Consider the following 72,089-nt stretch of genomic DNA (forward strand, 5'->3'; position numbering starts at 1 on the left):
TGGTGGAAGTGTGCTTGCAGACTTCCAAGCCAAAGCAGCCAGAATGCTGCACACATTTCCATGCAACGTGTGTACATGTGTGTGTGATTCCACTCTGAAGTGTCAGAGGCAGTCAGCCAATAACAGCCTCCAAACATATTGTCTCTGCTGTGCTATCACCTAATGAATGTGCCTGTAAACTTCTGCCTAGTGATTTTGCTTATCCAGAGTTTTTGGCATTTCAGTAAATTGATTTATTTTCTATTTGAAGCATTTTGAGCCATCTCATCTTTTAGCCCAGCTTCAATGATGCAGAAGGTAAACTAAAATCCCACTATTCAGCCCATGACATTGCAGTGGCAGGTCCCTTTGAAACTCTTTGCAATAGGAATGTTTGCTGTAGAGCTCTACATCATATTGAAGTCTATGGAGAGACATTCTTTGCCAGAGAGATTTATAAAAGGCATCACTTAGCTGCAGGTTCCAGTCAATATGTTTCCTTCTCACTGACAGAAACAAACCAGTAGTTTTAAAATATTTAAATACCACACTCTCTTTAAAAACAAAATGAATATTCTATCACTTGTAGCAAAAAATATCAACTGAAAATTTATTGGAATGGAACAGCAGGACCTGACTGAAATTATTTATCAATTTTCTCCATTAAATCAGAAATAACAGAATAGAATGAAAAAGAGGAAGATGCAAATATCTTTATCTATCTATCTATCTATCTATCTATCTATCTATCTTTGGTAAGAATAATATCAGCCTATCAACCTTCAACCTTTTTTGAAGTCAAGCCTATAAATCCCAGCAAAGTATTGATCCCAGAAATGGCTGGGATGAATAGTGGTTTAGCCTCGGTGGTATCAACCTGAGCCCGAGGGAAGTGGGATACTGAAAGGGAGATACCTGGTAAGGTCATGGCGAGAAGAGTGCAGCCATGGGAGTTGGTGTGTTAATGGTATGTTACTGGGATTACTCTATAATAGGTCATGTTTCTGGTTCTTGTTCTCAGTGGGTTTGTGACCTGTCACATATGAGGTCATATTCCTGGTTTGCACCTGTGATTGCAGCCTTGCCCTCAGAATACCCCTGTATATTGTTGTGCTTGCCACACCCCTTCGTCTTTGGATCTTGCCCCCCTATTGTGCGGTTTCTATGTTTGTTATTTTGCTATTAAATATGGGAATCCACAGAATCAGAGGGTTTTGGGAAAGCTGCAAAAGGCAGGCCCCAGAGACAGCAGAACTGTGATTAGAGCTAAGCAGCGGCCATGAGATTGGTCAGCAGAAAAATTATTTAAAAAGTAGAAAAGCGAGGACAAATGGTCTGTGTATTCATGCTTGGAGAGAATAACTCCCTAAGCTACAGAAAAGTTTATCTAGAAAGATATTAGGAAGTTTGAAGTTTAATAATGGAGCTCTGTGCATTAGGTTTTAAGGCTTACAAGCAGGTATTGTATTTGAAATAAGCAAGCGTTGTTTTAACCACAGGTACGTATGCTTATAGTGGTTGGATAGAACTACTGTCAATGTGCTTTTGTTTTGTGTGATTGGTCAAAAAACTTATAAAGTAAGTTGTAACATAAAGTTCTTGGTCTGCTGCCTGGGATGTGAGCTGGTGGCATCTTGCCATTGTCATAACCATGTAATGAGAATGATGCTGGAAAATAAAACAGCTCAAGGCACGCTCCACAGCAGCTCTGTCCTGTTTGTGATTTGTACACAGACCCCGGCTGGAGATATTAAAGTTCTTTATTCTTTGGGCAACTCCATTCTTCCTGTCCCTCTACTTTTACTATGTTCCCCCTGGCTGGACTGGGCTTGGGGTCACAGCAAGCCGGAGTGTGACAAGTAGAGTCACTGTTTTGTTTCTTAAAAGACTCCACAAGCTTTTAGGTTTTCTACAGGGTGTTTACAAGAACATGTGATACCTAAAGCATTTTTAAGCCTCTGAGAATATTTTTGTGTAGGGTATGAAAGATGAGACCTGTGTGAATGGTTTCATTGGGTTGATTCTGGAACTAAGCTTGTTAACAAAAAACCCTGTGTTCTTTTTTTTCTCCAACTGATTATTTGAAGCTATTTGAAGACTGTGTTTTAATTAGCTGTATGTTAAACTCTATATCTCACAGGGCACTGGGAACTAACCAGAAGGATCAGAGTGATCAGCGTTTAAAATCTCATTACAAAAATTACTGATGACTTTCTTGCTCTCCTACTGCAAAGATTTAGACTTACCTGTGTCAAAAATCACCAAAGTGATTTTTGAACAATTTAAACCAGATCATAGAATAGTTTGGGTTGGGGGTTATAAAGGTTATCCAGTCCAACCCCCTGCAATAAGTAGGGGTGTCTTTAACTAGACAAAGCTGCTCAGAGCCCTGTCCAGCCTGATCTTGAGTTATGGTGAGTGTCAGAGAAATGACTTCGCTGAAGTCTCTCCGGTCTAATTTGAAAGAAGATAAACTTTGTCCTGTGACCCCATAATTTTTCTTTTTCTTGCTCTTGCCATCCTTCTCAAAGAATCATTCCTGATTTAATATCACTGACACTGAGAACATGTATGCTGTTTACATTGTCTAGCTGTGTTTTTGTTGAGAAACAGAAAACAATGTCCACACTGGTATGTGAATGTGATGTGTTTTATATAAATTTTTTAGGTATTATTTTTAAAGGAATATTTACAGCCTGGATAGTCCACAGGCAGCTTCAAACTGGTCTCAGTGCGATGGAAGTGTTGGGGGACACCTAAAAAGAGTGCGGAAATGGTAGAAAACAGAAGGGAGAGGGCCGGATGATGCAAACTAATTTGTCACCAGACTTGTCTGGTTCTGTTTCTTGGGGTGAGGGGAAATGGGTGATGTTTGATTATTATTTAAATGGTAATAGAATACATTGCTGCATAAAATACATGGACAGAAGGGAAAGAGCAAATTATCTTGTTTACATGAAATGGAGCCCTGTTTCTAATTTTTTCTGCACTTGGGAATAAAAAAAGTTAGATTTTTCTCTGTATTATTGAACCAACATATGAACCATTGAAGTTGCCCTACACTGTGCAAATGACAGAGCTAGTATAAAACTTAGGCAGTCACAAATGATTTCTCTTTCTCTTCTTGCCCAACTTTTCTTACGTTTGTGAGTGCCCAGTGTTTTCCAACTCCACCCCCACGTCAACAGCAGTAATGAACATCACCTCTTTGAAAAGCAGAACAGAGATGCTGTCGTTAGCATCATTTAGGGACCTCCTGTTGTTTACACCTTCATTAACTGAGGTGCTGGCAGTATTGTGACAAGATGACAATTTATACCTTTTTACTGATTCTGCTGTAAATGGCCACTGGGACTGAGCCCAGTGTGGTTGTTCTGAGGATGACAAGAAGGCAGCGCTTCTCTTCATGCTTCTGCAGCAGGCCTGAATTGTCCTTTGCAGGTTTCACCATTAACGTTTGCCTTGGAGTGCATAAAAATTCATTATTACGCGATCAAAACCAACTTCTTCCCTTTCCCTTCCTACAGAAGAGCATTGCATTCTGTTTGCTTTGCTTCCTTTATTAATTTACTGCTGTTCTTCCCACCTGACCTACCTCTGGCTCTTCTCCTTCCTGATTATCCCACTGCAGCATCATCCCACAGCTGCTCAGGCAGGCATCCAACACAATATACAACTTGAACCACATTTTCTGAGGAAAACTGAACAAAAGCAAAGCTGATTTGCCTTTTTTCTAGTGTGGAATATGAGATTTAAGAACTTCCTTCTTCTGTAAAGAAAATGCCCTAAGGTTAAGCTGGTGGAAAATCAGAATTTGGAATGTGAATTCTTGTGAAATTGAGAAGATTCTTCATGTGATTCTTAGGAAAATCTTCACCTCTGAATTGATTTAAACGGTTCTGTGTAAGAGCAGACAGAGGGGGCTGATGTGATACAGGTTGTAAGTAATAATTACATCAAAAAAAGAAAAAGCAAAATTTCCAATCCTGTTTTAGAAAAAATAGCCTGATTATCTTAACATATACTCAGTGCAAGTGTATGCCCTTAGTGTCTAAATGATATCTGCATTTTTTGAGACTGAGAAAAATTTATTGTTTGCCACTATTTCTCTGAATTGTTCCCATGACTACTTTTTTCAAAACTAACAACTGTTTTATTTCTGTGCACATGAAAATCTCTATTGATTAATCAGTTATTGTTTGATTTGGAGTTGTCTGATTAGTTTTACTTAGAAAGAACTGGGAAAAGGACCCGGAAGAGTTTAGGATTTAATTAAGCAAGTGCAAGGCAAGTTAATCAGTGTCAAGAAAAATTTTCTTTAGTATGTTTTCCTGTTGTGGCATACATGAAAATCGACAGGAGCTCTGAAATTCTACTTCTGTCTCTTCCCTTACTTTGAATAAAAGTTTCCTGTCTAGATCAAGAGTGTACAGTTATATTTATTATTTAATTTCATTAAAATACAGTTATCATCAGCCCAGTGGTTTTTGTAGTAAATGTGAGAAATTAATTTGTGCATATAAATCCTTTCCAAACTAACATCTACTAGATGGTACAACTGGTTTAAGTAAGTCCAACCTATAAGATTCATCCTTCCTGTATAATTAACAACAGGGAGCCTTAAGTTTAGACTTTGAATGTTGATTGAGTCTTGTAGGAAATGACTTAATAATCAAAATGCAATAATCTCAATAAATAAATTCACAGCTTGTTTGGAAACCAGTACACCAGCCAAGTCCATGCTGTTACAATTGTGTTGCATTGTTTGTAAACTGGGAGGTTTTGGACAAGCAATTCCAGCTTCAGTTAAAGTAAGCCTGCCTGTGTTTTTCATTTTAAAAAGCTGTTTGTTTGTGTTCTAGTAATTGCTGTAAAGCTGTGTCTTCTTATGCAACGTGCCTTGTGCTGTGCACTACGCAAACTCCCTCTCATGGGCAGCACATATTTGTTTAAGAGAAAATTAAACACTCTTCCTTTTGTTGTCTTTGAAATGCTTATACAATTTACAAAATCTGCAGTCAGATATTAGAAAGAAGGCGTTTATACAAGCTGCCACTAACCAGTTGTACTCGTGATGCATGCAGGAAACTCCAGGGGTTTGAGGAAATCTGTGTACACAGCACCAGAACTTTACACCTTGGAAAGACTGAATTTCACCATTGCTCAAAGCAATGTAAGGATCTTATATATTTATATTCACTGTTGATATTACACATTTATTTTGAGTATACATCAATCCTCATGTTATCTTCATCCTAGTATCCCAGTGTTTGAATGCACAAAATAGATCAGTATCTCTTGTTTTCAGACCTTTTTTTCCTTTTGTGTTAAGTGAGACTGGTCCAAATATGACATAAAAGTTTTATTCAGATTCAAGGCTGTTTTTGGAAAAAGAATGGAAGTCATCATCTAAAAGAATGCAACTATCAGCAGACTTTTTAAAAATAATCTGATTTCTTTTATGCAATTCTCTCACTGCTTTCCCTTGTTCAGTTCCCTTTGGTCCCCTACCTTTGTGAAAACGTTTCCATTAAAATAATTTTTATACTAAAACATTAAAACATGAAAAAGATTCATCCTCTGTGGAGAGCCTGGTTCAAACATGGCTTAAAGAAAGAGGCCGTGAAGGTATGCAGCTGATGGAAAAGTAAAAGGCAGCTGTAAAGCAGCATTTCCCAGGCTTGACTCTGTAAATAATTAGGTTCTCAAGCACCATTTTATAAACAATAAGATTCTCAGACAGTCTTCCCATAACAGGCAAACATTCTGTCCTTGGGCTCTCTGGGAACAGATAGCTGCTCTGGGAACAGATATGAAGGTTTTGAGAACTTTTCATATCACGGTAAGAACACTGATCCTGTTTTCAATAAACAAACCACAGGTATTGTAAACAAAAGGAGGGGTTAGAGTTTTCTCTGTAACCTATCGTGAGCTCGAATTTTGCAATATGCATGAAGTTAATTAACACTGTTATAAAAGGTGGCTGATTTGATCAATAAATCGGAGTCGATGCTGATCAACAAAGATGGGTTGGCTCCCTTTGCTTTCAACAATCCTCATCTTCTTTTATAATTACCAGTTTTGCAATTCTTGGGGAAATTTGGCTTCACAATCTTGCTGCTTCTGCCTGAACTCTGGTGAAAATTTAATGTTTGAGGCCTCTTTTGCCATCCGTGCCTTCAGCTGAGGGAATAAAAACTTGCTTAGATCACAGCTATAGGCTTGAAAGCCTGATGCTGGCAGGAATGGGGATTCTGTGAGGCAGTAACAAGTTGGGAGGGAGAGACAACATGTAGGAATTTATTCCTTTGAAGGACAGAGTGTCAGCAGGACACACCTCCACTGTTCCTGTGCTTGGTGTGAATGAAGTACCTGTTTTGTGGGTTGTGCAACAAGTCATCACAGTATCTTTTGCAAGTATGTCAGTGGTTAGCCAGTGACCCTTACCTTCTGCTTGCAGGAACATCATCAAAACCAAGCTCCCTCCGTTCCAGCTGGCTTTGGAGCTGATAAATCAGCACACACTTTTCACCCAGATGAGGTGTATTTTGGAAGCCGGCCTGGAGCCTGCGGTCACACCTAATGGCCACATGCAGCGATCCATGCCACAAGTACAATACAAAATTCCTCTTTTGGAAGGAAACCGAAATAACCCCCAGGCATTAAATAATTCTTGCTTTGTTTGTAATTTTACTTGGAGGCATGTTTTTTTATCTGTTCTCCCTTAAATGTTGCAATGTCTTGTTTCAAAGGTAAGCATGTAAAGCTGTTTCTCTTTCTCTTAATTACAGATCCTTGTAAAGAAGATATATGGGAGAGCTGAGTGCAAGTTTCTCATACGTCCAAGGTTTTTACCGAGGCTGAAGAATTGGCCTGAACATGAAGAAAGATTCTGAAGCATGCTTATTTTTAGATCTGCTTGTACAGCCTACAAGCTAACTAAATTCAAACTTTAAAAGAGCTCTATAAAACTAGTAAAGCTGAGTATAGAGATTTTAGTTCTGCTGTTCTGTTCCAGTAATTTTTAATGAAACTCGAGAGCAGGTAATTTACAGTAAAAGAACAATAGATCTGAGAATAATGAAAAAATAATTCACTATAATTGCAGCAAACTTAGCTGACAGTCTTATTATTCATTGTCCAATTGATTAAATCAAAGATAAAGAATAATTGTATCATTTAGGTTGTTTCTGAGGAAAGGTCTAGACTATTTTGGTCTAAATATTTTCAGAATTATATGTAGTGTAGTTGTGGGGAAAAGGCTCCAAGTCCCTCCAGGCTGTTCAGAACATCCTTGATTGTTCTTTAGTTACTCTAGCACAAAATGAATCAGCTGCTTTCCAGACCTGATTTGATCTTGGAAAAGTTAAGTAACCAGTTGAAAATAGCACAGTGTCTTTGGCATGGCAGGCTGGCTTCAGCTGGATTTGGATATAGCCCAAACTCCCATCCAGAAGACCCAAAGTGTGTAAATAACTTATGGAGTCCCAGTCACAAGAACTCTGCAGAGAAATCTCTTTTTCATGTGCATTTATTTTTTCATCCTGAGCAGTGACATCTGTTGTCTTAAAGCTTGTTGTAGTAGTCATTTCCATGGAAAAACATCTCAGTTTATCAGTGAGGAAGGCAGAGTAGTTGTATTAATCAGAGACAATAAGCTCACCAGTTTAGGAATCTGTGTGAGATGTGGACTGTCTGGCAAGACAGCAAAGAGAAGTTGACACACAGTTTACAGTTTCACCACCATTGACTTCTACACCCTGAGTCCCTTTACAGAGAAAAACACTAAACCAAAGTTGGTGGAACTGACCTGAATAGAACCTTCTTCTTCAGACTTGAAACAATAACTTGAAAGGATTGCTCTGTGAGAATGGATCTGAGAAGAAAAGAGTGCTGGAACCCAGACATCCAGTGCTGTTGGAGCCAGTTTGCTCTGACAGTCGTGCTGGAGGCTGAGGCAAAAGCTGTTCAGGAGAGAAACTGGAAGACCTCAAAAAATAGTAGAGTGTCAAGCAGGAGAGAGTCATCAGTGGGTAATAGAAAAAGAGAAGAACTGCTGGGAAAAGCCTGAGCAAAACACAAGGGCAAGGGCATTATAAAATTTGAGACTGAGGCTATGGAATCTGATATACCAAGGATGTCTTACTTTTTTGATAGAAAGAAGGATGAAGACTTTTCTTCTGTTGGAACTGAAGACATCCCATGATACCAAGATGCAAATACAGGAAAACAAGGCTTTTAGCAACCTTGTCTAGTGGAAATTGGCCTTACCCATGGAAGGGCCTTGGAACTAGATGTTTAAGGTGCTTTCCAACCCAAACCATTCTTTTATGCTATGAGAACATCTTTCCAGGGATGGTAAAGACATGGCTATGTCCATCAATGACCATGGCTATGTCCACAGTGTGACCTGAGCTGGAGAGGGCTGGGAGTTAGGAGAGGGCAAGGGGCTGAGACCCATATGTTATGCAGAAAGTGTTTGTATTTTCCTTTGAGAAGTTGTGGGCAAAACCTTGGGTTCATGTGCAAAGAAGTCACTGTGTCAGTGGGCCAAATGCACCACACATTGCCCTTGTGGAGGAAGATGAAAAGTTCAGCCTATAGGAAGTGGAAGTTTTTGGTGCAGCCTGACCCTGCAGTGAATGCAGGATGTGTCACACTCATGGCACAAATGACAGTGGCCATTTGTCTGGGATCTTATCTGAGCTCTTGGACATCCAGTCTTGGGAAATGCGCCAGGAGCTGCCAAAGCCCCTGTGTGCAAACAGTGAATTAGCACATGTAGAGTATCTAGGACAGATCTCTGCAGATTTATTACCAGTATTCCACACTTTCCCAGGTTTTTAGAGGGCCATTTAAATGTGGGACGAATTTACACTGAGAGACTGAAACTAATATATGCACAAAATCTTCTTTTTCTAACCACTTTCTTTTAATATGGACAATTGTGGAAGAGCAGGAAATGGCTCTAATTAGCTGAGCATCAGTGACCTAAAAAGTGTGTTTGCTTTGAGAAGTGAAAGGTCTTTCCAGTCATCTGGTGAAACAAATTTTTCACTAATTGCTCCACTTCTCTGTTCAGGTCAGACCTGTAACAGTGTTCATTGTATACTGGCACATTTTGACATGGTGAGGGTATGGTATAACTGTGTTACTGTCCTCCTGTTTCACACCCTTCTCCGAAGTGAATGAACTTTGATGAGGTCCGTCCTGTAGCTTGTATCTGGCAGCTTTCTTGACACTGGCCTTCTCACTGAAGTATATATACATATATATATATATATATATATATATATATATATATATAAAAGCATATGTGAATATATATATCCCTGACTAACAGGGCTACACCAGCAAAAGTGGGAAGAGAAGGCTTGGCCTGGAGAAAAATGTGCTTGAAAGCACTGTGTGCAGCAGTGTGGCTCATTTGGTCATTTGGCTGAGTTTTAAGGAGAAATTTCTGGTTTCAGCCCAAGAGTTCACTTGCTCCCCTGTGCCCTTGTATTTTAGTACTTATGTTAGAACCGTGGGAAGGTTGCTAAGGAAGCCCAAGGCTGCAGGATCTGCACCACACTGGGCAGTCTGCACTCAGGGTAATTATGCTACTTTGTTTCTGGTAGGAAAGCTAACAGGATTGAATTTCTTTATGAAGCAATCCCTTTGGATTTTAATCAAATGCATGTGCAAAATTGGTTTAAAATATCTACTAGATAAGTATATATATACACACACATATATATATATATATATACACACACATATATCTAGTATATGTATGTGTATATATATATAATGTATATATATATAAAATGTGTATATATATATAAAATGTGTGTATATATATATACATATATCTCATATATCTAGTATATGTATATATATGCACACACACATATATCTAGCATATGTATGTGTATATATATATAATGTATATATATATAATGTGTGTATGTGTGTGTATATATATATATAGTGTATATATATATATAATGTGTATATATATATATATAATGTGTATATATATATGTATATAATGTGTGTGTGTGTGTGTATATATATATAGATATATAGATATATATATAGATATATATGGGCTTAGGCTGTCTGTATCAGTGGGGCACTGAAGACCCACTGTTGTTTAGCCAGGGAGTACCCTTACATTCTGATGGATATTGTAGGGTTAGAATGGCCTGAACTAATTTTAACACAGTCAGTTTGTGTGCTCATTGCATTCTACTCCTAGCACCGCAGACTTGGCAAAGATGAGATTTTTGCCAACTGCATTGCTGGTTTACAGGACCAAAGCCCACACTCCTCCTTTCCCCTGCTCCTTGGAACACTCAGGCACTGGGTACTCAGCTTCTTTCTGTCCCTGGCAGCCTCTTTCCTCCTTGTGATATGACCATGCTGAGGCAGAAAAATCTGTGCTGGAGTAGTATTGTTTGTACCAGTTCTTGTTCTCCTGGCAAGGTTTGCAGCAGATTTTTAAGTACTTCTTTATGTCTGACATTGAAATAGGCCAAATGTTTTCTCTTAGATAAGTTTGCTTTGCATGTGATAGTGAGGTTTTCTCTGGATCAGTGCATGAAGAGAAGGTCAAAGAAGGAACATGGTAATTTGTGTTTCTCTATTTACCCCACACAGGGGTCATTGAAGTGTATGGTGCTGAATGCCATGAACTTCAACAGGCTACATGTTACCAGATCAATGATATTTATGCTGGGCTGAGCTAAAATGCTCACTTGCTGAGTTCTTCCCTCACCTTTGCTGCTCTGGTGGGAGCAAAACCAGCAGAGACCTCTTCTTCCTCCTTCACACAACAATGGTGAAAATGAGTCTTGAAAACTTGCAAACTCTCTGTATTATGGAAACTGCACTTGCTTCGTGGAGAAACATTAAATGCATTTTTGATACCATTTCAATAATGGTTCTGACTCTGCTCCCAGAAGTTATAGAAAAAATGATGTCCACAGCAGTAAGTGTTGTCACTGTAAATGATCTCTCCTCCTCCTTCCTCAAATTTCACCACCTCTCACCAAGATGATAGCAGCTGCCATGCAAAATATTTGCAATAAACAGTTTGATTTTGTTTTTGTATAGTTTTTTGTGTATTTTTCCTCTTTCATAACAACTTGTTAGTAGATGCTGCAGCGTCATGGTTATCAGCACACAATTCAATGGAGTTTGGCTTCAAGTGTAAAATTGAGCCATAGGTGTATTTGTGAAACCTTATCTGGCTTTTCTTTAATCATTTTAGTAGACTCTTAACTGGATTAGTAGTGCTGACAATAGTAGTAATTTTTAAAAAAAAGGCTGGTAGTGAATTCTTTTTCATGGCTTCTCTTGTCAGTATTGCTGAAAATAATTAATCCACAGTGCTGAGGTACAAATGACTGACTTAGCACTTACATAGTGATTCTATCCTCCACTCTCCCCAACTTTAGGTATCTGTAAGTTTGAAATGGTGTTATTCTCTCTTTGGTCAGCAAATAATTCATTTTAATGTACTTTGAGCCTCCTGGAGAGCGATTGTCATTGGAAAACAGTACTCTGTCATCCACAGCACGGTGTCTATGTTAGCTGTCCTGCGGCTGCTGGCAGTGATGCTTCTGCAGAAAGCTTGGGGAGCTCTTAAAAATAAGTACTGAGAGCTCCATTCTTTGCTACGTGTAAACTGAGACCAGAGAAAGATTATCAAATGTCTATTAGGGACATAATATTAGGATGGAAATACTTGTTCTGGTGCTCCTGATACAGACTATCCCCAGGGGTTGCCTCCTTCCAAAACACTTTTCTGAGATGGATTTGGCCTTGAACTGACTAGATGACAGCTTTTAGGTGTTTGCATCTACTCTTTTTGATCATGAATAAACCTAATACAAGGTGATTCCCACTGCACTACAAACAGGAGCCAGGAGAATCATCTCCGAGCTGATTTTTGGATTCTTTGCCAAATACATTTGGGCTGAGAACTGAGAAACTTCCAGGCATGAGAATAGCCCCCCTGAGATTTGGGCACAAAAGATTAACCTGCTGGTGTTACTGATTACTGTGAAAAACCTGATTGCTCTGTTGAGGTATTTTTTAGGCCTGTATAATTCCAGCCCAGCTTACCAGATAGAATATGCTGCAGATTTTTAAATTCATCCTGGTGTAGGGTTGCTTTTTTCCCCTCTTTGTTTACTGAAACTGCCCAATAAGTACAACAACATTCCCATGTCCCCTTAGGGTTTAGATAAAACTGAAAAGAATGGAGTCAGAACCATTCTGACACCAGTCACTGATGTGATCAAGCTTAAATAATTTGCTGCCTTGCTGTGGAGTTGTCCCCATGTGAGATTATTCTGAGCCTGGTCCCTAGCTGTGCACTGGCTGTTTCTTTGTGGTTTGTTGCTAGTGAGGCTCTATCTTTTGAGAAACTATCTAGATGGCAGAGTCTCTGCCTGGTGGGAAAAGGTTTTCAGTGCTTGTCTATTGATCTTATGGTTTTGTTGCAGTGGGAGAATGAAACAGTGTGCATGTTTATATGCTTAGAAGCAAAGAGAGGTCTCCTTTTCCCTGCTTTCTTAAAGGTAAGTAAAACAGGAAAAGAAAAAATTTATTCTCAGAGTTGGAAACTATGAATTATTTATCCTTTGAAAGCTTCAACTATCTCTGCATAAAGGGAGGTCCTATTATTATAAGCAAGTGTTTCTTTCTCTGCATGTCAATAAGAGAGAGATCAGAACTGACTGATTTTTGTGATGCCTTTTCTTTTAGAGAGCTGAACAGCTTTACCTGGTTGACATTAGAAGCTGTTTTTAAAACAACATTTAAAACAACCTCTAGCAAGTAGATTTAATATTAATGTGAGATTAGACCTCTGCTAAAAGGTCTATGAGAACTGAAAGGTTAAACAAATCCTTGGAGGTGTTTGTGTGACTACATAACTTAAGTTCTTTGTGTATCAAATTGATTTTCCCCACGTATCCAAAGTTTTTAATGGTTGAGTTTTTCATTCAGAGAATGTTTATTATGATTATTGTCTTGGATTTGTGAGTGTTTACATAAGATAGAACACTTGAAAAGTAACATACTGCTCTGGAACATGCCTACCATCCCACCCTGGCACTTCTGTCTTGGCTCTACAAATGGAATGGCTTTTTTTGTGTGTTTGTGATAAGCAAGCTCCACAGACCTGACAGATGCCTGTATTCCCCCGGGGGAAATCATCACCTCAGCACTTTTCTCTGGTTTTCAGTGAACTTTGGGGAGTGAGGTGTAGAATGACACTACCTCCTTTTACTGCATTTGGACATCTCCTGCATATTGTGGCCAGAAAAACACTATTTTTGCTTAGATGTGTAAGGTGAACGTAGACATGTTCATTATTTCCTATCATTGTAAGTTGTTATAAGTAATGTCCGGAAATCAAAGTTATAGGCCAACAAAATATGTTCTTGGGATATGTTGAATTGTTGGAACTGGTGTGTTTTCCTCTGTGGTATTTGTAGAGGATCAGAGTTCCTGAGCTGGGAGTAGAATGTTACAGGTAAACCCAAGAGTGGAAAGCCTGATTTACACTGACTTCACTAAGGTTGCCCTACAGGTAATGAAACAATATAATTTGTCAAATGCAATAATTTTGGAGGAAATGTGGTTTTGTACAGTCTTATGTAAGGATGTTAGCTTATAGGAGCTCCTCTTTGGAGGTATGAAATAAAACTTCTTTCCATTTTGTCTCCTAAATTTTAGTAAACAGAATACATAAATAATTCTGTGATATAGTGGAAGAAACTTAGCATACACAAAAGCCTCCAGCAGAGTGGATGCCCCTGTCCTGGCCATGGGGACACCTTTTCCCTCTGGTTTTAATATGATCACAGCATCACTGTCTTGCCTTTTCTGTTTTCACATGATGGGTCCCAGCACCACCTCAAGGTTTTTCTTGAGGTCTTGCAGGGATTCAGAAGGTGGAGGCTCCTCAGGACTGCAAATGGGCGACTTCTGTGTATCTGGAAGAAATACTGTGGCAGTGACAGGCACAACGTCACTGGTTTTACCAGGTTCAGCTCCCTCCTGCAGCAAAGATCTGGTGGCCCAGATGCCAGCAAGTGGTATTTAGGAATTCTAGGGACTTCTGGGCATGCTCCTAGTTTCTAAAGTTGTGCCCAGATCCTTTGCTTCCCATCTCTCTGGATCCTGTAGTAGAGGGCAGGTGTTCCTTCAGGTGTTTCAGTTCCAGTTCCAGCTGCAGAATGTACATTTGCAGGCATTGTGGTTTTCTTCTTCTCTGAGCATGGTGGTTTGAGACACATTAGTCTTGCTTTCGAAGAAAAAGCAGTCAGCTTAATACTTATTTAATTGAAATATTTAAGAAATGAGAAAAGTAAAAATTTGTTTTGGATAGGTGGAATGATACAATCTCTATCTGTCCCAGACATCTCCCCCTCATTGAGAGAAACAGGGCCCTGTGCTACTTGTCCTGTAGGGAAGTTTTTGAATCATTCGCCCTGGAAGCCTTCAAAAAAATGTGTGGATATGGCCCTTAGGGTCACTAAAACTATGGTTTAGGAGTGCACTTGGTAGTGCTGGTTTAATGGTTGTACTTCATGATCTCAGACATATTTTCCAAGTGTAACAATTCTGTGATTCTGTCTGGGCTTCTGTTTTAGGACAGCTGTAAGCAGCACTTCGAGTTAAACTTGCAGAAAATATTATGGAATAAATCCCTCCAGTGACCACCAGCCAAGTAAGTGAATGCCCTGGAAGTTTCAATTCTGCACCAGGCTCCTTACCCAGGGGGCTCTCCTTGTGTAGCTGGATATTCTGGTCAACACCAGGACTTCTATGTTATTCTGCTGAACCAACATTATACACCTGCTGTTACCAGACCCAAACAGTCTTAAATGTCACTAGCAAGGGCTGCCTTACTTTTTGATGACTGTCTATGACAAGTTTAAAAAAACCTCCTGCAGCTTTTACAAAAATCCAATGATGAAAAATATCCACAGATTATTAATTATAAGCATATGTGGAGCTATTACAAGCTCCAGCCAGGCAAAACACCTTTGCAAACATTTGTTTTTAAGTATATGAGAGACTTAAACCTCTTAAGATGCTTTGCTGGGTTAAGATCAAAATTCCCCAAAGAGTCTAACACACACTTAACTGGTCTTTTAAAGCAAAAGTAACTTCCTCCAGATACTGTTAATAATGCTTGTACATTAAATAATTTTAAAGTAGTCATTCTCATTCTCAAGCACTGCACATAGAACCCAGTGTATAAGCAAGTAATAGGAGAGTTAGATAAAGCTGACCCGAGAAATTGGGTTCTGAAGTGATAATATTTCATCGCTGTACATGCCAAGCAGCAGATAATGCAGTTTAGTGTATTTTGCTTGTTTCTTTTGACTTGAGCAGAATGCCCAAGAAGTCTAAGATTTAGGCTGTTTATAGATAGTTCTTGTATCTTTTTGGCAGCATAATTTTCTCTGGGGCTGGAACAAGCAACTACCCTCATTTTATAATAAATGAAAAAGTGAAGACAAGGTGCAGTCAATGAAGAAATTATTTGCTCCTGACCATTTACCTCTCAAAATGAAGGATGCAATCAAACTTCTGCAGTGTGTGTATATTGCATTGATTTCCATCAGAAGACAGTCAGAAAAGAAGTGCTCTGAACGCCCATTCTTTATGTGGTTCAATACCTGTACTGTGGTACTTATTACTAATGTGCAATTAGTAATAAATTGTTACTTGTTGGAACCAATATTTAAGTCTTCTGATGCTATTTTTTTTCTAAAAGCAAACGTGTACTTCCCCTTTTTTTCTTGTTTTCAGCTGCCTGTGACTTGTTATCTTTGATAGCAAATCCCAGGAGTTCAGGAAATCTTAGACTGAGGAAGAGCACTGGATTCCAGCTCAAATCCTTCTTGGGGGAGCCAGGCACACACCTTTGACAAGTCTGAACAGTTGTGCACGTGCTGTGCTGCTGTGCCATGCAGTTGGTGTGTGACAGATGCAGTCAAGTTTCCCTACAAAAGCTGAATTTTGCAACACCTAATCTCCAAATCTCAATTGGGTTAATGAAGGAGACCACAATTAGAAATTCCACCTCTAGGCCATCAAATAATTCTGAAATTTTGGCTGGTTGTAGAATACAGATGGGATAAGGTGCCTAAAGTAGCTTTACTTCCTGCAGAATTGGTGCTTATGGGTTTTGAGCATTGCTGAGAGTAGCAACAGGTAGTAAAATACTACTACACTGAGCAGCTGACAATGGGAAAACCAGAAGCAAAAGCAGACATATGGTTACCCCAGAATGTATAGGTGGATTCTAGGAGCCTTTTTTCGGAGGCACTATTTTCAAGAAGATCAAATTAATGCTGGATGGGCCATGGTGATGATCAAAGAAAACAAAGGAGAGGAGGAATTGCCAGTTACATGCCTATAGATACATGGTGGAATATTTGTCTTCAATGCAGATGTTCATAAAATTGTCTGTTGTGGGAAAAATAGAGGCTGTCAAGGTTTGAAGTCCCCTGGATATTTTGGGAGGAAACTCTTGATAAGTGGACTGTGTGACCCTTAGGTAAATGACTCAAAATATGTGGAGTTGTAAACATGACATATTATCACAAAGTCATCCCACATTTCTTGCAGTCCTAAAACTGCTAGTGTACCAAAATAGACATCATGTTTTAGAGATGTGAGATGATGATAACAGGCATATGTTTAAGACTTCAAGTAGTATGCTTGTCTGGATTGACATGCCTACAAAAGGGGTTGGGATCTTGACTTTTTAGGATAATATGGAAAATATAATGTTTCAGGGAATTTTTAGGAAGTGTGGATGAAAAGAAGAGTAACCTTGTCTAATAGCATTTGTCCTGTCTCCTCCTTTGTCTATAAAAATCAAATATGAGTTTTAGCATGAAATTTTCTGCCGACTCTGGAGTTTCAGAAGAAGAAGTGGGAAGCTGGAAACTCCACAAGTCCTCTTACTGTTCACTAAAGATATTTTCTGCACTTATATCTAAATTGTGACAATTCTTTTGAATGGAGAGGGGGAGCTTGGACAAATCCTTGCCTCTGCCCAGGCCTCTGGCAGTAGAAAGAAGCTTTATTGAGGTGGCCAGCACTCCAAAACCACTCTTACTTACAAATTCTTAATAATGACTGATCAGGCCTATTACAACATTAATTATTTATTGAATAGACTAAGGAAAACAGACATAAGTCTTAAACAGAATTACTTACTACATAGGAATAAAACAAAAATAAACACTACTTGTAGATAAAGTTACAGTGCAGAATTTTAGATTTACCTTATGTGACAGCTAGCAAAGAAATAGTGTAGATTAGGAGTCAATGTCACCAATGGATGATAGCGATGTGCAGACAATCTCCTTTATTTTTCTCAACCCCTGAGGAAGGAACCCAATGTGAACATCTTTCTTATTGGGAGAGCTCACTACACACTCAGAGCATATTAAAGATTTCTGATTTCATGAAAATCATAGTGGTCTTCTGCAGTTGTAAAAATGGTTGTGTCTGTAATCACTAATTTTCACTAAGAAAACCTAATTTTAGGTTTTCTTTTCTCACTGTTCAAGTCACAATGTGTATTATTGGCTAAAGAGATTCTCAGCCGAGATAATTCATCACATCACAAACCATTCTGGTCTGGTTTTAGCCATGTGTGGTGGGGAGATAAGATTTTGCTGTGTCAGGGGGTGAAAGGCCCTGCTAAAACAATTCATCAAATTCACTAATTCAGTCCTGATATGAGTGAAAGACCTACATATTTCTACTTATTTATTTGATTTCTTTTCGGACAGAGCAAAATTGTTTTGAAGCATCAGTTTAGATGTTGTAAAGGAAAGAGGAAGGCATTGCTTTTGTTTCAAAGTGTGTTTGTGGTAAGTATGAATTTGAGGGTCCTAAAACATGATAAGCTAATAATTGTGACAGCCTGTGAGAGGTTTATCTCTAGAACTCTAATCTCTTTAAACTATACGAGTCTTGAAAGATGTGAAAATGTCTGTTGCATTAAGCCACCTAATTGTAGAATATCAATTTATTTCCAGAATGAAATGCAAAAAAAGAAAAATTTACTTGTATAATTTTGCATTGAGGCGCAGAAGTGTGGCTTTCATAATACAATGTAGATAAAATGGGAATTACAACATATTAACACAATGAATTTAATAATTATGTATAGAAATTATATGACTGCATGGAATACATAGGGTTTGATGTAATTTGGGTGTCCTTTATACTAAATTGTACACTGGATACAGGGCTACTCATGTTCTCAGCTGAAGCATTTAATAACTTTTGCTCAATTACTATTTTATAAGGCTTTGGTGTCTGTTTCTACAAGAAATGAAATTCAAAGCAGACTGCAATCTGTTCATCCCTTTTCTGTTTGTGGAATGCCTTTATGCAAAGACAGACACAATTTTGTTGGCTGCAAAATATTTTGGCATTTGGGGGCTCACGAGTGCTGTTTGTGCTGATGTCCTTTTCTTCTCCCTGTGGTTCATTTTGAGGCCTTTGTTGGCCTTGAAGTGAGGGGTGATTTCTGATCTTTGTGGGAGCCTTTTAGGTGCTTGGGAAACCTGTGGGACAAAGCTCACAGGGGAAGGGGAAACCTGCAGTCTGTTACTACAGAAATGGTGCCAAATGTGAGTCTGAGAAACAAAAAAGATAACAACAGGCACAATTCCTACCATTTTGAGGAAGAGGACGTGTATGGATGTGTATGGGTAGCAGGGGAACAGTGGCATGAGTTGAGCATGTGTAACATATTTTCCTAGGATAAGAAAGCTTATGCCCTTACAACAGTGTGTCACTGTTGCATAAAGTTTTGGTCAGAAAAATCTTCAAAAATGTATCACCTCTGTTTGCTGCAAAATAAAAAAAAAAAGGTAATGGCTTACGATCCCACCACAAAATTGCTTTTCTACCAATTTTTCTACTTTTAATTTTCTGGTTAATGCTAGAGTGTAATTTTAACACGTAGACATTAGATGAAAGGGGCTTTTAGAAGCCCAGCTATGAGATCTCAATTATAACAAATTAGCTTCCACATTAAAATCCTTTTAAAGTGACATAAAGTTCAACATGGTGGCCTTGGAGATATCCTTGGTAGTTGGTATAGGATCTGAAGAGAAGCTGCTAGTCTAAAATGGGTAAGCCTACAACCTAATTTCCTGTCCCAGAAAAACCACCTAGGAAGGATATGTGTGTATTTAGGTTGACTATATCCTGTACACAAAGCCTCTAGTCAGTTTTGAGGCTCTTCTGGTCTTGGTATTACATGCATCTACACAAAAAAGGGTTTAAATTGCAGTGTGCTGGAACTTTCTAGACAGTTAAAGTTTTTTCATTAAGCAAAGCTTGAAGCATTGTAAATGCAGTTGTAATTTATTTATATCTCATTTCTAAATTTAACATTGAGCATTATCATGTTTGTACTGTGAAAGCTTTCAAAGGACTGTGCTATTTACTGCAACTTTTAATTGATTTGCTGCTGCTGTTCAGCTAAGCCATCTCTTGCCATTGCAGGAGGACCTTGTGATTCAGGCTACCACAGGAGCTAAATTTGGTGCTGAAGCTTTATTGAAGGTTTTACAGCATTACATCTTAGCCTTGCAGCGAACTGTCTGCAATTTATTGCTGTGTTTTGCAGCAAGAAAGTAGAAAAAGAGATTGATGTTGGAATCATTTTATCTCCTAAAGTCTGCATAGACATAGTTAACCAACGGCATTGACTCGGTGAGGGTTTTACAGCACTTTTAAAAATGATTCAAGGAAAATGAATAAATTGATCAAACGCACCCATTCCTTTACTGGGCATGGATGAGGAGTTTTTCCATGCAACTTTCATGACAAACAGATTAAGCTACTTCTGTGCTTTGCAATGAATATCGGTTAATTTCCAGTATTATTTAGTTTTGCTGTTTACTTTCAGTAGACTTCAGCTTGTAAATGTGAACAAGACAATCTAGTCAAAAGACTTTGGTTTCATGAAGTGTTGTTTAACATGTCTTGCCTGTTCTTTGGGACTGTTTTTCCTTACTTCCTGCAGGGAATGGGCCCTGAGTTATAGGGTCAAGCATTTTCAATTGGTGCAAGACCTCTTGAATCCTATCTCATGGGGCAGATGCTGTCAAAGCAGCCAGAAGTGTTCTTCTGGATTGAGCTGCTCATGGGGCAAGCACAGACTGCCAATTGGGTAGAACTTAATTTCACTTGCTGCCAGTCATTACTAGTATATTAAACTGTATTGTACTATTTTATATTTGGAGAGACTTTCCAATTAGATGGTCCAGCAGCCTTCATTTCCTAAGGGGAATCAGCCTAGATCAAAGTGAGTGTGGAAGACAAACAGTTCTTTGCATCTCCCCCTCCTTACCAGTATCACCTAATTCCCAGAGGCTGCTTGACAGAAGATTATCAACCATCCTTGCTATTAATGATACTTTGAGAGTAAGAAACATGTTCCAGGGCAGGAGGGGGAAAGTGAGAATGGCATGAGAATTCTCACTGCTGCATATTACATCCAAATAGAGGTGGTAGCTGAAAACTCTGTGCTCCAGCACATACAGTCTGAACAGTATAGCAAATGCAGGGGAAAGTAACCCACAGGCTCTCTGTATTGAAATATGTGTGCCAGGAACATTTTTTTTTCTTCAATGAAACCTGTCTTTATGGTAAGGCTTTTTCTGGTTTGAACAAAATGAAGTATTTTACTTTACTGAAATGTTTTTAGCTCTTCCTCCCGGCAGAAGTGGCATATCCTTTTGTTCATTGATATTGCTGTGATTTAGATGATAACATGTGTGTTTGCTTGTTAAAATATTATTCTGGAGGTAGTAAAACTCCAAGGATTAGAGATAAAACCATATATTGATAAGAACATTTAAACCCTGCAGCACCTTTCAGAGGTTGTGAATCACATGTAACATCAATAACATCCTGTGTCAGGAGGGAAGGAACATACCTGTGAAGAAAAAAGCATAAACATAAAATGACAGTTTCTCACACTATTTTTCTCACCATATACACTGGAAATATTTTTTGCTTTCTTACTTTTTCCAGATTAAGCAATATAAAAAGGACAAATGGTACTCCTCTGAACTAGTTAACTGAAAAATAGAATGACAGAGACTAGGTAACTATTCCTAAGAAAAAAGTAAGGTGGGGGATTATTAGGGCATTGCCATTTATAATTCTCTAAAAGAGTATGGAATGTACAATTTCACAAAAACAGGCCTTCCTTCCTTCCTTCCTTCCTTCCTTCCTTCCTTCCGCCACTTCCGCCACTTCCGCCACTTCCGCCACTTCCTTCCTTCCGCCACTTCCTTCCGCCACTTCCTTCCGCCACTTCCGCCACTTCCTTCCTTCCTTCCGCCACTTCCTTCCTTCCGCCCCTTCCGCCACTTACTTCCTTCCTTCCTTCCTTCCTTCCTTCCTTCCTTCCTTCCTTCCTTCCTTCCGCCACTTCCTTCCGCCACTTCCTTCCGCCACTTCCTTCCTTCCGCCACTTCCTTCCGCCCCTTCCGCCACTTCCTTCCGCCACTTCCTCCCGCCACTTCCTCCCGCCACTTCCTTCCGCCACTTCCTTCCTTCCGCCACTTCCTTCCGCCACTTCCTTCCGCCACTTCCTTCCACCACTTCCTTCCTTCCTTCCTTCCTTCCTTCCTTCCTTCCTTCCTTCCTTCCTTCCTTCCTTCCTTCCTTCCTTCCTTCCTTCCTTCCGCCACTTCCTTCCTTCCTTCCGCCACTTCCTTCCGCCACTTCCTTCCCCCACTTCCTTCCGCCACTTCCTTCCGCCACTTCCTTCCCCCACTTCCTTCCGCCACTTCCTTCCTTCCGCCACTTCCTTCCTTCCTTCCTTCCTTCCTTCCTTCCTTCCTTCCTTCCTTCCTTCCTTCCTTCCGCCACTTCCTTCCGCCACTTCCTTCCACCACTTCCTTCCGCCACTTCCTTCCTTCCGCCACTTCCTTCCGCCACTTCCTTCCTTCCTTCCTTCCTTCCTTCCTTCCTTCCTTCCTTCCTTCCTTCCTTCCTTCCTTCCGCCACTTCCGCCACTTCCGCCACTTCCTTCCTTCCGCCACTTCCGCCACTTCCGCCACTTCCGCCACTTCCTTCCGCCACTTCCTTCCTTCCTTCCTTCCTTCCTTCCTTCCTTCCTTCCGCCACTTCCGCCACTTCCGCCACTTCCGCCACTTCCTTCCTTCCGCCACTTCCGCCACTTCCGCCACTTCCGCCACTTCCTTCCGCCACTTCCTTCCTTCCTTCCGCCACTTCCTTCCTTCCTTCCTTCCTTCCTTCCTTCCTTCCTTCCTTCCTTCCTTCCTTCCTTCCTTCCTTCCTTCCTTCCTTCCTTCCTTCCTTCCGCCACTTCCTTCCGCCACTTCCTTCCGCCACTTCCTTCCGCCACTTCCTTCCCCCACTTCCTTCCTTCCTTCCTTCCTTCCTTCCTTCCTTCCTTCCTTCCTTCCTTCCTTCCTTCCTTCCTTCCTTCCTTCCTTCCTTCCTTCCTTCCTTCCTTCCTTCCTTCCTTCCTTCCTTCCTTCCGCTTATATATATATACTAGTAATGAGCTGGGATTCATTTTCCCATATTTTTGCCTGAAAGAGTTATTGTATTTTGGATAGTGAAGGTCATCTTTCTATTCCAGGAAGGTTTCCCCCTTCCCTTGCAGATATATGTCTTTTAAACCCATGTATAAAGAACATCTACATTTATATGTTGTTCCTTAATGTATCAAGAAGATACTGGCTCATGTCCATCTTCAAAGGTGTGCAAGACCCAAATAATTAAGAGCTTGTATGCCTGTTCCCAGCTTCACGGGTTCTTACGTAAAACATAATAAGCTCATTTTAAAGGTTAGTGGTTATTTTTAAGGGCTTTTTTTTCTGCATTCTGGAAGAAGCTACATGGGTTACAGAAAGGCTGTTAAATGGAGAGCACCAAATTGACAGCAGAATGCTCCATGTTAGCATTTTCTGAACACTTGCTGACACGACTCAGCCGTCCTGGAAAGAGTAGGAACAAAATCTGATTAGAGGACTTGCAGTGGTGGTGCAGCAACTGGCTCAGCAAGGAGGAGACCTCCACACTTTCCATCTGCTGGCTTGCTCCAGAGGTGATGCCAGAAGAGCTACAGAGGGGTTTTGAGTCCTTTGTGCAACATAGATCACTTTATGCTGTGTATGACAGTAATTTCCACTGCTCTGGTAGCTTCCTTGGTGTCTCACTGAGTAAGGAATGAAGTAACTGAGGATGTTTATGTAAGGATAATAAGCCACTATTACCAACCTTGAACTAATAGCAGATTTTAAATAACTTTTAAAGAAAAATTTTGTGGTATGACTGCAGCTGGCTTTCAGAGTCCATTTATTGAATGTGGCATCCTGTAGAATGAGGAGCAATGCAAAAATGGAGGCTTTCTATCTGGAAGAAATTATGTATCTTCTGATGATTTTGTTACAGTATTTTCCCACCTGTGAAACATACAAATATTGTATTACATAATTATATAATGTAAGTACAATGTACTTACATTATATAAATATAAGAATGCTTATATTTATTCTCATTTTTACAGTCTTTACTGCAAGGATAACTCGTGCAGTTGACAGAGAGGTTTGTATCCTAACTGGGTTGTGTAGTTATAGCATACTGGAGTTTGGGTCCATTCCATTAAGCACTGTTCTGGGATAAACCCTGTATTTTGAAGAACACTGAGATGACAAAATGTTCTTGCTTCTTACATGTTTTTTTAGTACAAACCTGTCTATTAGGATACATTTGAAGTTCCTTAGGAATCCTCAAGCAGATTTTATGCTAGAAATGAACATTGCCATTTAGCTTGGAAAAAAGCTTTATAAACATTTAATTTTTCCTCAGGTTTTTCATGTGTTTTATATTACCAGACTAACACACTCATAATGTTGCATTATGTTTTATATATATGAAAAGAAGAAACCAGATATGGTTCCTTGTTATTATTTTTCTCTTGTGGCTGTGTAGAAAGATCAAAGATATTTTCACTGCTTATAAAATAAACAAGTGTGTCGAGGTTTAATAACATCAGACATTGTTTAAAACATCAAGGTTTAATTCAAGTGGTGCTTGTAGTCTAATTCACTTCTCTTTTTGCCTTCTCTCCTCAACCTGTTGTGTTCAGGTATTAAAGGACTTTGTTAAAATTAAATGTTACTCTGTCTTAAATGCAGAGCTCAAAGAAACAAAGAGATATTTGGAGTGCCTAGCTATTGGCATATATATTCTTTGTTCCTGGACAGAGACATTATCAAACTCTTTTTGGGACCCCAGATCCAAGATTTTAAATCATATTTGGCAAATGTTAGTCCCCTATGTTAAGCTGGAATGTATGGTAAGGTGTTCACAGATCATTACAATTCACATTATTATTCTTCCAAGATCTGTAGTATATGAAAAAATTGTTATTTTAGCTGGAAATCCAGATATAGAGTAGAGTAGTTCAATTTGAGAGAGTCATACAACAATCATCTACTGCATGGATGCTGTGAGGATAAACTTTTCTTACTTATCTTTTGAGTGTCAGATCCTGGGCTGGGATTAACAGTGGGGGGACTGGCTGAATTCAAAAAGGCAAACTGTTGTGTCTGGAGAGTTGTTCCTGTGTTTGTGAATCCAGTTTAAGAATCCTGGGAAACTAGATTGAAAAATAGAAAAGATTAAATTAAACTTTTTTGTATTTTAACTCCCATTTCAGTAGACAGCTCACTAGTCAGTAGATTAGGCTGTTCCCATAATGTCACTTAAGTAGCAGAGCAAAATTGTAGAATCATTAGGGCTGGAAAAGATCAAGCCTGACCATTAACCTCACACTACCTAGTCCAGACTAAATACAGAAATTTGGTACACAGAATAGCTGTCTGAGGTCCAGGTGCCACAGAGCCCCATCTCAGCCCCTAGAAGGGTTTAATGTGGGGTACAGGAACAGAAGTGTCTATTGAAGCACATTATCTTCAACTCAGGGGTACAGCACTTGAATTATTTTACTGCCTGTATTCTCCAGACAAATCCAGGGACAGTGTATTTTCAAAATGCTGAAGTGGAATAAAGAAATGAACCCACAGAAGTTCAGAGCCAGATTTCCCTCAGTCTAATAAAGACAGTGTAAGTATTTATACAGAAGGTATATAAACCTAGGTGTGAAATCTAAAGGAAACAACAACCTACACTGTCCAAGCAGAAAACTATTCTTTGCCAGGTTAGTTAGATAGCTTGTTTAGAGATTTCTGTAAGAGACATGGCTCTGCCAGGGCTTTGTCATCTCCTGCCACTCTCTTCTGTACAATGGAGAGCTCTCTGCAAGTAATTGTAATGCCTCTCCTGAGTTACAGAGAAATATACTCCAAAAACTGCGGGTAGTGTCAGCATTCTACAGGATTTCTGTGACACTTTTTTTTTTGTTTATTCAATTTTGTGTGTTTGCTTGTGTTTTGTGGGTTTTTTTCCCCACATAAGATGTCTTTCATTTTTCAGTGGAAGACAAAGGATAATTTTCAAGGCAGTGGAGGGAAGCTGAGACCTGCATCTGCTGTATGTAACACATGGATATGGACACTGCTCCATCTGGCAGTATTGCACTTTCCTCTCCTTGTGAGTAGGTTTGGAACACTGACTTCTCTACATCTTAACTGTCCTAAGATTGTTGCAATTCTAACAATCTTCTGTGGTTTTTTTTTAATGTTCCATCTTCTTTCTTCCTTTTCTTCTTCTATTTTTGCAGTGAAATAAAAGGAAACTTTCCCATTTCCAAGTGGACTTGGGGGAAGCATAGAGTAAGATAGGCAATGGGGAAGGGTGTTCAAGGAAAGATTGAGAAAGTAGGAAGAGAGATTTGCTTAAAAAAGGAGAATGGAAAATTGCTCCCTTTGGGTGGAAACTGTGGATTTTGATGTGGATGAACAGCCATATGTGGGAAAATATTTCCCACTCTGATGGGATGGACTCCAAGCTGGATAAGTAGTTGCCATCATTTCAAATTCAGGGATTTTTTTTGTGTATTTGTGGATATACTGGCCAAAAAGCCAATGACACCTTAGCAACTCTGTGTTTTGAAGACACCTTATCCTTTTAATACCAAGTAGAAAGTGAGATGCCAGTGGCATCCATGCACAGCCCAGATTGTGTGAATAGAGGGTTTTTTCATGCTTGTGTTCTTTTATTCAACGGCCTCTCTGCAGTGAGGAAAACAGACCCAACAGGCAAAAGTACAGCTGGCACACAACACAATAAATGACTAATTTTCACTCAGCAAAGTTCTCTAAATGCCGCTACATGCCAGACTCTGTGGAGCCATTTCTAGGATCTCTAAAGAAAGATTAAAACCATCTCAAATACACAGAATTGACAGGAAAGTAAACTTTCCTGTGAAAGGGACACAAGAAGCCAGATGGTGAGTGTTGCACAAAGCCAAACAAATCCAGTCTCTGAATTCCTGAGGCATATAAACCTCTGCAGAGGAATTAAATTTCTCTGCAAAAAAGTGAGCTATATGCAAATTCATGCTGTCATAATTCTGCCATGCAAAACAAAGATCTTGTAATTTCCCAAAGTTGTCCTTTCCTTACCCTCCTGAAAATGTGTTCAAAAGCATAAAATAAGCAGCATTTTAACTGGAGTAAGCTGGTAAGGAGATGAAATAATTACAGGTAGCAGAGGGGGATCAACCAGTAGCTAAATGAACTCCTTTTGTTGTTTGCAGTAGCTCTGGATCCCCACAAAGCTTCATGTTTTGTTGCTTCATTGTACTGCTGTCTGACGATGCAGCCAGCTCTTCAAAGAGTAACGTGGTGGATGATCTGCAGCTCCAATCCACAGAATTTAAAATATGTTCCTACATGCCTAAGATGAAACTGACTGAGGTTGTGTTAATACATGTTGTTTAAATTCCTTGACCAGTGAGCAGCAATAATAAGGTTTAATAATATGATGGCTTGCACAAAGTGGGCTGTAAGTCTAGGACTGCTATCCTGTCACTTTGCAGAAGTCATTTTGTTTTCAGATGACATTTATTGTCCAACTTAATTCACTCAGTTCTGAAGAAAGATGTACTAAAATTGTAGAGCTTTTGTCCTAGAGCGTCTACATGACAAACAGAGTGGAAAGATTGATGTGTGAAGGAGGGGATTAGGAAAGTTTAGAGGGCTGTGAAGAAACCATCTGTAGGGACATAAGTTACATAAAGGTAAGGTAACATATTAATATTACTATGTTGTGTTTAAATGTTCGTTATTAAATTTTGATTTTAGCTTAGAATCCAGGACCCCATGCTGGTCTTCTCTGTGCATGGTAGGACACACTGAGAGGAGCAGTGAAGCAGAGTGCAAATCAAGAGAACGAATCAGCTGTAAATGATTGGAGCTGTGATCACGTGGGACTAAAGTGCCAATTATCTTTATCAGCTTCCCAGTCTATGTATTAAAGTTAATTTTTCAAACTTTAATTAGAACTGGCTATAACATAAAAAGCTTTCTTTCTTCTAAACAAAACAGAATCAGCTGGTAGATGCACTGTCCGGGGATAGGAGCTAGCAGAAATTCTTCATTTTATTTGAGAATTTGTTGCTAAATTATTGAATGTATTTAAACCAGTTTGCCTTTTCATCCTTGGAAATGGCAGCTTGTGGCATTTTTTTCCTCCCTAAAACATAATATAAAAGTTACAGAAAAATGAAGGAGAGGGTTTTGATGAGGTGTAGTTGCATGTTTTTATTTAGACCTAAAGTTTGTCTGAGCTTAGATACATATCAAGGTATTTTTCAATGTCTATAGTTTTCTTTGTGATCAGATGAGTAAAGCTTAGCAAACTCACTCAGTGTTTGACCAAGTCATAAATGAATGTTCAAGAAAAACTGGAGAGGATTGAGCACAAGGGTTTCTAATTTGTCACTACGTTGGTATCATCTACTTCCAACTCCTTGCTGTTGGCAGGGACACCTTTCACTAGACCAGCTCGCTCAGAGTTCCATCCAGCCTGGCTTTGAACACTTCCAGGAACAAAGCATCCACAGCTTCTTTGGGCAAACTGTATCTGTCCTTCAACTCCCTCACAGCAAAGAACTTTATCTAATTAAAAATCTGCTATCCAACCTAAACCTACTCTCTTTCAATTTGAAGCTTATTCCCTTTGTCCTGTGACTACTTGCTACTGTAAACAGTCTCTCTTCATCTTGTAGGCTCCCTTCACATACCTGAAAGCTGCAATCAGGCCACCCTACTCTTTTCTTTTTTTTACCAGGTTGAACAAACACAGTTCCCTCACCTTTCCTCAAAGGAGAGGTGCTCCATCCCTCCAGTCACCCTGGTGTCCCTCCTCTGGAGTCACTCCAACAGCTCCATGTCCTTGCTGTGCCGGGAGCCCAGAGCTGGATGCAGCCCTGCAGGTGGGCTCCCAGCAGAGCAGAGGGGCAGAATCCCCCTCTGGATGCAGCCCAGGACACATTTGGGTCTCTGAGCTGTGAGTGCCATGGCCAGGGCATGTCCAACCTCTCCTCCACCAGCACCCCCAAGTCTGGGCAGGGCTGCTCTCCACCTGCTCATCCCCCAGCCTGGATTGACACCAGAGGCTGCCATGACCCAGGTGCAGCACCTTGCACTTGGTGTTGTTAAACCTCATGGGATTCCCATGGGCTCACTTCCCAGAGCTTGTCCACATCCCATGTCCACATCCCATTCTGTCCTTCAGAGGTGTCCTTGAACAGCACCACTCAGCTTGCTGTCACCTGCCGAGGGTGCACTTGGTCGTTTTGTCTATGTCATTAATGAAGGTATTAAATATTGTTGATTTATAGCTGAGTCAGAGAATCATTTAGGTTGGAAGAGACCTCTAATATCATTGAGTGCAGCCATTAACCCAGCACTGCAAGGCCCACCTCTAATCCATGTCCCTAAGTGCCACATCCCCAGATTTTTTGAACACTTGTGGGGATGGTGTGATTCCACCACTTCAGTGAGCAGCCTGTTCCACCTTTTGGTGGAACACCTTTTGCAGAAGAAATTTTCCCTAATAGCCAATCTAAAGCCTTTAACACCTTTTGGTGAAGAAATTTTCTCTAATAGCCAATCTAAGCCCTTCCTGGCACAACTTGTGGCCATTTCCTTTTGTCCTACTGCTTGTTATCTGGCAGAAGAGACCAACCTCCACCTAGCGATGATCTCCTTTTTGAAGTTGTAGAGAGCCATTAGGTCCCCCATGAGTTTCCTTTTTCCAGAACAAGCAACCTCAGTTTTCTCAGCTGCTTCTCATCAGACTTGTGCTCCAGACCCTTCACCAGGGCTCTCACCAGCAACTCAGGTTTTCTTCATCAGCTGGAGAAATTAGGAGAACATGGGTTAGTGGGAATGGAGACCTGCATTTTATTGTCAGTCATTAGATGGCTCATGCTTGTGTGTGTAACCCTTCCTCTTGCCTTTGCATGGCTTTCATTGTGTCTGAGCTCAATTTGCTGCAGAATCAAGATGTATATGCATTGAGTCTACTTAGCAAATAAGCAAGCTTAACAAAGCAGTACTGATCCCAAGTGTGCCTCAGAGAATACCTGGTGGGGTGTATAATGGAAAAGTAAACTCACCTCCAATTTGAAGGCGAGAGGTTGAGTGTGGAGAACTGTTAACGTGTCTCAGCAGTGCAGGAAGTTTTTTGCCCACAGTTACATCATATAGGAGAATCAGTGAGTATTTACCACAAGTTAAGCCAGCAGGGTAATTATAGAAAAAAACATGTGACTGGGTGACCTTTGTAGCTTGCACAATGTCTTTTATGGGAATCTTGGAGGACTGTAGGCACTGATGAGCAATGAGAAAATGTTTTCACTTGGAACTCATAGGATTTAACATGACTTGCCCAGTCAGGTGAGAAATGAAGTTTATAATTCAAGTCTCTGTGTTTCCAGTCATATTTTTACTGCTAGGTCACGTTTTCCTTCTACCAAATGTAACACAAGGCTCTCCCTCAGTCGTGTTACATGAACTTTTTCCTTCAGCCAGTTTGCACCTACTTGAAATAAAAAATAAATAAAACCTAGGGGCCCTGAAAGACAGACTTTACCATGAACTGTTTAAACCTATGCATAAATGCCCTACATCAGAATGATGTTATGTTTACTTGATGGACGTCTCCAGATGTCCATGAAGATGTCAGATTGAAGGTCTAATCCTCCAAAAAAAAAAAAAAAAAAGGTTTGGTTTATGAATCACAAATAATTCCAAGGGAACAACTGAGAGAGCTTGACACTATGATATCGGGCAATTCTGATGGAGCACTCTGATCCCTTTCCCAGGATATCTCAGTTTTGTTATCAGAGAAGTCACGAAATCCTAGTGCAGAGTGTGGAAACCTTTCTGAAGGGGCAGAGAAAAGGAAGATGGCAAGAGAGCTTTAAGAATCATGCTTCATGAAGGGTGGGGTTTTTTCCCACTTTTTTTCAATTGATCTTATGAAATCTAAGCTGTGATCACTAGAATGGAGTAGTTTGGAAAGACTTCAGCTATGTCTTCTAACCAAACAAAACCCCAAAGAAATAAAAATCAAGAGAAAATAAAAAGGTGAGAGAGAAAACAGGTTTTGTTCTAGAAAGAGTAATCATTTGAGCTTTGGCCCCGCACTTGTTTGCAATGGCATTATTGGAGCAAAATGAGTTCTAACATTTCTTTTTAGTCTCACAAAACACTTCACACATATTAGTTATAGCTGAGAAATCAACACAGCACCTTTTTGCCACACTTCCTGGAATATCCGTGACCTGCCTCAGTGAAATGTTTGCTTGGCATTAATTTCTTCCAACTCCAAACAATGGCTTTAATTGCCTGAGCACTGCTTTTTGCTGTTATTCTTCCTTTTTCTACCAGTTCTTCTTAAAGCGATGGTGTATTTTGAAATGTAATCCTGAGGCTTGCTGGGCTGGGGGTTTACACCATTATCTCTGTCTAAAGACTGCAAGAAGTATTTTTTAAATTCTAGTTTTACAGATGCCTGAGGTGAAGCGGTAAATGAGTATAGCTGTTGTTGAAGCACTGTTATTCTGTGAAGTCTGTCTAAGAAAAGCCTGTAAAAATTGGGAAGGGTGAAGATGTTGGAAAAGTTCTCTAGAAATTATCTTGTCCAGCCTCTTGCTCAAAGCAGACTTGATGTCCCAGGTAGATCAAAGCGTCTCTTAAGGATGGTCTTGTTGGTAAGGAGATGCAGAAGTTGACACCAGGAGGTAAAAGATCTGCAGCTTCAGACGGCTGTCAGTCCCGTCCCACCATGTGTTGAGAATTAGAAAGTTTAGTCTGATCTACTTTATCACCAATTCATCATCATCTAGAGCTAAACCCAATTGGGAGCACTTTGTTTTCCTAGGGAGGAAAAGGTCTAAGTGCTTGTGTGGTTCAGTTTTTAAAATGAGTGTTGTTATTTTTCTTGAGTGAGGCTGTTAACAGCTGCTGGGGTTGTTAAGTGCTTCAACTCTCTTGATGCTCTCAGAGCTGTGCCCCCAGGTCGTCAGTGAATTGGAGAACTGCCAGACCATATTAAATTCTAAAGTCTGAAAATTTACATATCAGCTTCACTAAATTTAGATTCCAATTGCTTGCGATTATGAACCTGGAGTTGAGGTGTAATTGTGCCCATCAAATGGGGGATGAGGTTGGCCAAAATATGGTGAAGAAGCAAATTTCTGGTAGAGTTTCTGAAGGGTTTCTCCGAGGGTGTGCATTGTGGCTCTCATGAGTCAGGGATTTGCTGGGTGACAAGCTTTGCTTTTCTTTTGGCTGTTTTCAGCATCACTTACAATACTGGATGACAGGGCTGAACCAGACAGTCTGGCTCTGTGCTCAAATTCAAACATTAACCAGCAATAAGCAATAAACGTCATTGCTTTAGATCAGATGTTATTTATTATATTATAGTGCGTAGTTTATTCTGATTGCAGAATACAGCTTCTAAAGGGATCTGAAAATGTGTATGCTGAGCCTCCTTATCAGTCAATCAAAATCATTGTTTTTAAAGAATTTCTTCCTGTTTGAAATGAACATTTGACCCATTCCATCAAAACAAAAAAGGAATGTGGTGCAAAAAACCTATATCATAATTTAGTCACACTTTCTCCTCATGTGCTTATTAGTCACAGAGACCAATAATGCCCATGTGCTTCTGCTTGAAGCTGTCATAAATGCTATTATTACGTACAGCAGTAAGAGAAACAATTTATGAAAAATAGAAGGTAAAATATATTTTGTTTTATAATAAAAAATAAATGTTTATCATAATATATATATTATATTATAATACAATAATATGTTTGTCACATAAACAAAAAAATATAATTTTGTTTATGTGACAAACATATTCCACCCCTAGTTTATGGCACAGGTTTAAAATAGGCAGAAATCAACAACAAAGCCTATAAAAGCCACGCTTCCATTAAAGTTATATTGAGCTTTGGCTTTATGCTTTCCTTGGAAGTTGAACATAGGTGTGTTTCTAAACATGCACAAATATTAAAAATGTGTGTATATATGTATAAATGAAAAATGAAAATGCCTGTTATAATTTTCCAGTAAATTCTGAGACACTTTAAAAGTATCAAATTCAATCTAAGATAAAGAAGTAAGCAGGACTTATATATTTTTGCAACTTTGATGAATAAATAAAATTACTGTAAATGTACTAAAACCTGCACATATAAGTGATATGCACTGGTTATGTGTCTTGGTAGAACTAACCCTTCAAGAAGAATTCTTCTTTTCAATTAATGCCATTTTTAGGAAATGAGATGAGCTCTGTGTCCCTATGGTATGCTTAATAGGACAGAATGGGGGCCCACGTTCTGCATGTAGGATGTAGGATTAGGACAGGAATTGCATGTAGGATTTTTGGACAGGAAATGTTTTAGTAGGCATTATTGTTGCAGTGATGGAGAGGCTGTTCAGAGAATGAGGGCTCCAAATGCCAAGTGAAGAGGATCCACTGAGCAGCTACAATGCAAACAGCAAAAGATATGCTCCTGCAAGAATTTCCTGAGGCAAAGGAAAAACAGGTGAATGAGTGAGGACAAAATAGAAACAAACACTATCACTTCAAAATCTGAATTTTGATGAAAGGGAAGATGATGGGGAAACTTGTTTTGAAAGTGTGCTTCTGATCCATAACCAAATGCTGAAATACAGACATTAGTGCTAGCTGACAATAAAAAGACTGCACTACGAGATGAAATTTTAAATGAAAAACTGGGAATACAAGTGAGACTGATGTTGATGATTACTAATGTACATTTTATCTTGCTCTGTGAAGACAAATGAATATTATATATGTATTATGATTTGATAGTCATTTTTATGTGCTTTTCATTTTAATAATAGTCACTGAGAAGTCAGTCTGAACTTAATTTAGAGATAGGACAAGATAGACTTTATTATATAAAACACCTTTAAAGTAGAGAAACCTGTATGTCTTACCCTACACTTGATGAAGAATGCAAACATGAGAGATCAGAATATATTCTGCAAGGGTCACTTAGATTTTTTTATGAATTAAATCAAAACAAATTGCACCAAGTAATTATATTTAGATGGGTTTTTTTCTCAGATCCAGCCTGCTTAGTCTGCTTTCAGTTGCTCTTCCTGTGGCAAACTTAAAAAGCAGTCATGTGAAATTGTGCCCTGACTAGAAGGAACAAAATGTTTTTCATTGACTTCAATAGGTTGAGCATTGAATGCCAATTCTCAAAAATCAGGAGATCTGGCACTCTCTTAAAAGCAATTCTCTTTGAAGCCCCTCAGGTTTTTTACCCAGAAATGACAGCACTTACATTAGTGGCCATGCTTCAGAACTCTGGCCTTGCAGTACACTCCAATTAGTTTTGGAACTGGATAATAGAGAAGTGTGCTTAAAGAGATTTTCTTCAAGCAGAGAGTTTATTTCCATTGACACTCTCTGGATAATCCTTTGTTTAGTATGACAAGACCTCTTTTGTGAAACATAGATTTTGTGATTAGGCACACCAAGCTGCATTAAATCACAAGCAAAATGCATGGAAGAGGTTTTAGTTTAGTTATTAAACTCTGTGCTAAGGTACTTTTCCAGTGCATGGGACATCTAGGATATGCCCTGCACCCCAAAGGATCCAACTGGGACACTAAGAATTGCCTATACAGTGTATAAAGACTGGTTCCCTCTGCAGAGGATTACTGACCCATCTGAGGGAACTCAGCAGCTGCCAGCAGGAACATGCATGGTGCAAAAGCAGGATGAGAACTTCTGTAATGGATGCTGTGAAAGGAGGGGAGGAAAGGAAAGTATAACCACCTGTGTTTGCCTAAGACTGCAGCCTTAATACTGCAGAAGGCACTGCAGGACCTTTGATAGCTGAGAATGGTCAGTGCTGCTGTTCAGGACAGATTTTTGGCATATCTACCCATCTCCCCCAGCTTTTCTTTTACTTACTGATTTATGACTTCTGCTACATCAGAGGAATTTGCATTTTGCTTATGAATCTGTCAACCAGAGGACCTCTTGAATGTTTTATAGGACAAATTAAATTAATGCTTAGGTATGGTTCTTTAGAAAAGTATAAGGTCTAATGCAGAAGGGGGTAAGGTTCCAGCAGCATACTACCTAATTCTGTATGATTTTCCATCTTCTAAGTCACTTCTCTTCCTACACTAATCTGGGGTGGTACTGCTTACCTGGGAGACCAGGACACAGTTCAGTGTGTATGTGGCAGACCTGCTACACACATGGGCCCTGCTCTCCATGTGGCTGTCTGGCCATGGCAAGTGTGAGAGGAGGTGATGCTGTTTGGTTTTTGCCCTTTTTATCTTTTATATGTTCTCTGCATTCTTCACACATGTATTTGTAGCTCTGTAGCCTATTGTATTAGTAGCTAGTTTTCCCAGTACTTTTCCACAGCCTTTCCTTAAGCAGAAAGACAAAACAAATTCCAGAACTGAAAGCCCTGGGGGCTACAAGGTCCCAGTGCTGTCTTGGTTGTTGCTGGGAACCAAGGCTGAGAACAACACTTGGAGATACATTCTCATGGACAAAGTACAACTAGTGCTGAGGCGGGGACTCTAGAGAAGGGGCTTGACCTGGGGGGGAATTGCATCACCACTTGTCCTCCTAATTGGTGCTTTTTACCAATTATGCTAGTTTCCTAAAACCTATAAAAATGTATTCACCCCTGGAGACAGTGGGCTTTTGTGGACATCTTTGCAAAACTGTCCCTGAAGGCCTCCAAATAAAGATCTGCTCTTATATTACCTCCTTACTAAAATTATCTTGATTTTCATTTCCAGGTGGGCAAAAAGGCAACAGAAGAGGAGCCTGTAGTCCCTGGGGATGTGTGATTATACAGATCTAGACTTCTAAGCATAGAATTATGCCCTCCTTGATAATCCCTCTTATTTATTGGCTTGACACAAAAGTTAAAGGGAGCTTCCTGCTTTGAAACCTTGGACGCACCCCATCTGACAAAGCAGCACCTTTCTTTGTTAAAAGCTTTTAAAGATGATAGAGCTGGAGGAGCACCAGTAAAATCAATGAAAAACTATCCAAGGCAAGTAGACTTACAGATGAATAATGCTCACTACTATTTTTATTCTGAACTCACAAAAATTTCTTTCTGTCTGTATTTTTTTGCTAATAAAAAAAAGCTAATTCTCCAAATATTAATAGAGGTGTATTGGCAGATTTGGGGCTCACAGTTCTTCCCGAGCTTTAACAAAGGAAATGCAGCTAGACAAAAGCTTTTCCAAATGGGCCTGTAAGTACTTGTTTAGCCAAGTTCACATTTCATCAAGGACTGATCTTTCCACAAATCCTAAGCAGCATTAGGGAAATAGAAACACTGCAGGCAATGGAAGCTTTATTCATTTCTGTACAAGTAGACATGAGCAGCCATCTTTTTTACTGCGCAATTTTCCAGACCATTGAGCACTCAGGGCTCTAGGAAAATATGTGGTTTAAACGAAGCTTGGAAGGCTATGGTAAGAGTGGATAGTTTCTGGGACAACCAGACCTCTAACTCTGAGACCATGTTTTCTCATCTGCCTTAGTGCTTACTAGTAGATACAGATTTTTTGTGCTGGACATGAGAAAACACACCTCCTATCCAGCATTTGCTGGATGTGTCTTCTATGAACTGGTTTATGTACTGATGCATTTTTCACAGAAGGTCCTTGTTCTCCTCTCTTGGGTGGTTCAGGGTGACAGAATGCTGCTGCAATTTCATTCACTGCTGTGTCTTCCTATTGCCCTGTGTAGCAAAAACCATGAGGTTGTTTATTTGAGTATATTTGAAAACTGCCTTACTTTGATGTGGAAAATCCTAAGCCTGTAAAAAGTGGTTCCTTCTGTGGCATAGTTTCAAGAATATAATCTGATTTTTTTTCCCTTTTTGAAGTGATCATAGCTTTGCCTCAGACCTACTTACAGCATTTGCTGATTTGATATTCCTTTATACCAAAGTGATTTGGTGGTCTAATGATGTGCCAGTGTGACTTTCAGGAAAGGCACCAGACCTCTGCTATGGGAGTGCTCTGTTCTCCCTGCATCTCCCAAGACCAGAAGTGAAATTTCCATAAAGTACCAGCATGCTTAGGTTGCCCATATCTACTTTAGCTTTTCAAGTACACGTGATTGGAACTTCTACCTCTTTGGGTAGCAGCCAAAAATATCTTTTTGTATTTGCCCAGACCCTCTATGGTCTGCTCCTGCGTTCTCCTTGGTTGGAGGAATTTTATCATTTGAGGCTCTTGACCTATGGTGTATACCTGGGAAGATGACCAGGAGGAAAAGAAGACTGTGGGGCCAACATGACATATAGCTTGTCTCCCAGATGAAAAACCTTCCCTTTGCAACTCGCTTTTTGTGGATTTTGCACTTCATATCCGGGCAGAGTACATCCACTTTCATTACAAAGATAATTTTGTCACACCAAAAGGATGTATGTATTTTTGACTCCCAAACCCTTTGCCATACTGATGGTTTGTATTTACATTTGTGCTTCTCTGAATGCTATACTCCAGCTCATCCTGTAAGGCTGAGCAGCAGATGTGGGAACCAGCAAACTGGATCTCCCTTGAGCTGTTCTCAGATGAGGCAGCTGCAAGGCTGCAGTGAGGCAGTATTTGTGAGTATTAGATCGAAGACAGAATGACACCTCTAGCACTGCTCCAGAACTGGAGATGGAGAGGGACAGGATTTTGGCCTGAAGATCTTCACCCAGCTTCATGTCTGGGAAAACAGGAAGATACTGTGGGAAAAACATAACATGGGTGGGAAAGGTGGCAGTCAGACTGGCCATATGCTGTGTCTGGCAGTCTGAGCAGGGTCCTTAGACCCTCATGGTAAAGCTACCAGTGGCCTTTTGGGGCTAAGAATAAACACATTTGTGCTTGTGATGGCTGTTAGAGGATGCTTAGAATTAACATCCATTTTGTTCCTGGGATTGGTTGCTTTAGTCTTGGGCAAATGTGAATGTCAAAATTTAGAAAGAGCAAATTTTCCTCCCCATACGAGCCTCCTCAAATTCATGCTCAAAATATCAGGTTTTGCATCTTCTCCCTCATCGTTTCTTTTGCTGTATCCAAAAGTGCTATCTTGCCAATATTTCCCTTTGCATCTCTGTGCCATTTCTTCATCTGAATTTATTAGCACCAAAAAACCTCAGGCTCAGGAGGAGATTTCCTTTACAAAGATGTCTTTTACAGTCCAGTATGACATTAATGTCTAAGTTTGGTGGGGCTGTTTTCCAAGGTTTTGCACAAGTTGGTATATCAGCAGAAACCAGTCATTGTCATAAATGGCTTTCAAATAAACATATGTCTGTTGGGGATTGGGCTTGGTTCCATGATTTTTGTTCTCTTAGGAAGCTTATTCCATTTGTTGCATCAGAGACTAGAATGATGGATACTTAAGAGAGACAAGGGATGTGGCCGAGGGGCGGGCAGGGGTGCAGCTGGCTGCAGTCTCTTAGCTGTGGGGCTTTCTCTTGGGAAAGGCAGAAACACCACGAGATTTTGGCTGGGCAGTGAGGGCTGGGCTCATCCCTCGCTCTCTCTGGCTCTCAGGACTGGAGGGGAAAGGTTGGGCTGGTGCTGCTGCAGGGCAGAATTAGCAATTCGCTGGCATGCGGAGATCAGCCCTTGACTGCTTCTCCTGCTGGGGATGAGCCTTTGCTCATAAGAGCAGTCTTTTAACTGGGACATTTTCAACACCCAACCTCATTGAGAAGGATCCTCAGCAACTGCTCGCGTGCCTCAGGGGAAAATCTAGGACCCCTACCCTCTCCCCATTTCCAGAGGGAGAATATCCCGGCTGTGTGCAGCAGCGGCCTGTGGGGGCCCATCTGACACTGTCCCGCCCTGCTGTTTTCTGGTGTTGCTTTGGGCTTTGGGATGTTTACTACACTTTAACCATGGGATGTTGATTCCATGCCTGACTGGACACCTTGTGGCTTCTGGCAGCTCCAGAGGCTTTGCTAAACTTTATTTGCCATCCCGGGCATGCTCGCCTCTGCTGTTCCAGCCTGCTGCTCCAAGGTTCCTGCTGTAGTCCATGACAGACCCGGAGGGGCACTGAGACCGGCTCCTTGCCGTGACTTTGCAAAGGAAAGCCGCTTCTCTCCTCTCTCCCTGCCACCGCCCGAGCCGCCATGGCCGTGTGGAGAGGCGGCCGAGCTATCGCCACAGCGCCCCCTGCAGGCGCGGGGGAATCATCGAACCCGCTCAGCCCGGCCAGGAGCCACCAGCGCCCCTGCTGGCCGTGCCCGGTACTGCACCCAGAGAGGCTGCGGAGCCTTTGTGCTGCTGCTGCTGCTGCTGCTGATATGGCTGCTTGCCTTGTTTTATCTATCTATCATTATATCCATCTATCTATCTATGTATACATAGACAGATACAAGGAAAAGCTGTAATTCCTTTCCCCATATCTTGGCCAGAAGGCCCCATAATTACAAAGTTATAATAATTTGGAGCAAAGAGGGTCCCTCCCAAGGGGAGGTTCCCACCTTCCTTGGCAGACACCTGTCTCTCATACCGGGACAGCCTCACATTCTAAAAGAGGCTTTGGTAGAAGTAAAATTCTTAAAGGTATTTAAGTGTGAATCCCCAATCAGTTCATACAATCCCTGTAAGTTGCTTTACCTGCATTACCTGCAGCAGCAGCAGAAGGTGCTGGATTAATAAGCACAAATTGCCAAATTTTGCTTCCAGTCTCCCAACATTCCTCCATTCCACTGTAACCAAAGCCCCATGCAGAGCAGCAGCACTGAGGTTGTGATGGAGGTTTGGTACCTTCCCCGCTTATTTAGAAACTGAGTTTCAAGTGTGGGAATCTCCCCCTGGGAGGAACCAGGTGTCCCTCAGCCCCACACTGTGCTAATAAACACTGGGTGTTTACATCTGGGCGTCATCTTCACTGCCACTCTGGGCTGAGAGTCTGGCTGTAAGGTCAGCATTTATGCATTAGCTACTCTGGCAAACAACCACTTGTGACTCTGAGGGAAATCCCATCTTAGAGGTGAGCCCCTCCCCTTGCAGTTCTTTAAGTACGGTGACATTTTTCTTTTATTCTCTTGACCAAAAGTGCTGGAATACAGAGATGAGAGAACTACCTCTGTCATGGCTGAACTTCTTTGAGGTGGGGTACACTGATGAAATGAGCTTTGTGTATGGCTGGAATTTGTTTTTGTGCTCAGTGACCTAGAAGACGTTCAGCCCCAGTTTTCTGAATGGTGACTGCACTTGACCCCATTTTGCATGCACACCTTTCCTCCTTTTGCTTCAAAGCCCCCTCAGCACAGGGCAGGAGAGGCAGAGACGCACACACAGCTGCTTCATTTCCACTCTGTTTTGGGTGGCTTTGGGCCAAAAAGCTGAGCAGAGACAATTCTGCTAAGACCAGCTGCTGAAAGACAAATGGACTGTAAGACAAAGACTCAATGTTTAAAATACAAGTTTTCTCATTTCTCTTTCCTCCTCCCAGGCAGAGATCAAATGGTGTTAGACTTCATGTTTCTGAACATACACATCCACATTTTGGGGAAAATGTGATTTTGATTTTTGCTGATGTGTATCACTAAGCAATTGACATTGTAACATGACAGGGACTTTTTCAGTAAATAGATTTAGAAACAAAAAAAAGCAGTGAGAAGAGCACTTTGATAAAGGGTGAAGATCTATTTTGTCCTTCAGTTGCACTAGATATCAAGGATGACGGGTCACATCATAGTGCTGCTGTGAAAACTGGAATATGCTTTTGAAAAATACAATTTTGGGTTTGTAAAAACACTTACTGCGGATGAAGAAACTCTTTAAAGGAGCACTGAAACTGTACAGAGGGCAGTTATGAGGCAAGTCTCCAAAGTAAAAACATGAGGCTACAGGCACCACAGTCGGAAGCACAACAAAGGGCTTGTGAGGCTTAGCAGAGGCATGCAGGAGATGGGTTGCGTTGGCTTCTCTGCCCTGCATGGGGCTGGGGGAAAGGGTGTTGGAACAAGATCAAAACCTTTTTAAGATTTCTGCTCAGCTTGCACAGTTGACTGGGAAGGCAGGGCAGGCCCAGGTTGTTGGCATTTCTCTCTCTCCCCAAGTGCTGCTGGGCTGAGGAGAGTGGGAGGGCGGCTTCCCAGCTGTTGCTGTGTGCCCCTCTTGGGAGCTCTCCACAGGAGGATGGACATGTGATTCTAAAGATCCCATCTCTAGTTTCTTGACCTTGAACATTTCTGCCTTCGTTTAAAACATCTGGAATATGTGTGAGGAGCCAGCTCAATTCTGATCTGTTTCTGCAGTGTCAGAGGCATGTGGGAGAGGGGGTGCACATGTGCCACCTGAGGGAGGCAGCTGGAAGAAGATGGGAGAAAGGCTTGTTTCTGGGGTGACTTTGCCTGGCAACCATTTCCCACCTCACATGGGACAGGCAGTCAGCAGGGCAACACCAAGGACACTGTGCCCTCCAAAGAGGATTGGTTTCTCCAATTGGATGGCCAAATATCTCCATCCATGGGGTGCAGTGGAACATTGGACTGGGCCAAGGGTCTCCTGTCAGCGGCAAGAGCTTGGGAGGAGCCAGGGGACATAAAACGTAAATGTGCCACAAGCTCTGGGACCTTTTGAGCTTCTGGCCCTGGTTCTAGCCTGGTTTTTGTCCTTTTTCCCTGGCCCCAGCCTGCTCTTTTTCTCTTCTGCCCTCGCTGGCCCTTGCTGGCCCTCCCTTACTCGCCCTCCCTTTTGCTGGGCGCTTCGCAGGGCACCGGCTGAGCTCCGAGCCTCACGCATCCCTGTGTCCTGCCTGTCCCTCCATCTGTCCCAGCCGCCGTCTGTCCTGCCTGCCTGTGCTCTGCCCGCGCCCTGCTCGGTGCCTGCGCTCCTGCTGCTCCCGCTTTCCCGCACCGATCCCGCCGCTCGGATCCCCGCCGCGGCCCTGTCCAGGGTGCTGCAGCTTTGCCCGAGCGCGCCCACGGCCTCTGCCCGGGCTCCGCGGCCCCGAGCTGTGCCAGGAGCCTCTCCGGGAGCTGGGCGGGCTCCCGGGCAGCCAGCGAGCACACACTGCTGCCGCTGGCACCCTGGGGGCATCCCTGACCTTCTGGGGCTGGCACTCGCTTTGCCTCCCTCTCTCCCCGCTCTCCCTCTCGTCCCCAAGTCTTTTGCATAGTCTGTCCTCCTTCCCTGCCTTTGTCACTCTTCTACTATAGGGCAACTCACTTTTTTGTTGCCAATAAATGGTTCTCAGACACAATATTGTCTCACTTGACTTCATTTCATCCTAGATCAGAAGTTTTATAAGAACTCCGTGAAGTTCCCCATAGCGGAACACGACAATATGTAATAGAATTTAGATAGTACTTTTGCACGTGGGCAATTCTTGCATCCCTCCAAATAGATCATGAAATGAACAAAGTGCAGTAGCTACTCTGAAGGCAGTTTTAACATCCTAAATATAATGCAGGTTTTGGCCTGAATGCAATTTGCACCTTGCAGTGAGCATGACAACTCACCTCACGCTGAGTATGACCTCCTGCTCTTGCAGAAAAAGCAGTTCATTGTCCTGAAGACTGGGTTACATGCAGAAATGCTGGCACATAGGGTTATGTCAAGACGGTTGTCCTGAATTTTCACTTAAGATTGTTTTCTCTTTGGAATAGATGCATGGCACAGATGCAAACTCCTAATCCCGTGGTGCTCCTGGTACTTCACTGCTAAAACACCTTGGCAGCTCTATGAGCATTAAAATGCACATCAGTAAAAAGTTGTTTGAGCTTGTGGCTAAAAGCTATTTTCACCAGCGTTTGGCAGCAATCTTGAAGCAAAGACCTCTGAGCTGCTCTAGTGTGAGACTTCAGCCATGGTCCTAATCACCTGTTGTCACTAAACATTTCTTAGTACATTTCACAGCAGGAAGTTTATTAACCCTGGTGTTCACATGAAGTTCAGTTTGGATAATTACATTGTGGCTAGATGAAGTGTTACACCACAGTATTTTCTGGTGGAATCTCTTCTCCTCTTCATCCTAAACCATGGTATGGTAGTTGCAGATTGTCCTACGGTATTTAAGAATGTTTAATCTGTGTCAGTAAAGCTAAGGCCCACAATTAGCCAGGTTGCTGCGCCTTGCCAGGCTGGTGCAGCATTGCTGGATAAAGCTGCAGTGGTGTGTGTTGGGGTGGGAAATGGGCTGTCTGGTGAGAGTGGACACAGTCGAGTGTATCTTGTGCCTTTTGTTGAGCTGTCACGCTTCCCTTTGCCTCATCTTCGGAAATTACTCATCATTTGTACCTCTGAGGGTTTCAGTCATAAATCTCTCTGGGTGTGCCCAAGTGGGAGAAAAATATTCTTCAGCTTTTGCCACTTCCTCATTTCAAGTTTTAGTCTTATGACTTGCCTCAGTACCTGAGGCTGTGCAGTTTGCTGATCCACATCCTGCGTTCACCAAAACATCTGTGACCACATTGAGGCACCTCATTCACAACAGGGACATGTGGTCATTTCTGAAAACTGATGGTGAACATCTTTGATTTTGCAAAATCAAAGGCCTGCTTCCACTGTGATATGTAGTGACTCAGAGAGAAGAGCTGGGTGATTTTGTAGTTTCATAGCAGGAAGCCAGACTACTTCTCTTTCTGAAAGAGTGCTTGTGTCTACTTAATTGCTAAATCTGTAATAGCTCTGGAACATTGGCAGTTTTATGAAAGAGAAAGACTGAGCTGGTATTTGAAGTTTAAACAGTATCAGAACTAATGTAATCTGCATTTTACAGCTATCTTGGCTTACCTTTTTATCATGAAATAGAATATATTTTTTATAGCACTCAGGTGCTGCTGTTGTTGAAAAAAGCGCTTTAATTCTGAGTGTTAACAGGCAGCAGATGAGTATACATGTAGCTAAGTGTCTGAACTTCAGAATTCAAGAATTCTGGTCCCTGGAAGCTGATGGAAAACTGTATTAGGATCTTGTTTGCATGCAAGATTCTAGATTCTCAGAAATACTTTTTCTTTTATGTCTTTTCAGATGTGGCATTAAACTTACACACCAAAAATAGTCCTTGAGCATTCCCCAGCTTGAGACACATTGGCCTCTAAATCTGGTTTTGCTGGGTCTGGATTAATTCCACAGTGGCTTCTGGCAAGCACACCCAGGCATAGCATTCCCTTTTCTCTCCCCAGCCCAGTGCTTGCATGTGGCCCACAAATCCGCTCTGACTCATAGGGAATAACAGTTAAAATATCTGGTGAAAGGCTGGAAAAGTGAAAGGATAACATGACTTTAAGGCAATTATAGAAGAAATATCCATGAATATATATCTGAGAGTTGTTTATACAAGATCTCCTTTGAACTATGCAACGACTTTGGCTTTCAATGTTATCTGTACGGCCAGAGAGAGAAGAGCAAAAACACAAAGAAAACAGTCTTTCTTCGTCTCAGAGAGGAGAAACAACATGCATCTGACAGACTGTTTGGATGGATAACTGCAGCCAGGGATGAGGAAGGGCAGTGAAAAGGAGGGAAGAGCAGATATTAATTTGATAAAATATGGAAAAAAAGAAAAATCTGGAAGAAGTGTTGATGCACCTGAAGGCAAGGAAAGAGGGATAGATGCTAAGGGGAAAAACAATTCTGAAAAGGCATTGAATTGTTTGTCATGCTATTAGTGCTGTAAAATGTGTGTTAATAACTTCTGGTACCCACTGTATTACACTTGAAATTCAAATGAGGAAGTTGTCTTTCTTTGCTTTTCTCTTGTAATCTCTGTTTAAGGAAAATGCTGTGATGTGAATCAGATAGCAAGGGATTCAGCAGTGTGGGTTATAGACTGTTCCACTTCCAGTGCCCTCTATCAAATCCACTCTATTTGTCAATTCCTGAACAGAAGCTATTAGAATGCAGAAAACATGGTAATAACACAGTCGACCTATACCCAGCCAGAAAATTTGTTTATATGGCAAAAATATAGACTTTCCTTCAGATTCTACTGTCTTGACATACTGCATTTGATGACTCTCTTTTAAATAGGCACCCAGTGCTTCTTCTTACTTAATCCTTTAGCATCAGAGTCTTTGACTTTTCATTTCTCCAGCTGCAAGTGAAAGGTATGGTTTTTGTTCTGGTTTTGCTAATTTTTATTTTTTTTTTGGGGGGGGGGGGGCAGGGGAGTAGGCCATGTAGCACAGTTTTCACACAACACACTAAATGCACAGATTTGCACCCCTGAGTCTGGTGACCATTTATTTGCCTTGTACAGACACAACTCCAAAGCAAGGTTTATAGTAGTCAGTTGCTTGGCTTCCAAGCAGTGAGACCTGTTTAGGACGTAGAATCACAGAAGGGTTTGGGTTGGGAGGGACCTTAAAAACCATCTAGTTCCCACCATGGGAAGGGACACCTTTCACTAGACTGGTTTGAAGAAGGACAAACAGCTGTATTTTCCGGTGGTTTTAATCATTCTCTCAAAGAAGCCTGTCACCTAAAAGGCAGTAGAAAGGAGGATTTTGAGGCAGGTGAGGACACACATGCTTAGGACAATGTCTCTCAGATGGCTACTGCATCCAGTGGCACCAATGTGCACTGATTGCCATGCCCTCCAGGGAGGGAGGCAACTTGAGGCTTCAGATGAAATGAGAACAAATAAAGAGAAGTGGAGTATGCTAAAATCAAGGGGGCAAATGTGGTACATGGCCCACTCCCATGCTTCTCTCTTTCATAAGACTGCCAATGTTCCAGAGCTATTACAGATTTAGCAATTAAGTAGACACAAGCACTCTTTCAGAAAGAGAAGTAGTCTGGCTTCCTGCTATGAAACTACAAAATCACCCAGCTCTTCTCTCTGAGTCACTACATATCACAGTGGAAGCAGGCCTTTGATTTTGCAAAATCAAAGATGTTCACCATCAGTTTTCAGAAATGACCACATGTCCCTGTTGTGAATGAGGTGCCTCAATGTGGTCACAGATGTTTTGGTGAACGCAGGATGTGGATCAGCAAACTGCACAGCCTCAGGTACTGAGGCAAGTCATAAGACTAAAACTTGAAATGAGGAAGTGGCAAAAGCTGAAGAATATTTTTCTCCCACTTGGGCACACCCAGAGAGATTTATGACTGAAACCCTCAGAGGTACAAATGATGAGTAATTTCCGAAGATGAGGCAAAGGGAAGCGTGACAGCTCAACAAAAGGCACAAGATACACTCGACTGTGTCCACTCTCACCAGACAGCCCATTTCCCACCCCAACACACACCACTGCAGCTTTATCCAGCAATGCTGCACCAGCCTGGCAAGGCGCAGCAACCTGGCTAATTGTGGGCCTTAGCTTTACTGACACAGATTAAACATTCTTAAATACCGTAGGACAATCTGCAACTACCATACCATGGTTTAGGATGAAGAGGAGAAGAGATTCCACCAGAAAATACTGTGGTGTAACACTTCATCTAGCCACAATGTAATTATCCAAACTGAACTTCATGTGAACACCAGGGTTAATAAACTTCCTGCTGTGAAATGTACTAAGAAATGTTTAGTGACAACAGGTGATTAGGACCATGGCTGAAGTCTCACACTAGAGCAGCTCAGAGGTCTTTGCTTCAAGATTGCTGCCAAACGCTGGTGAAAATAGCTTTTAGCCACAAGCTCAAACAACTTTTTACTGATGTGCATTTTAATGCTCATAGAGCTGCCAAGGTGTTTTAGCAGTGAAGTACCAGGAGCACCACGGGATTAGGAGTTTGCATCTGTGCCATGCATCTATTCCAAAGAGAAAACAATCTTAAGTGAAAATTCAGGACAACCGTCTTGACATAACCCTATGTGCCAGCATTTCTGCATGTAACCCAGTCTTCAGGACAATGAACTGCTTTTTCTGCAAGAGCAGGAGGTCATACTCAGCGTGAGGTGAGTTGTCATGCTCACTGCAAGGTGCAAATTGCATTCAGGCCAAAACCTGCATTATATTTAGGATGTTAAAACTGCCTTCAGAGTAGCTACTGCACTTTGTTCATTTCATGATCTATTTGGAGGGATGCAAGAATTGCCCACGTGCAAAAGTACTATCTAAATTCTATTACATATTGTCGTGTTCCGCTATGGGGAACTTCACGGAGTTCTTATAAAACTTCTGATCTAGGATGAAATGAAGTCAAGTGAGACAATATTGTGTCTGAGAACCATTTATTGGCAACAAAAAAGTGAGTTGCCCTATAGTAGAAGAGTGACAAAGGCAGGGAAGGAGGACAGACTATGCAAAAGACTTGGGGACGAGAGGGAGAGCGGGGAGAGAGGGAGGCAAAGCGAGTGCCAGCCCCAGAAGGTCAGGGATGCCCCCAGGGTGCCAGCGGCAGCAGTGTGTGCTCGCTGGCTGCCCGGGAGCCCGCCCAGCTCCCGGAGAGGCTCCTGGCACAGCTCGGGGCCGCGGAGCCCGGGCAGAGGCCGTGGGCGCGCTCGGGCAAAGCTGCAGCACCCTGGACAGGGCCGCGGCGGGGATCCGAGCGGCGGGATCGGTGCGGGAAAGCGGGAGCAGCAGGAGCGCAGGCACCGAGCAGGGCGCGGGCAGAGCACAGGCAGGCAGGACAGACGGCGGCTGGGACAGATGGAGGGACAGGCAGGACACAGGGATGCGTGAGGCTCGGAGCTCAGCCGGTGCCCTGCGAAGCGCCCAGCAAAAGGGAGGGCGAGTAAGGGAGGGCCAGCAAGGGCCAGCGAGGGCAGAAGAGAAAAAGAGCAGGCTGGGGCCAGGGAAAAAGGACAAAAACCAGGCTAGAACCAGGGCCAGAAGCTCAAAAGGTCCCAGAGCTTGTGGCACATTTACGTTTTATGTCCCCTGGCTCCTCCCAAGCTCTTGCCGCTGACAGGAGACCCTTGGCCCAGTCCAATGTTCCACTGCACCCCATGGATGGAGATATTTGGCCATCCAATTGGAGAAACCAATCCTCTTTGGAGGGCACAGTGTCCTTGGTGTTGCCCTGCTGACTGCCTGTCCCATGTGAGGTGGGAAATGGTTGCCAGGCAAAGTCACCCCAGAAACAAGCCTTTCTCCCATCTTCTTCCAGCTGCCTCCCTCAGGTGGCACATGTGCACCCCCTCTCCCACATGCCTCTGACACTGCAGAAACAGATCAGAATTGAGCTGGCTCCTCACACATATTCCAGATGTTTTAAACGAAGGCAGAAATGTTCAAGGTCAAGAAACTAGAGATGGGATCTTTAGAATCACATGTCCATCCTCCTGTGGAGAGCTCCCAAGAGGGGCACACAGCAACAGCTGGGAAGCCGCCCTCCCACTCTCCTCAGCCCAGCAGCACTTGGGGAGAGAGAGAAATGCCAACAACCTGGGCCTGCCCTGCCTTCCCAGTCAACTGTGCAAGCTGAGCAGAAATCTTAAAAAGGTTTTGATCTTGTTCCAACACCCTTTCCCCCAGCCCCATGCAGGGCAGAGAAGCCAACGCAACCCATCTCCTGCATGCCTCTGCTAAGCCTCACAAGCCCTTTGTTGTGCTTCCGACTGTGGTGCCTGTAGCCTCATGTTTTTACTTTGGAGACTTGCCTCATAACTGCCCTCTGTACAGTTTCAGTGCTCCTTTAAAGAGTTTCTTCATCCGCAGTAAGTGTTTTTACAAACCCAAAATTGTATTTTTCAAAAGCATATTCCAGTTTTCACAGCAGCACTATGATGTGACCCGTCATCCTTGATATCTAGTGCAACTGAAGGACAAAATAGATCTTCACCCTTTATCAAAGTGCTCTTCTCACTGCTTTTTTTTGTTTCTAAATCTATTTACTGAAAAAGTCCCTGTCATGTTACAATGTCAATTGCTTAGTGATACACATCAGCAAAAATCAAAATCACATTTTCCCCAAAATGTGGATGTGTATGTTCAGAAACATGAAGTCTAACACCATTTGATCTCTGCCTGGGAGGAGGAAAGAGAAATGAGAAAACTTGTATTTTAAACATTGAGTCTTTGTCTTACAGTCCATTTGTCTTTCAGCAGCTGGTCTTAGCAGAATTGTCTCTGCTCAGCTTTTTGGCCCAAAGCCACCCAAAACAGAGTGGAAATGAAGCAGCTGTGTGTGCGTCTCTGCCTCTCCTGCCCCGTGCTGAGGGGGCTTTGAAGCAAAAGGAGGAAAGGTGTGCATGCAAAATGGGGTCAAGTGCAGTCACCATTCAGAAAACTGGGGCTGAACGTCTTCTAGGTCACTGAGCACAAAAACAAATTCCAGCCATACACAAAGCTCATTTCATCAGTGTACCCCACCTCAAAGAAGTTCAGCCATGACAGAGGTAGTTCTCTCATCTCTGTATTCCAGCACTTTTGGTCAAGAGAATAAAAGAAAAATGTCACCGTACTTAAAGAACTGCAAGGGGAGGGGCTCACCTCTAAGATGGGATTTCCCTCAGAGTCACAAGTGGTTGTTTGCCAGAGTAGCTAATGCATAAATGCTGACCTTACAGCCAGACTCTCAGCCCAGAGTGGCAGTGAAGATGACGCCCAGATGTAAACACCCAGTGTTTATTAGCACAGTGTGGGGCTGAGGGACACCTGGTTCCTCCCAGGGGGAGATTCCCACACTTGAAACTCAGTTTCTAAATAAGCGGGGAAGGTACCAAACCTCCATCACAACCTCAGTGCTGCTGCTCTGCATGGGGCTTTGGTTACAGTGGAATGGAGGAATGTTGGGAGACTGGAAGCAAAATTTGGCAATTTGTGCTTATTAATCCAGCACCTTCTGCTGCTGCTGCAGGTAATGCAGGTAAAGCAACTTACAGGGATTGTATGAACTGATTGGGGATTCACACTTAAATACCTTTAAGAATTTTACTTCTACCAAAGCCTCTTTTAGAATGTGAGGCTGTCCCGGTATGAGAGACAGGTGTCTGCCAAGGAAGGTGGGAACCTCCTTTGGGGAAGGACCCTCTTTGCTCCAAATTATTATAACTTTGTAATTATGGGGCCTTCTGGCCAAGGTATGGGGAAAGGAATTACAGCTTTTCCTTATATCTGTCTATGTATATGTATACATAGATAGATAGATGGATATAATGATAGATAGATAAAACAAGGCAAGCAGCCGTATCAGCCCCATCATCATCACCATCATCATCATCATCATCATCAGCAGCAGCAGCAGCAGCAGCAGCAGCAGCAACAGCAGCAGCACAAAGGCCCGGCAGCCCCTCTGCGCCCTCGGGTGCTTTCCCCTCCGGTGCAGTGCCGGGCACGGCCAGCAGGGGCGCTGGTGGCTCCTGGCCGGGCTGGGCGGGTTCGATGATTCCCCCGCGCCTGCAGGGGGCGCTGTGGCGATAGCTCGGCCGCCTCTCCACACGGCCATGGCGGCTCGGGCGGTGGCAGGGAGAGAGGAGAGAAGCGAATTTCTTTTGAAAGCCACGGCAAGGAGCCGGTCTCAGTGCCCCTCCGGGTCTGTCATGGACTACAGCAGGAACCTTGGAGCAGCAGGCTGGAACAGCAGAGGCGAGCATGCCCGGGATGGCAAATAAAGTGTAGCAAAGTCTCTGGAGCTGCCAGATGCCATGAGGTGTCCAGTCAGGCATGGAATCAACATCCCATGGTTAAAGTGTAGTAAACATCCCAAAGCCCAAAGCAGCACCAGAAAACAGCAGGGCGGGACAGTGTCAGATGGGCCCTCACAGGCCGCTGCTGCACACAGCCGGGATATTCTCCCTCTGGAAATGGGGAGAGGGTAGGGGTCCTAGATTTTTCCCTGAGGCACGTGAGCAGTTGCTGAGGATCCTTCTCAATGAGGTTGGGTGTTGAAAATGTCCCAGTCCAAAGGCTGCTCTTATGAGCAAAGGCTCATCCCCAGCAGGAGAAGCAGTCAAGGGCTGATCTCCGCATGTCAGCAAATTGCTAATTCTGCCCTGCAGCAGCACCAGCCCAACCTTTCCCCTCCAGTCCTGAGAGCCAGAGAGAGCGAGGGATGAGCCCAGCCCTCACTGCCCAGCCAAAATCTCGTGGTGTTTCTGCCTTTCCCAAGAGAAAGCCCCACAGCTAAGAGACTGCAGCCAGCTGCACCCCTGCCCACACCTCGGCCACATCCATTGTCTCCCTTAAGGATCCATAGGCCACAAATGGGATAAAAATTCCTTAAGAGAAAGAAAAAAGGAACAAAGCCTAACCCCCAACAGACATGTATGCTTATTTAAAAGCCATTTATGACAATGACTGGGATTTGCTGATACACAAACTTGTGCTTCCCTTCCCTACAAATACAGAAATGGGCAGAAGAAGCAAGAACATGGGTAATTGTAAACAAAGGTTGAGTCCTTGTAAATCGCATCACTCCATCAGGGACAATTCTATTTCTTGTCATGAACCTTTCCTCCCTCTCCTGTCTTGTGCTGTTGTGCTGCTGCTCTGTCTCCTGTTTGTTACTGGTCTGTGTAGCCAGTCAGGGAAGTGGCTCTCAGGGCAAAACTTTGGTACCTGGCCCAAGGACAGTACATCCAGCTGGTAAGCAGTCCCTGTCAGCCACAAGGTTTACAGGAATGGAAACAAAATATTGTGATGTGTGGAAATAACCACACTAGAGTTTGCTGACATGGAACGCACTCCAGCAGTGGCTGGGATTTTCCCTCCTGTTAAGAAGCTGGGAGATTCCTCTCAGACTTGTTTTAAGGTTATGTTATGCAAGGAACGACACTCACTTTTAAAATTTCAGTGGTTTATTAAACCTTAACAAAAATACAACAAAGGGCTGAATAATGAAAAATTACAGTGCTGGGACTCTCTGTCACCAGCAGCCGCATGCTTGTCTACAAAATGGGTGCTCTGCCTTTTATACCCTTAGTGCCCCCCAAAGTTTTGTCAGTAAATTCCTTCTCTGCACTCCATTGGTGGAGATCACTTTTGTACATCTTGGATGGAGGCCAGGTGTTGCCATGTCATGCCTCTTAGTAACAGGCCAGCCCTCCCCAAGTGACTACCAAGGCTATTACAAGGAGGAGGGGGAAGAGGACTATGAGAGGACATATTCTCATAATATACACATAATATCTATCTCTTAATTGTGAGAGCCAACTATCACATTACTCTTCTACAACAGGTTATCATTGGTGGGGAAAGACTGGTGTGATTTTTGCTTTGTGCCCTGTGACTTCTCAGAGCTTTCAGGACCTGCTTTATGGGGAAGCTCCAGGGGAAATTGCAGGGTGCTGTATGGATTTAGGGTTATCTGACCCTTCTGGGAATGGCAAGAAATAAGGTAGGCAGAAACAGGTGTTTGAAGGGAAACCAGCTTTCTGGTTTAATGTGTCTATAAAAGCCACCCATATAAACAGGAGTGATTTTCCAACTCAGAGGAGTGAGCATGTTTTTTTAACCTATCTCTTTCATATGTGAAGAAATCTGGATTTTTCTGTAGTTTCTTTCTGCCTTTGGCTTTGAAAGAATGGTAGATTTTCACTTGGGGTTTGAATGCAGTGCAGGCTGTCCTGGTGAAGTCTTCAGCTGAAGTCATGAGTTGATGCAGCTCCCATGAATTGAGGTAAAGTCCCTGCTGCATGTTTGCCTCTTGAGCTTTATTCTATTGTTCAGCATCCTCCAAAATATTCATACTTCTGCGACAGGAGGGCACCAGTAGTGCAAAAGCCATGCATTGAATAGATTGAAGAAATTGAGATCTACTATATTTCAGGAGAAACAGAGCCTTAGAATGGGGTGGGTTTTTTTAGCAGAACCTAATGTACATCAGGTTCATTTTTCTCATAAAAATTGGAGGGAATCTGTTCCACTGTGCTGGGGTCATAAATAAATTTTCAAGTAAGGTGTTTTAAATGTTAACACTGATGTTAGGGTTATTTCTATTTGTGGTTTTACTCAGCCCTGGAGATGTAATACTTAATATTGTCAGAGCAAGACCTTGGAGTCCATCTCAAGTCTGCTCTTCTTTCTTCATATTTTGTTGTATGTGTTTTGTTTTTTAAAAATTTCTGTTTGTTTCACCCTGCATTGGCAATTAATGTGACTCTCGTTAAAATTGGAGTATGATGACTTCTTCTAGTGTGCAAGATGTGGGTCAGTTTCAAATCCTCAGAGAAAACTTGTCATGATATTTAACAGGCTTCACTTATCTGAGCAAAAATTACTCATTTAAACCACTGTCAATGCAATGACTCAGGCTCTGTTAGCAAGCTAAGAAGGTGATGATCAGACCTGTAGATGTATTCAAATTTATTAAGAGATATCTCTTTAGGTGTCTGCCTTCAGATGTTATAACTAAGAGTCTAACAGAGAGCACCTAGCACAGAGGTATGTAGTCAGCCTTTTACTGTATTTGACAAAAATGAAGAAAATAAATATGTTATTAATTTAGAGTAATTATTTAATTATATTAGACTATATCTTTGGCATGTGTTGTTGTTATGTGCTCAAATTTGACCACCTGAACTTACAGCTTTGGCAAATACAGGGTTGTCTTTGGTGCTTTAGTGTAATACTTTGAGCTTAGAAAAGCTTTTATGAAAATGGTGCAAAATAATTTTTGCCTTTTTTTTTTCCCACAAGAAATAAGAACAACATAAAAATCAGATTCAGGTCTTTCCCTGAATATTAGTATCCCAGTCCCTGTGGCAGCACTGTGAACTGGCATGGAAACAGGCAAAGGGCTCCTGCTGCAGCAGAGAAATGAAGCAACCTTGCATCTCAGAACGCCACATGGATGTCTCACTTTCAGGCCCTCTGGCACAGTCTCCACCAAACCTGTGCTTTCTTAAGAGCTTGGAAGTATCTACAGACTCCTCCATCCTTCAGCCACACTTGGGAACATCGCAGTCTTTTTAGTGCTGAATTACAAACAGCGTGGCCCCTTCACAGCCCATCTGGCCTCACCTGCAGAAGCTGCAGCAAGATAGGCTGATGTTCTCCTCCCATCCCATGACCTTTTGTGAGCTTTTAGAATATTTCAGAAAAACAGAATTTGTTACATCTGCCACAACAACAACAACAGCAAAAGCAGTTGCCTCCTTTGATGGCCCTGCAGACAGATGCTTCAAAGGAAGAAGGTCAATATTTAATTGACTGTGTGCTTTGAATTTTACTCTTCAGTGGAAAACAAGGATGCAGCACTTACACCCGCAAGGAGAAATGTGGCTAGAGTTCATTTTCAGCTACTATTAATGTTTTCCTGAGGAAGTGCAGGCTTCCTCTAAACTTGTTAAGAGGCAAAACTACTCTGGTTTTTAACACTATGCTTTAATATTTTCTACAATGAATAGAGATAGTGCAACACCTCAGATTTATCTTCTGCATTTTGTGACTTCCAATATTTGTGTTATATCTTATGTTATGTGTTCACTTGTGCTGAGTCCATTCCTCTATAGGTCCTGCAGAAGTCATTAGGAATATTCAGGGGAAACAGATCTGTGCTACAAAATTGTGTTGCTCCAAGTTTTGTTATCAGGTAGCAGTTATCAAATGTTATCAGTGACACAGTGACATCAGGATGCTAATGTTGATCACATATCATCTTGTAGCCTGACCCTTGTAGCAGCTGAGGCTGATGGATTCTCTGATAGAAAAAGCAGAGACCTCCTTTCCATGCTTTGATACAAAATCGTGGAACACTGAAGTGTGTTGTCCAATATTGGATTAGCACGAAAGTATTTGTAATACTAAGGAAAAACAGGTCATGTAATTGCTTTCCCCCCTTCTCAGTGTTTTTGCAGCGCAGATTTTTTGCAAAGGATAAATCTTACAGCTCCTTTTATGCTTCATTTTTTTCTATCAGCAGGAATCCAATCCCTTGCAAAGAGGCATTTTGTTTTTTTCTCTCCCTCTCATTATTTTTAAAAGAGTAAGTTACTTTTCCTTTCTATTCTTTGTTACATGCTTTGCATGGAAAAATTATTTTCCAAGAGCTTAGAATTAAAATAATGCCTAGTGCCTCTGGATTTACCTAATATTAGTAGTCCCACATTTGTGAAATGAAAAAAACATCAGAAATTAGTGAGAATTGCAACTTTCAATTAAGAATGAGCATGAAAGTGAAGAGAAATTAACATCTCTGACGTCTGTTTTTCCTGACTGCTCTTTGTTATTTGGGTGGCTGCAGACCTGAGGTGTTTCTGAGAGCTCCAGGCTCTCTCAGGTGGGTTGGCGTTACCCTTGGCACTGGCCTTCCTCTCTCCCCTGCTGTGTACTTGAAAGTACATGTGACCCAGTTCATGTGGAACACTGTGGTGTGGGGCAAGGTGTGGGTGGTTTGCCCTCAAGTGTGAAAGGGAAAATTCCTGGGTTTTGACTCCTGGTGTTTTGTTGCATGACCTTCTCTTGTGGCAACCCAGCTTCAGAGCCCTCTTCTTGAAAGCTACTGATTGTCTCTGTCAAAGCCCATGCCTCTCAGCCTTCCCTGAGAGGCCTTCAGCAGTGTTCCCATGATGGGAGATGATGCAGCTTGCCTGCCTCTATTCCCCCCCATCATGATGAGATACCCCAGGATTTCTTTTCTTTCCCTTCTCCAGGTAGGAGGATAATATGTAGGGGGTACTTTCAGATGGAGCATCAGTGAACTTGGAAGTGCTAGGTTTACAGCTGGATTCAATGTTCTTAAGGATCTTCTCCAACCTTAATGATTTTACAGCCTATTTGCTTCGGCTTCACCTCAGCCCACTCATGGCAGCACAGGAGCCACTCACAGCTACCTGTCAGGCCTGGCCTTTTTGTAACTGTGCAACAGTGAGTTCTCAAGCCAATGTCCTTTCTGTTTGACAGCAGAAGTGTTGAAGAGGGCTGTCTTCTTGTGACAAAATGACGTAGTAGCTCAAATGACCAGAAAGGAGGAACCTCTCCACAGATGACACTGTGCATCACCCATCCAGGCTGTGTCTGATGCCGCAGGAATGTGGGGTTCCAGTGTGGCAAGGGTCATGACAACTTCTTGTTATCTATTTTTTTTTTCTGTTCAGTCTTTTCAAACTGGCTATTTCACTTAGCCACTTGTTGTTAGACTTTCTTGCTAAGACCTTGCTAAAAAGGAGCCCTGTGGCATCTCTCTCCTACCTCACCCCCAGTGCAGAAGACCTGGGGAATGAAACGCCAGATAGTGAATGGGCAAGGAGTCACGGCACACCCGAATCATATAGAGTGACTCCAGTTGCTCTGATGACAGGCAAGGCAGAATTCATCCACTATCCTCTGCAGACACACAGCTGTGACTGCTGTGGGATGCTGGTGATTGTATCCTGTTAGCTGAGGGCATGTGTCTTCTAAGGAGATAACATTAAAAAATTCAAAAATGTGGTTTTTCTGGCTTGATCTGAAATTGTAAGGATCTATATTTAAATCTCTAGTGATAAAACCTGTGTGTTATGTTGACAAAGCTACACAGACTGAAGGTTGAAGAGTTAGAACTTTATCAATCGTAAGAATGAATAATTTTTAAATATCATCCAATAAAGGGTTGATCCTACGTGCTTGGTAGGTTTTTCTACATGTGTTCATGACATGCATACAGCATTTCCTGTATTTCCAGCTATAAATAAAATGAAAATTTGTGCAGAATGTTTTTTTTTAAATGTGTTCTTATTTCTTCTTCTTTCACTGCCTATCTGTCACATAAATATTTCCTGGTTTGTAAAAGCATGGAGATATTTTTAGATCTCTCCCTCCAACAAGAATGTGAGGTCAGCATGGTGTTTATATTGTTCCACCAAATCAGTGTGATGTTACACACTGAGATGTGGGGAGTTTTCTTTCCCTCTCTGTGTTACTGCCTTGCATTCAGACTTCAAAACAATGCAAAATGTCCAAAATACCAGGAGAAAGTTACAGTTCTCCCATCTTGGTAGGATTTTCTCACTGAAATAATTGTTCGCTTAAATTTTAGAACAAGAACCACGATAAAGGGCCACTAGCTACTTTTTGATGTCAGATTCTATTCCATAACCTCTTATGTGATTTTGCAAACATATCAAATTTTGCTCCAACTTTGCCAATGATCAAGGCTGTAAATTTAAACCCTTGTTTTAAATGTTTATAGACCTTGACTAGATCTGTGCTAAGTATTTACTTTGGTTTTGCTGAGATTGTCTCAGTTCTGATGAGATAAGAGTTGTGCTTGAAAGCCAGTATCTAATGCCAAGTTTTGTTATTAAGATTCTCATGGCATTTTGTAGCCTACAAACTACATTTGCTCAAGTATAGAAAATTTCATACCCCATCCTCTCATTGCCATTGATTAGAGCAATTTTAGACTTGTGAGAGTATTTGGCTATCATTTTGGATCTGGCATAACTTAGGTTTTCCCACATGTTGAACTCAAGAAGATGAGATTGGTTCTTTCAGGACTCTAGGAGTGTTTTTTCATGATACTGATGCAGAAAGCAAGTTATGGTACTATGGTACTAGCAAGTAGCATAATGAGGGTACAAATGCTTTAGCAATAATATTCAATATACTGTTTGGTGGGATTGGAACTTTTTCTTCACTTCTTATTCCACAAATAAACTAATCTTGCAAGCAGGGACAGCAAATGAAACTTAGAAAAATTTAATTCTTTACTGGACCATGCTGCATCACGGACTGCCATCTTTTTTCTTAGCTCTCATAGCAGACTACCCCAATAAAATTGCTGCTCTCAGAACAGACAGAATGAATATATTTCACAGAACTTATGTTGGCAAGACTAGACTGCTGAGGTGACGGTACCCTCAGTGTTGGTAATTTATGCATAATTTTATGTTCTATACAATGAGAATTTCAGCACCACCAGACTGGCAGATAAATATCTATAAATAGTAAAGTGACATCCATATATGTGTGGGAACATGCATGTCCTCCTTACAAAAGAGACCTCTAGAAAGGCAACATAGAGACAAAAATAGGGTGATGCTGTCTTGAAGGAGCTTTGCCTTCTTCCTGTGTTCCAATTAAAATCTTGTTGTTCTGACCCTGTGTAAGTTGGGTCAGAATATGTTGCACTTTATTTTGAAGGGCAAAGTTGAGGCAATATAGCCGCAGTTTTGAGCACCAGTTCTCTGGTTTTGCTCAGACCTGGTTAAATGAGGTGCTCCCAGGGATGTAGAAAAGCTGATCTGGGAGCAATGTCTGCTGAGTGGCCCAACTTCTGTTGGAAAAAAGGTCAAGAAAGCTTTGAAAAGTCATTATTTTTATTATTTTCTGTAATTTGCACAAGATTGTATCGAAGTATAAGACTGAAACAACTTCATTAATCTTCTTACCTGCTACAATTTCAGCACGAGGTGGGGAGGGCAGTTGGTTGTTTCCATTTGGCAAGTTTTACTTTTTTTTTTTTCATCTAGGAATTCCAACAACAATAACATTGTTGCCCGTTTGTTCTTTGCTAGAACAATTGAGTTCAATGACTCAGTTATGAGGCCGAAGAAGAAAATGTTCATGGCAAGTGAATTGCTCTGCAAAGTACAGGCACAATGGTGCTATCACCTAATTACATACTTTCAAGGTAATCTTCTCAGCCTTTCTTGGTTAGTCTTCTGAGGCACAGGGCCAAGTGTGACCTTGAGATCCATCACTTGAGGGGTGCCACTGACTCCTGTAGTGCACTTCCAGCTCTCTGAGCTTTGTATGGCTTTCAAGAAACACAGCTTGTCCAGGGCAAGTAACAGACATGTATTTCTGTTTTTTTCATTGTTGGGAGCACATAAGAAAGGACTGCATGCTCCCCAAACTATTATTCAACAATGGAAATAAAAAAAGCTGAGGTGGATATGAATCATCTGTTTGCTTTCAAAATCCAAAAATACTTAAGAACTGTTGTAATTGCAGTATTCTGAAGGGGAACAGTGTTGGAAACTTGCCTTGTTGACAATCAATTAATGATGGTAAAAAGAAAAGATAAAGGGTTTCTAGGCTATTAGCACTGTAACTTTTTAATGAAGAATTATGAACACAGACATACACATATGCACAGACACCTTCACAGTGCCCCAGGCAAATGATTATTAAAATTAACAGCTTTAATAGCTGTGGCTGGTGGTACACAGACAATTTTAAGTATTTCCCCTGAAAGTTAAGATAGCTTTTACTGAGACTCCCCCCAACACCCACAAATATTTTAAATGTTTTTGACATTTTGGAGACAACAGTAATGTTTTACAGAATATAATACCAGACCAGATACAGTAAAGCATTATGAAGAAGTTATTTTGGGAGGTTTGGGGAGAGAAGAGGATAGAATTGAGTCACAGCTGTGAAGCACATGGGAGCACAGAGCAGCCTGACCTTGAGGGGAGGAGGTGCCAGAGGGCAGAGCCCTGCAGAGAGGAGCCTGCTGGAGCTGGCAGGTGAGCAGTGTGTCATCTCCCCATATGGGGACACTGAGCAAGCGCATTGCTGACGTGGCAGCCTGCGAGAGGTCACTCAGTGAGAATTACCATATAAGGAAATACTGTGTCCTAAAGAAGTCTATAAAACCAGCTTCTTTCTTTGAATAAACCGTTGAGATTCCCTGTTGGTCTGAGTCTGTGCCTCAGTCATTATTACAAAGAGGAGATGTCACATTTTTGTGTACCCCATAGGAACTGATGCAGTCTTAACATGCAGCGGAGGGCGGTGAGAGGAAACATTTGCCACCTTCTCACTTGTGCCTCCTGCCAAATTGTTTCTGCTTTCTGGGGGCATGGTTCTCTTTAATGTGGTGTAATTACTCAGGGTTCTGCCTGAAATAGGCACAAACATGTCTGGTAGTTCACTTGGCTGTTACAGTGGCAGTGTGGAATCATGAGGACCCTACAGAGTCATGGTGGTTCACAGTCATGGATGTTTTTTAGAAGGAGAAGGAAAGCTGAAGAAGAAGGAACTTGCCATAAATGTGTTCTACTGTTCTTGTGCAAGGGCCAATCTTCAGTGGATAGATTAACTATGAAGTTCTTGAAAATTCCTATTTTGAACTTTTGGTGCATTTTTGGAGCTGCATGTCTTAAACCTTTCCCCCATGCAGAGCCTGATATTTAGGTGAGGGATTTAGTAGCTATTGGAATGGTTACTTAAAATGTATTTTATACAAATTTCATATTACGCTGGGAGAAACAGATCAGATTACATTTGTGCATATAAACCCTAGTTAAATGTTCTTTTAAACAATGCAAACCTGGGCATAATTTTTTTCTGGGTGTTTGTGTTGGTTTTTCTTTTTTCTTTTTTCCCCCAAGTGTTAATGGATTGCCTGGTTAATCCTACCTGGAACTCTGCCAGTGTCAAATATAAACCACACATTCCTTTTAACTAGCAAATTTATAAAGATTTACAAACTTGATAGATGGCAGCTACCAGAATTTTCAACAATTATTTTTGAATTCTTTCTGCTCCAGAGAATTAATTTGAAAGGAATTCAGAAATAAACATGTTCATCCTATTTAATTCCTGGAGTGCTTTATCTGGCAGTTACTCTATTCAGTTTAATATCCTATTTTATATTCTAATAGGCTATATGGTCTTTCTCTCTTTAAAGAGCAAATTTCAAGGGGGGAAGTTGCTTAAAGAAGTACAGTTGCAGAGATTTTCAAAATTATGAGCTTGCTGGAAGCTTCACAACTTCTTTATCCTCCTCAAAATAAATGAAAAATAATACAGAATAGCCTTAATGGATTTTTAAAGGAGTACCAAATTGAAGGATATAAGCACTGTGGAAGTTAAAAAATAAAATATTAATATAAGTGATTGTCACTCCTATCACTGCTAGGATCTTTCATTTTTTCATGCTAAACACCTCCTCCCACCAACCAAGTAATAAACCAGTCTGAACAATGACTGAACACTGAATGAAATATATTGAGATGTGTTTGGAAAGCCATTAATGACAGTAAATTCCATTCGTGGAAGTTAAAGGATTAAATGCTCATGCATGCAGCATCACATAAAGTAAGTGGCTTGGGAAGGGCAGAGGCTAGATTTTTATCCAGGTCCTTTCAGTCCCTTCACTTCTCTGTCCTGCCTTGCCATCCTGCTGTTAGTGTTCAGAAACACATAATCATGAGAATGATTATATGCAGGTGCATTTATTGAAGAGCTCTGGGTGTCAGGGGTACAGACCCAAATCTGACTCTGACATGGGTTCGGGATGAATGTGTTGTTATATTCCATTGTTATATAACTTTCATGTTAATTATTAAACCTATATTGTTCCATTGTATCCATAGATTTCATCCAAACATGGGCTCCTTGTGGCCTTCCTCAAACTTCTAACGTAGTTTCTCATGATTCTTCTTATGATTAAACAATAATTATATTTAATTACATCTACCATCTAACAATTATATCACTATCATATACTGCTTACACAGGTGCAATTTCACATGATCTGGCAAACACAAAGCCTAACATTTTCAGAGTCTATTTTTAACATTTTTCAGGGCCCTACTGAGTCTAGCTTCTTTCTAATTCCCCGAATTTTATGATTTTAAAACCTTTTACTATCACTGCCACCCCACCTCTGAAAGCAGACAGAGCCAGCTTTGATGGGGTTCTGAGCAACCAGGTGCACTAAAAGGTGTTTCATTTTTAAAACACAAGAAAACCTGAGCTCTTTCCTATCTTTTAAATCAAGGGTGTAGGAGAATGGATTGCAAGCAACTTCACCTCTAATTAGTTGCAGCTGTATTAATTACCAAAGAGGAGTAACAGCCCTGCCCTAAAGGGGTCACAGCAATGTCCAGTAAGGATGGGTGTTATAGAAGAGTGGGTTAGCTAGTTGAGAGAAGATCTGCTGTAAGCACAGTTGGAGCTTGCAGTCAGAGTCTGCTTGGGAAGCCTGCAGTTGGAGTCTGCTGGCTCTGCTGTGAGGAGGAGGAAGGGTCAGGTGGTTGTATAAGGTACAGGAAGGGGCTATTCTGCATGAAGAAACAAGTGCCTTGTCCATCTCATTTCAATCTCTAATGCAAGTTCAATAGCAAAACATGGGTATTTTTTTGCTAAACCATACTGTCAAATTCATGTAAAGTCGTAAAATCTCAAGCTTTTACTATTGATAGAGAAAGAAAATCCAGATGTGTTTTTATTATGACAGGAAAAAATTATTATCCATTTTCAGTCTGCAAGCTCTCGGCAGATTGATGTTACCAACACGCATGCCAACTCAGTAATAATTGTTCCAGTTCCTAATGCAAATATAACATTGTTCCTTTGTAATCCAGTCTTAGTATTCCTTAATTTGTGTCTTTAAGATGATATTGACCACTTTGGCACACTGACATCCCCACTATTGAGCTTGTGCTTGACTGATTCCTACCCACAAGTCATATGGGTTCCAGCCTAGAAGCCAACCCAAAGAGGTTCAGGAATGTGACCCTCACACTATTCGAAGTTACTGTGTCCCTTGGCACATAGAGGAGAGTGTCCTACCTTTCTCCAATGAAGATTCTCCTCCTGCATTGGATATGCTTGGAGACTGGAATTTGGTCAGAGACAAGCTCTTAAATTTAGACTACTGGAAGATCACACAAGAAAATGTTTGTTGTTGTTCTTGTTAAAACTTTCCCAAAGAAGCTTCAGTGCATGACAGTCTCATTCTTCTATGCCCATTGTTAAAATTTTCACGTTTCCCAATTTCTGGAAGCAAATGTGACTTTTGTTTTGTCACGTATACGAAGATGTTAATGTTGCCTTACAACAACTTCTATTCTTGTTGCTAATACGGAAAAAAGAACTCCAATCACTTTGGTTTTTAGGTCACTGAGCAATTAAGCAAAAAATTTTGTCTTTCTAATGTTTGTTCTTAGAATTTACAGGCCTTCAAAAGCTGGAGGTGGCTATTAATATTTTCTGCTATTTGTGAAAGACATTGTATCTCCCCCCCATGCTTGATCTTTGTAGGACTGGATGAGATTGTTTTCATTTTACTTTTTTTGAGCTGGACTGATGGTGCTCTTTGAGACTTAGCAAAGAGAAAAATGTGTTGTGATGACTAGCATCTCTCTTCAGACCACATCCCTTAATCTCTATAAAAAATGTGTTTTCCATGAAAAGGTATTTGTCTAATTCTTCCAAGGCCACTCTCTCTTTACTGTCCTTGCTGCCACTTTGTTTTTAGCGTATGTTTTGGATCATTGATCAAAAGACTGAATGGACTAAATCAACACTTGAAAGAAGAAGGTAAATTGTTGGGGCTTTTTCATTTTCTTTTTTTTTTTTTTTGGTGTTTTTGTGGTTTTTTTTTAGCTAGTATTAAAATAGGGAAAGCTTCAGTTACAGAGCATATACTCCTCTCTGGCATCTAGTCCACAGAAGAATTGTCCTTGAATGTGCTGGTTTGACTTACCTCATATAAACTTTGCCAGTCAGCTCTCTCAAAGTGAAGCAAAACATTCATGGCAGCCTGCTGAGAGGACAGTTTCAAATCCTCTTGAGATCTTACGGCACAGCACTACTGGCTGCTGATACAAAGATTTAACAGGACAGCTCAGTTTATTGTTTTCTGGGGATTAGTATTCTATCCCTGATGACTTAACATAAGTGATAAATGCCCTTGGAAATCCTATGGCACTTTTTGAGCGGTTGAGCTCAGTCTTGGCAAGGCTAGCAGCATGATGATATGATGGCTGAAGATGCTCTAGTCATCACTGGATTTAGGGAAAATTTCAGAATAGCAATTCACATTGTCTTGAGTTCTCCCAGTTAATCCTGTAATGTGCATACCTGTTTTTGAACTTCTCCTTGCATTACTCTTCTGATTCAGGTGAGGTCCCCAGTCTGTGTGCTAAAGAGAAGTCAGAAACCTGAAATTGTATGAAAAATACATAGGAACTCTTTTAGTACCATGGGCAGATATTCATAGAGAGTGGGCTAGATAAGGAATTACAGACATACTTTTTCTAGAGGGATGAGAGCAAGCAAGAGTGGAAAAGAATCCCTTGTCTGACACATTCTCCTGAGAGTGACTGGATAACCTTTGTACCAGATTGTGCCTTTAATAATGGTAACTGCATAGCTAATATTTTTCCTTTCCTGATGAACTACCTTGAGGTTTTTTTCTTGCTCACAGACAGGACAGGGTTCTGTAGCATGTACATTTTCCAAAAATGATTATTCACCAAAAGGTTTTCAGAATGAGGTATCTATCCCATTCCTCCCCTTGGGTGGATTCTGAATCTTTTTTATGGAGAGCAAACCTACTTATAGGTAGAGGGGCTAACATCAGCTCAGGATGATGATGCTGGAATTTATTTCCATGTGCTGGTCCCTGCTTTCACTGCTGATGTCTTTTCAAGTGCATTGCAAGCAAGTTCTGCTTGATTACAGGATCCTTCTGTTGCAGGAAAAAATGTCCAGAGGCAAAAGAATTATTTGTTCTTACTCCTTGGCCAGTACTGTGCACAATACTCCAGTTGCATAAAGAATGCTCTGGTTGTGTGAGGTTGTCAGGCATGGCTGATGCCTTTGCCTCCTCGCATTTCAACCCTGAGCAGAGCAAGTCCAACACACTGGGCTTGGCTGCTCTTATTGCTCTAAAACTGACAGCATTTAGGTTTCTTCTCTGTGAAAGGCATTATAAAAGCCAGATTGCTGCTGTTAATAGCAGATGTGATCTACCTCTAGCACAATGCAGGGATTTGGTTCACAAATCCATGACACTGCACTTGCTTATGTTGTATTATTCTGCAAGTGGAAGGCTAAAGCACATGATGCACTTTACATTGCATTCACTTAAATACAGGGAGTTTAACTCAAATGAGTTTTATATATGTTAAAATATATTATCAAGGTCTATATATCTATGGATACATAGAACAATATAGTGGAAGATATCTGTAATAATGACAAAAAAAAAAAATATATATTTCTGCCACTAGTGGGAGATGCATATTATGCCCAATCCGTGGCAGTGCTCAAGGTCAGGTTGTTTGGGGACCTGAGCAACCTGATCTAGTGAGTGGCATCACTGACCATGGAATGGCAACTGGAACTAGATGACTTTTAAAGTTGCTTCTAGCCTATGGTTCTCTCTATATATCACTTTTATTTCCTCAACAGAGCCTCTAATAAAGATTAGGAAGGCATTCTTCTGGGTGTTATACTAACACAATGTGAAATTCCCCTACTCCAAGGGGATAATGATCTTATCTAAACTCGCTGATGAGTGGGATCTGCTGCTGTGGAATGAATATTTAACAACAACAACAACAACAAAAAAGGCAAGGTGTGGTTTCTCCAGAAAGAGGAATATAAGTTAAATGTATGTTAAACTAATTATGAAATTATTGTGTGAAATACTTCTCACAGACCTGAAAACATGAATGTATTTTCTCCTGAGCTTCATAAAAAAATATTTTAGATGAGCCTTGACGTTTTTCATCAGAACTGTGTATAAAATGGTCATAGAAAGGGGAAGGGAAAGCAGGAGAGGAAAAAAAAAGACATTTTCATCTTCTTTCTGCTGCTAATATTTTTAACTTTTTGAAACAGAAGGCTCTATAAAAAGGTAAAGAGTTTGCATCCATTTGGGCAAACCAAGAAGAATATGGGTTGGTTTATTTTTTTGTGATTTGAGATGATACTGAATCAAATACGCTGGTAGTTGTATCTTCTAAATGCTTGTGAGGAGCCAATTTAGTTTTGGTTTGTCTCAATACTGATTGTCAGCGGCATGTGGGGAGGGAGCGCACATGTGCCACATACAGGAGTTGATTAGAATATGGGAGAAAGCCTTGTCTCTGGGCGGACTTCACCTCAACAGCAGCTCACGTGGGACAGGCTGTCAGGAGAAGACACTGTACTCCTCAGAGGGGCTTCTCCAGTCAGATAACAAAAGGTCTCCACCCATGGACTGCACTGAAAGGTTGGACTGGGCCAATGGTCTCCTTCCGTAAGCAGGCAGAATTTGGGAGGGGCTAGGGAGTATAAAAGCTAACTGCTGCTTGCTCTCTGGCTCGCTCGTCCCTTTGCCATGACCCCAGCCTGTCTTTTGGCTCTCCTACCTGTTGCAGACATCCTTTATGGAAAACCCTTTCCTTAGGGTTTTTCCTCCTGAGAATCTGAGAGGCCTCAGGAACAAAATGCAAACATTGATTATCTGCTGCTATGGAATGCAACAGGTGCATCTGTGATTGGCCCATGTTGGATGTTTGTAATTAATGGCCAATCACAGCCCAGCTGGCTTGGACAGAGAGCTGAGCCACAAACCTTTGTTATCATTCTTTCCTATTCTATTCTTAGCTAGCCTTCTGATGGAATCCTTTCTTCTATTATTTTAGCATAGCTTTAATGTAATATATATAATAAAATAATAAATCAAGCCTTCTGAAACATGGAGTCAAATTCTCATCTCTTCCCTCGTCCTAAGACCCCTGTGAACACCGTCACACCAACCTTGCCAGCTCTTGCTTGCCCTTGTGCGTGTCCTGTCCCTCTGTGTCTCTGCGTCCAGCCCTGCCTGCCTCTGAGCCAGCCCAGCACTGGGATCCTCATCTGGACCCTGCCCAGGGTTCTGGACCTTCTGCCTGAGTCACCTGTGTCCAGCCCTGCCCACCTCTGGTCCAGCCCACTGCTGCCATCCCTGTCGTGACTGTGCCCAGGGCCCTGGCCCTGCTCCTGCTCGAGTGCCCACGCACTCACTGCGTGCCCACTCGCGTCACTGGGGAGGACGTGACGTCTCTGAGAGCTGCATGCACACCCCCTCTTGTGTGGATGTTGATGGCACTCCCTGATCCTGTATTCCTTTTCTCTTTTCCTTCCTTCTTTTTTGTCTTTTCCAGTCCTCTTTCCTTTGGGTAACTCCCTTCTCTTTTTTTGTTAGTGATAAATGTTTTTCAGATGTCACAGTACAGCTAGTCTGTAGCTGGACAAGATAAATGTAGCCGGAACATAAATTCAATTTGGCTCACCTAGTTCAGAAATACACAAGTCTCTGAGTGAGCAATCATAGGATAGGTTTAAACTTAAACAGAGCCCTCAGCCAATCATGTTCAATCCAGAATGCAGAGATATCACTGCTCAAGGAGCTGGGCAGTGCGCAAGGGCGTACACGGCCCTAAGTCCGGCTAGCTGAAGGGGTGAAGCGGCCGACGCCCCTGCGCATCAGAAGCCAGCCCCCCTTGGCGTCCTGGCCTCGGGCTGGGCTGGATTGCGGACTTGGATTCGCGCTGGACGAGACGAGAGAGGAGGCGACCACTTGCTGGGGGTAAAACGTCGGTTTATTGAAGAGTCCACATGCAGCACAGGGCAAACCAACAGGTGGAAAAACCCACAGCAAAATGCCAACGAACACGGGGGGAGACAGAGTTTTACAGGGAAGGGGTGGAGACAGGAGGGGAAGCCCAGCTAACCAATAGGGGAACATGTGGGGAGGTACATAAGAAAACTGACACAAGAACTTATCCAATAAACGTAGAACAAAGGAGGGGCCCCGGGACGCCAGCCAACCACAACCCCCAGAGAGAAGAATGTTCTAGAAAGCAGGGAGGAGTGGGGGGTGATTGACTGGGCTCAGGGAGGAGGAAAACTTTACTTATATGGTGGGATAAGGGAGGAGCAGTTATGTAACTTGGGAGATTGACAATTAACAGGGGCAGGGGTAACCATAGTAACATAACTGCCAAAGGCTCTGTGGCGGGAAAACTGGAGGGGGAAGAACCATCTTACAAAGAACAGGGGGGGAATAATACATAAAATAGGGGAACAAAACAAGAAATTTAAAAACACACTACAACAGGGCAGTGCTGAGACCTCAACAAATCTATACCCAGGAGTTTTGTAACTCCCTATATGAGAAGGCTCTGAACAATAAAACACGCTGTTGTCGCTCTGTCCTGGTGATTCAACTCGTGAATCTGCCTCCAACCTATTGACAAGGTTTGCTTTGTTTGACTTAATTTTGTTCCTCACCATCTAAAGGAACTCCTCACATTTTCCCTCAGCGGAATGTGACAACACTACAGAGTCATATTTCTCCAAGGAAGAGTATTTTTGGCTTGTAAAATGCTGAAAATTTCTATTACTAAATGTTTGTTATGAAAATGATTGCTTTATAATTTTCATTGGGAAAATATCAAAATAAATATCCATCCAAAAATCATAATTCTTACTCTATAATTAATGACTTGTATACCATAAATTACAAAGGAATATGTATTCCATAATAACAGATGAAGTGCCTTGAGACAAATCTGAAATGTGTCATGTGCACATACTGTAAAGAAGCATAGATTAAATTTGCATGCATGAAGTAATGTAGTGTCGCTGGATAAAATTAAGGGAAAGATTTAGTTTAGGCATCTTCACATACAACATTTTCAATGAGCTGGTTTTCCATTTAAGTAAGACTGTTTTTTTCTTATCTAGGTCATATGAATTTGAAGAACACAATAAATGATTTCTTGTAATCCATGTAAACCACTTAACATACCTTGAAATGGCTGTTTTCTGGCAATACAGTAGACACATTCACTTATTTCCCACAAAATCTATAGAGATGAGTTATATTTGTGGGCAAAAAGTTTCAACAGACAATATATTAATATTCTGGTGAAAGCTCAGGAGTGTCTGCAGTAGGCACTGTATTTTGTGAAAATTGCCTGAACAGTTCATTTTCAAATGCAAATCCTTATTTGTGTCACCCATGATAGGAAACTGCACATGGCTAGGGTTACTAGCAGTTCTCTTTTTTTGTTTTTTCTTTTGTCTTTCTTGCAATGCCCTCTTTTTCTGGAGCTCTTTTCCAGAAGGGTTATGGGAGATTTGGTGCAATTGGTATCCTGGAAACTGTAATTCTGACCAGTGCTGCCATTCTGTGCCAAGCACACTTCCATGGCCTGGTAAGTGATCAGTCATGATGGCATGTGGTTACGCCTGGTCACACGTGGCAGTGGGACGCTAGGGGACAAAGAGGGACAAGACTCTTTCCACGAAACTTTCAAAATCCTGCTCTCTATAGAAGGAGAAAAAGTTACAGCAAGAAAATAATGGATAATGTGAGCGTAAAGGAGAAAAGCAGAAGGTGAGGAGTCACCACTGTGCTCAGAAGAGCAGAAACAGAAAAATCCCAGGGAGAAAGTACAGGAAAGACTGATTTATCTGGATCCCAACTAAGCGGTTAAATTGTCTTGATAATCTAAAACGACTTGGTTGTATTATGTCTGATTGAATGACATCCATATTTTCAGATACAAGTAAGAGGTCTTTCATCCTACTTGGATTCAGTTGGTTGTAAGGATGTCTCTTGAAAGGTAGTCCCTTTTTTTTCTACTTCTATTTTCTGTCTTCTCTTTTATGAAGGCCCGCCTGAGATGGCTGAATTTGTATGTACAGTTTCCTCGGCCAAAACTAGATCCCTGGCAGCCTTCAAATCCCTTATTTCCTGAGCTCTCTCTAGTGAAATTATTGAAATACTGACAGCTGTAAGCCTGACTTGAAGCCTCTTGAAAATGAGGTGGGTCAATATGCTTACAATCAGTATCCTAGAAATACCAGTTCAAAACCTCTTAGTTTGGCTTATGTCCTAAATCTAATTCTAAGATTTAAAACAAAGTTGTCTAGGTTTACGTATTCTAAACAAATTCCATTATAAATTATAAATTATATAGATTTGAATTTAAATGATGCAACTTCAGGTATAACTGAAATGAACTCTGAGCTTAAAAGATACTACAAATGCCTTTAAAGGTATTCTTTAAAGGTACTTAATCTGAGGTTAAAAGGTACTACAAAAGGTACTACCCATAACCTTCATTCTGCTCTTTGGTGGCAAATGGAGAATCCACAATATGCTTGTTATACAGCAGGTGCTGTGATCCTTTAAAGAACTTGCAATCAAAGCAGCACAGTAAAACAATTGCCCAGTAACACCTGTGCCTGGGTCTCTGTGGAAAGGGAAGCTTCTGGATCAGTTCACCCACCCAGCAGCATCATCTGACAGCATCCAGGACAATAAGTATGAACTGGTATGTAGAGGACTGATCACGTTTTTAAAATGCCCACTCTGAACGGTAAGTAGTTTTGTATACCGTATTACCTATGCCCATTTCTTCATCCATCCCTGGAGATTGGATGGGGCTCTGAGCAACCTGGTCTAGAGGAAGGTGTCCCTGCCTAGGCAGGGGGATTGGAACTAGATAATTTTTAAGGTTCCTTCCAACCCAAACCATTCTATCATTCTATCTCCAGCCTGCATTTAATTTTCTTTTCATCATCATCACAAGATATATTTTGCAGATATTTGTTTGTGGGTATACAGTTTAGGAAACCTTTCCCCCACACGAAATTAATCTACTGAATACTCTTAAAAGTTATAGTCAAGCATCTGAAAAGCAGAGTGATTTGTTCTGAGTTATTCATTAGAGGAACTGATAGAGTGCAAGTGAAGCATTTCAGATTAAGTGATTTCTTTATCACTGAAATGTGAATGAAGTACAGCTTGTTGCACTTGAGTTCTGTATCCAGTTGTTAGCTAGAATTAGAATTAGTGTTTGTTATTGGATATTATTGAAGAGGAATGGTTTTTAAAAAAAATCTGGTTTTCCTGCAGATATCCATACCAAGCTTCAGTACTGCAACAATATTCTCAGGCATGGGTGTAGTATCTGAAAATATTCCTTGGTCTAGGGAACAAGTGAAGATTAACTCATTGACATCAAGCTGGTTGGGAACCAAGCTACAAGGCCCATGAAAGGTTTAGAAAGCATCCTTGGAATTTGCATTTCTAGTAGCTAAAGTGACGTAGAGCAAGGAGCAGAGGAAACCACAAGATAAATCAGAGGAAGGAATGGAGTGGTGAGAAAAGTGTAGTGCTTGTACTTTCTTTTGAAAATTATTTACATCAGCTGTAAACTAGTTTGGTTAGATTAGAAACTAATCAGATCACTGAGAGATTTATACAGCAGTGAAATTTGATTTCCTAGAAAGATTAGAAATGCAGGACAAAAGGGGATTTCAAGGACTGTGAAGTAAAGTTCCCTGTCAGGGAAGGCTCTGTCACTTAGTTATTTCCAATACTATAATTAGCATTCTTTTGTATTTAGAAATTTCCTTTTCCCACTAATTTGCTTGATTCACTGTCTATCCCTGTCCCTAATACATTTATTAATGCCATTTTAATATCAAAGATACATTTTTGCTGGCATCAGGCTGATGGGGTTTATCCTCAGAGATCTACAATTAATTTTTATTCATAATTTTTATTTCTGTAGCATGGCAGTTATTGCTGGGAGATGTAAAGAGAAGAATTCTGATGTCAAATGGAAAAAAATTATTAATATATGAGTTCTTTGTGCTCTGAAAGTTCTACATATTATGAAGCAATTCTGTTTGATTAATTGCTTTGGAAAAAAATTAGATTTATAATATTTTCTCTTGATACTTAGAATTCCTACATTATGCTTATAAGTTGTTGCTTCATCACCATCACAAAATTGTGTGTACTTGCCAAACTCTTTTATTCTGTGAGTCTTCATTTTAAGGACACTTAACCACAGAGCTATAAGGGACAAGATAGTATCTAGAAAATCTTACTTCTGTTTTTCTGAGCAACATTTGTGATGCTGTTTCCACTCAACACTGTTCTCCCTTTTTTAGTATTTGGTGAGCAAAGACAATTTCCATTTTTTCTACTTGGAACTCATAATTACTTCCTGGCTGCTTTTCTATGCATCCTGCACTGATTTTGATATTGGTAGAGAATTTAAAGTATGAGGAGAAAAATGTACCTGTTGAAAGCACTTTCATCTTTTTTTTTTTTTCTTTTTGTGTTCATCAGTAAGTGAGTAGAGAGGCACTAACAATGTGATGTTGATGGTTGCTAGAAATAATTTCAGATGGAGCAGAATGTCACCGGAAGGGGTCCAACAAAAAAGAAAAGGAACGAAAGAAGCAAGCAGTGAGAGTTCAGAAGGGTAAACAGTAATCTGAACTGGCTACAGCAAGGTCAGATGTTGCTGCTAAGCAAAGTCCTAATTAGTAAAGCTGCTGATGAACTATGAGAGCAATACTGCCAAGCTGGTGTTAATCACATGAACCTAACTCTCTTAATTGGATTGCATTTTGCCACTTGCAAGTCCTAATTGTACAAAGAGTTTATTTAGCAGCAGGCATGCTTTAACTCTACAAAATATTTTTTTCCCCTGTCACACCCTTCTTCATTAAACTAACTCTTTCTCAAGAAGTCAGTTTCTCCTCCCCAGGCTGGATGCCTTTAACAACCATAGTTATTTTGCTGTTTTGTTGTTTTTCTTTTCTTTTCTTTTCTTTTCTTTTCTTTTCTTTTCTTTTCTTTTCTTTTCTTTTCTTTTCTTTTCTTTTCTTTTCTTTTCTTTTCGTTTCTTTTCTTTTTTCTTTTCTTCCATCTCAAATCAATATTTACAGGTAAAATCTGGTCAATGGAGAGTTTCTAAAGAGGTGAGATGTAAATGAAAGATTGTTGACACAAAGTCATTTTCCAGCCTGTTCAGAAAAAATAAAGCAAAACATAGTGATTTGTTGCAAGGCAAGGAGAGATGGTAAGGCATTCTTCATTTTCAGCAGTCCAAACAAATGCTATAGATTTATCCATTTTGTTATGGTGGTGTTTGTGCAGAAGTGATTACTAGATCATTAGTGTTCTCTTTGGGTTTTGAATGTTTAGTGGATATGTTTTTAGGGCCTGCTGATTAGAAGTTTCAGGTAT

The sequence above is a fragment of the Melozone crissalis genome, unplaced genomic scaffold (genome assembly GCF_028551555.1).
Source record: "Melozone crissalis strain CALT ecotype California unplaced genomic scaffold, PUWL_Pcris_2 ptg000039l_1, whole genome shotgun sequence".
Lineage (NCBI taxonomy): Eukaryota > Metazoa > Chordata > Aves > Passeriformes > Passerellidae > Melozone > Melozone crissalis.